At 30.4% G+C, this 56,103-nt stretch overlaps 4 protein-coding genes across 5 annotated transcripts; 1 reads left to right on the top strand and 3 right to left on the bottom strand.

Annotated features, from left to right (window-relative positions):
* Positions 1-10,548: 10,548 nt before the first annotated feature.
* LOC112728631 (transcription factor MYB102) lies at positions 10,549-12,179 on the bottom strand. Of its 2 annotated transcripts, XM_025778853.3 has the most exons (3): positions 11,675-12,179; positions 11,479-11,608; positions 10,549-11,378 (listed from the first exon to the last, which is right to left on the bottom strand). In XM_025778853.3, exons 1-3 carry the CDS (start codon positions 11,805-11,807, stop codon positions 10,694-10,696), a joined length of 948 nt encoding a protein of 315 aa, XP_025634638.1. In that variant the 5' UTR covers positions 11,808-12,179; the 3' UTR covers positions 10,549-10,693. The 2 variants fall into 2 exon arrangements, with proteins under 2 accessions (XP_025634638.1, XP_072066339.1); XM_072210238.1 differs by having other exon boundaries at positions 11,479-12,177.
* Positions 12,180-14,699: 2,520 nt separating this feature from the next.
* LOC112730684 (protein MAIN-LIKE 1-like) lies at positions 14,700-16,286 on the bottom strand. Its single transcript, XM_025780748.1, has 4 exons — positions 16,184-16,286; positions 15,357-16,098; positions 15,179-15,266; positions 14,700-15,071 (listed from the first exon to the last, which is right to left on the bottom strand). Exons 1-4 carry the CDS (start codon positions 16,284-16,286, stop codon positions 14,700-14,702), a joined length of 1,305 nt encoding a protein of 434 aa, XP_025636533.1.
* A 5,419-nt stretch (positions 16,287-21,705) lies between these two features.
* Positions 21,706-25,801, top strand: LOC112728629 (vesicle-associated protein 4-2). Its single transcript, XM_025778850.3, has 7 exons — positions 21,706-22,356; positions 23,556-23,626; positions 23,910-23,991; positions 24,096-24,208; positions 24,708-24,785; positions 24,995-25,114; positions 25,210-25,801. The coding sequence occupies exons 1-7, from the start codon at positions 22,068-22,070 to the stop codon at positions 25,270-25,272; spliced, it is 816 nt and encodes a 271-aa protein (XP_025634635.1). The 5' UTR covers positions 21,706-22,067; the 3' UTR covers positions 25,273-25,801.
* Positions 25,802-32,765: 6,964 nt separating this feature from the next.
* LOC112728628 (sugar carrier protein C) lies at positions 32,766-35,976 on the bottom strand. The gene is made up of 3 exons (XM_025778849.3): positions 35,666-35,976; positions 35,242-35,564; positions 32,766-34,069 (listed from the first exon to the last, which is right to left on the bottom strand). The coding sequence occupies exons 1-3, from the start codon at positions 35,796-35,798 to the stop codon at positions 32,969-32,971; spliced, it is 1,557 nt and encodes a 518-aa protein (XP_025634634.1). The 5' UTR covers positions 35,799-35,976; the 3' UTR covers positions 32,766-32,968.
* Between the last annotated feature and the right edge of the window lie 20,127 nt (positions 35,977-56,103).

Below are 56,103 nucleotides of genomic sequence, written 5' to 3'. Positions count from 1 at the left end.
TTCGACTTCAACTTTGAACTGTAAATTTTCTAGCATTTCATATTTTGGCACTTATTAATGTTATAGATATAATTATTTATTTATTTTTTTATTAACTTAAATTATTAAAAAAAAATAATTTTATGATATTATATCTAAACTCTTACTATGATCTAAAATTTTAGAATTTGATCTTTTTTATTCTTAAAAAGAATTATATAAAAAATTTAAACAAATTCAAAAAAATATGTTAAGAGATAATTTCATGACACTTAAAATAAACGTTATTAAGCTATATTAATACACATATGCACTATAAAAATTAGCTATATATACACACATTTGTCACGACTTAAAATAGACATGAAAAAGGTTTGGTAATTGTCAACTAAAATTAACATTTGAGTTAAAAGTGAAACGCTGAAGCACATTTATATTTTCATTCATAGTACTATACTATATATATAAGTATATTATATTATCTGACTTTTGTTTAAATTATGATCATCTTATCCAGAGAGGGCTGTTGTAGTGCGTGTTAGGTGCAAACTTATATTTATGGCAGCCGTTGACAATTCAAGTTAGGTGTTTGAACTAGCTAGTATATAGTATATAGTATATATTTAGAGTTGTTTTCAACCTAAAGTTGAGTAAATTTATTATACCAAGTGCAATGAGATCGATAATTATTGATTAATTAATTAGCCTTCATTTGTTAGTCAAAACCAGAAAAAATTGGCCTTATATCTAAGACTATATATTGAAACGCAGATTGTGACAGAAACTTAATTAACGTACGTATGTATTCGTTGAATATTTCTCTGTAATGCGTGGTGGGACATGTTTATATGCTTTACATCAAAACTTCAACTAATAAGAAAGGTTATAATAAAGCACACTTGTGAAATCATATATATAGAGAGAGAGTAAAAAGTTTGGTATTGTCTACCTAGTCGAATTGTGATGAGTTGCTAAAATTGTTCAAAAAACATAAAAAATTTTGAAAATTACAATTAAATGGAGAGTTTAATGACAATTTGTTCAAAAAAAAAAAAAATCATATATTAGACAAAGTTCGACACTTTCCTACAAAATTGCAAGGCACCAAAGAATTGTCACCAGGTTTTAGTATGTAAATTAAATTGCGTTTAATACTTTATTGTGAATAGTTTAAAGTGAATTGCCATTAAAAAAATATGCAAAATAATACTAATTGAAAAGCAATTAGGATCAAGCTTTCCCGCGGACAAATTTCCCGATTTCATGAGTTCCCACTAAGGGTGTGCATGGCCCGACCCTACTCGAAGATCTGACACGGTCCCGAATATCTTAAGGACTAATTTGGTATGATTTTATCAGGTCTAGGACCGGGTAAGGGTTTCAAAAATAGACCCGGTCATTATTTTGGGTCGGGTCCGAGTCATAGCTCGGGTCATTCGAACTCGATCCGGTGGCCCAATCATCATACACAATTAATATTTTGTGTTATTAGTGATGGATGATGGTTATTCTTACGTGGAATTTAAGTATTGTAAACATTAATATTTTGTGTTATTAGTTATTATAAGACTATAAGTTAATATTTTATGTTTAAAATACATAAGATTTTAGACTAATGCATAATATTGTGTTATTTGTATTTATTTAAATATTTGGTGTTATTAGACAATATTAGTATTGATTATGGTTATGCTTTAATTTCAAAGAAGAGTTGGTTCTTGCTATATTTTTCTAAGTGAATTTTACCATTTCAAATAATGGTTGGAGTCTTGGAAATTTAGATATTTTCACATGCTAACTTATAAGAAGGTATCAAGGTAATGTAATGTTAATGGCCCGATTTTCACCCAGTTTTTACCCGATATAATCGTGGCTCGAAAGTATATAGGTTTCATCAGGTTTAGGGCCGGATTCGGATCTAATAACTTGGCCCAATATATATTTCGGATCGAGTGTAGATCATATCAAACTCGATTTCACCGGGCCATGCACATCGCTAGTTCCCACCAAATAAAAGACAAATTCAAATCGTGAAAGAGAAAAGAAGGGTATATATATTAGACTTAAAGTAATTAAAAATTGGTGAGTGTTAGTTAAAAAAAAAGTTTAATTTTTCTTGTAAAACCGTTAACTTAAATTCCCTATCCAACAGCCTCAAAAGAAGAAGCAAAAACAATGCTTCTAAACTAGCGGCAAAAGGAAAAGGTTAGCAGTTTGCTTTAGCACACCAGCATCAGTTTGTCGTTTGAAAGTTGGGTTATAAACAAACAACCGGGTCAATATTTTTAGTTTTTTACACACTTTTACAAAAAAAATTTTTAAATACAACAATACATGATAGAAAAAGTCTAGTGAGCCAATTATAATATAAGTCAACTTCCTCTTATTTCTGATTTTAAAATCCAAAAAATTATAGTAGTCAGGTGTTGGATTTTTTCTTGTAATGAATCTATTTTTCAATTAATTGATTAGAGTTGGTTTCGGTCCTAGTTGGTTCTCTAGCAAATGCATAAATATTGACATAGATATGAGATACGCAGAAATACAAATTTAAAATTTTTATAAGACATGAGAACACGATATATATAAAATATAAATTATTTTTTGGATAAATTATAATAATATTTTATTAATATTAAAATATAAATTAATTTTTTAATTATTTATAATATCTTTTTTAATTATATAAAGTGTTTAAAATAATTTTTATTTTAATAATTAATAATATATATTTACTTTTAAATTCATTTTAAGAATATATATTAAGAATAATATATGTTGACATGTGATGAGATTTAGATGTGTTTAAATGTGTTCGAAAGATTTTTTTATTTTTTATTAAGACGTAGTTAGATATAGCTTAGCTTATATTATATATGACCGTACAGTATATAGCTTAGCTTATAGAAACTAAAGTCAATTATTAAGGCCATAATGTGGCAAGAGAAAAGTTGGGTACTACTTACCAGTAATCAAATTTCTTCTACTGCAGATTCTGTTTTGGGAGCATTTCACATTTTGCTTCAACGTATGACGGTGTCATCTAAAAGAAGATGTAAAAATAGACAAAGAAAACTGCGGGCAGAAATTAAAGAGTAGGAAAGAAACCGTGATAAACCTGCTTTTAAGACTTTACTTATTCAAAAGCTTTTGAGACTCTGCGTTTTCAATGGACGGCTGAGAATGAAAGCAATGTTATTTATTTCCAGTAACTTATTTTTATCACACCGTGCATTTTCATTTCACATACTATTTTAAATTAATTGGTAAAATTTTTGAAATAGCTAAGTCGATTATTTTTGTTTTAATCTTATTACTTCATGCTTAAAATTAATTTATAACTTGTTACATATGAAGTTTCAATTTTGTAAAAATTGTTACATATTTTTAGATCACATCTACCTTTAATAGAAACTCAAACTTGTTATTTTTGCAACTATATATATTGACAACTTGATGATGAATGCGGCTTATAAGATAAGATAAAGTTTTAGCTTGTTACTGCATGTGTTGACGTAAAAATGACGAACCCTTTACATGCACATATTCATCTATCACCTACTACAATTCGGAACCTTCTAATGCTATTATAATGGAGATAATTAACCAATGATGTGGTTGCAACTGTATGTGCCATATTATTCACCAACATTTATGCACCATAATTGCGGCTAATTTTTTTTATATTGTTTAAATATATGTGTAATACATTGTTATTGGAAGATTAGGTGTTTTTTTTTATATGGTGCTTTAGTCAAATCGGACGGTCCGATTTGTTTGAAGAAAAAAGTAAACTACAAATCGGAGAGTCCAATTTGTTTGAAAAAAAACTACAAATCGCATGGTTCGTTTTGTATTTTGTATTTTTTTTATTTTTTAAAATAAAAATCAGACGGTCTAATTTTAACATTAAATTTTTTTTATTTTCGAAATCACAATTCAGACTGTCTGATTTGTGATTGTTTTGGAAAAAAATAAAACAAATCGAAGACACCAATTTATAACTCCCACAGCAAAGTTAAACACTTCTACATCATTGGAAAATACACTCTTCTCTCTCTCACACGAAAAACAAAAAGTGTCAATTGCTTGGTGCATGGACTAATAAAGAACTCGTGCGTTTGTTATTGTACTACTATTGGTTAGTTTCTTTTGCTGACATAATCAACTATCAAATAATGTGTATATATAAAACCTAAATCTTCTCTTTGCTTAGCTTTAATCTGCACTATTAATTTCTAACAACTCAATTTTATTACAGTCTTTCACTTTTTAATGATATTGAAATTATAAAGTTTACGTAAAAAATTTAAACAAAATGTAAATATTTTTTAATTTTCATCCTCTTATTTGATATTTTTAGTATTAGAATTAAAATTGAGTGGGTGTTACTCACTTTTAAAAATTAATTAGCTTATGAGATAAAGAATGCTTCACATTTATAAATTATGAAGAGATTTTATTCTTGATAAATGTAAAACTTGTAATATAGTACCAGAATTTCTATGATCTATTATTATTGGGTCACTCACCTACAAATGTTTACACTCTAAATAATTATTTTTGGGTGTTAAGAGAATGCATTATAAACCGTACATCTTTCTAAGATAAAGTTTATAATGATTTATAAATATATGAGACATCCATCCTACGTCTCATAAACCAATTTTTGGATTGAGTAAAATTTATTTAATTTTAATTTTAATATTTAAAATATTATTTAATTAAATCATTTTATTATGCTAATTATTTTATTTGCATGATTATTTTAGTAATGCAAAAAAAAAAATATCAATGACGGATGTGTATATTATTGGATGATATTATATATAATTAAATCAGAAGGGGTTTTGTTAATTAAGGTTGTGCTCATTAATATTATAGCAAGTTTTAATTGAAAATTTATATTATATATATTGAACATACCAAAACTTGAATTTTATCTAGTAAACCACTATACAGTACAGTTAAAACTTTATTCTAACAAAACCCCTTAATGAATATCAAATATTATTTATTTATAACTTCACTACTGTTTTAGTAAATGCAAATTATTTGCTGGTAAATATGAATATGTTATTGCGCCCGCATTACATTTAGATATCCAACTTTTCAGGCCAGTGATGCATCCATTAATTAATTTAATTGGGAGAAATAGACCGTATATAGGAGCAACTAAATGTGGATGCAATTATCTAAATTCGGATTATCATTCTAGTCCTTTAAATTTAAAATTTACTATACTAATCTCTAAGATTTAACTTTAAGTACTATATTAGTTTTTAAACTATTTTCGACGCCGAGTCAACGAATAAAATATTAAGTTAATTTTGACTTGTCACGCGAGATATATAATTAAATGATGTCGTTTTACTTTGACTCTTAAACAAGATAAAAACAAAATTATTTTAGAGAATGAAAAAAAAAATAACTCAATTTATATATTATATAAACTCTTTGTCTTCTCGTTTTTGCTTTGTTTAAATGTCAAAACGAAATTATTAAGTCCAGTATGATAAAACAGAACCAACTCAACACTTTGTTTGCTAATTTAGTGTTAGAAAGGTCCGATCTATAGACCAATATAATGTACAGAGATCAATTTTAAAAATTAATTAATATAATAAATTTTAAATTTGAAAAGTTAAGATGATGAAAATCATAAATTTAAGGAACTTCTTTTAAAGATTTAGTCTATATTACAATAATACTACATGATCAAATTATTTTAATAATTAAGTTAATTCAATTAAATTAATTCAATAATTTAAGATTTCATAACTAAAAGTTATAGATAAAAAAAAAGAAGAAAAAAATCATTAAATTTAAATACAAAATTAATTTATTCACCTAATATTTTTATTTACCTTAATATGTTTTTCTTACCCTGCCTATATATGATATTTTATAAAATAATATATTTTATTATTTCGGTTTGAAGTTAATTTAAAGTACCAACTATGTAAATGAATTTTATGTATGTGTTTAATTATATATTATTGAAAAAATTTTAAGTGTACCGAGAACACCGATATTCCAATTATTTTAACCGTTGATTTCAATTAATATTATATATATATATATATATATATATATATATATATATATTTTATAACTATTTCATGAATAATTATTTAAAATAATGCATAGAATTTAGATAATTGTATAAAATTATTTTGATATACGGTTAATATATCACACTTTAACTCTTTTCATTTATATTATCTAATCCGTTAGTTATAACTCGGCCTAAAACAAACCTATAAGTTTGGAATCGGAAAAAATCAAATAACCACGCACCAAACTCATGAATCTTTCCGCTAATATCTCTAAATAAACCTAAAACAAATCACTGAAGTCCAGTCCGGAAGATTAACTAAAACTCCGAGAAACAAGTGGCATATGCAAATAACCGTCCCAATCACAAACAACTTTATAAATATTGGCGACTCATTAGGTCACAGGTACGCAATTCATTTTATATTCTCTCTAAAAGCTAAGACTTAAACTCTTTCTGACTTGAATATTGGAGTATCTTTGCAGGTGTTTACCGCTGCCGTTCTTAGAGAAAACCGACATATCATCTTTTTTGTTAAACGCGCGAGTCCGAACATCAGAAAAATGAGCTATATCCTAAAATCGGTTACTCACATAGGAATAACACTATCAAAATTATTGATTAAATAAAATAATTCTAAAATATTAGTGGCTTTTAACCTGCTTGGCAATAATGTGCAAATATAAAACTTAATAATTGATTCATTTTGTCTAAGACCAATTGACTTTTTGTTTTTGGACGTTAAGGACCAATTGACTTTTAAAACATTAAGCATAATATTTTAATATACAGTCCGTACAAATCTTTTATGTCACCAAGTCATCCAATTTCCACATCCCAGCTCACTGCCATATAATTATTGAGCCCACGTGTTTTTCCGCTGCTGATGCAATTAATAGTTTATCTATCAATTAAAAAAATTATATATGTGAGGAATTTCAAATTTGAGTGATTTTCTAAAATGAGATTTTTTTTTTCATGTTTTCCTAAAACATGGGGCTGAATTTGAAATTAAGGAACTGGTGTGGTGAATCATAATTTTCTTTTAATTTTTGAAAAGCGAATTTGTAAGGAGTGATTGTATCTTTTATTTTTTATTTCAAAGCAACTCATTAAGGACAAATTATAATTTTTAAAAAGAAATTAAAAACGAAAAGTGCATTTCAGAAGCAAATATAATTGTATGTTAAAAAATAATTGAAAATGAAATACGTTAAGATGAGTTGCGAAAAAAGAATACTCCGATATCAATCCAGACATCATTATTTACGTAATTCACATATGTTATTAAAGATTAACTATTTATATTGTCATCGATATCAATTCAACTTTAATGTTTATTGTGCTAAAATTTTTGTGTTTTATATAATAAATTTTGGTGTTATTTTTATTTTTGTGTTTTATATAAAAAAAAATTGGTATTATGTTTTTTTTTAATCATGATCATCATCTTTTTATTTTTTTTCTTTATTTTTATGCTTTATAAAATTTAAAAAATACACTAGCAAATAAATAAAACAAAAAAGATAATCAGAATAAAGAAGAGAAACGTATAAAAAGAAGAAAAAACCAATACTAATAATAATAACGATGATAATAAAAAAAAAGAAAAAAATAAATAAAAAAAATGAATAAGGAGAATGAAAAGAAAGAATATATATATATATATACCATAATTTAATTAAATTTAATTATGTAAAAAATTTAATTGTTTATTAACATCGTTGAAAATTAAAACCCCAACACAAATAATACTAACAATATATAAAGTATGGGGTTCACTAAGACTCGAACTTTTGACCTTTCGGATCTAGCATTCTAATACTATGCATGATACTACTCATCCCAAAAATTTTAACTGATGTGAAAAGGTAACACTAATAATTATATCTCTAATACTCTCTAAACTTCCATTGTACATATTGTATAAATATTCCATTGACTCTTCGTACTTTCACTTATAAAAAATATAATAACACAATCAAAATAAAAAAGGAAAGAAAAGAAAAAAATATGCACAAGAAGCACGGCATGATTTAGAAGAAAAAAGCAAGGTGGGGCTGCATATTTTGGGAGTTGGGACCCCTTCATATTGGGGTGTCACCTCTCGTGCATGGACACGTACCCTCATGCAATACTTTACTCCTTATCAATACGTGATAAGACAGTTACGTGTTTGTTACAGTTGTCCCCACACGTGTTCACACCAGGTGCTCCGGCACCCATCTCCGCCCTCCTCGCCGGCATCTTAGACTCCCCGTCTCATTGTCGGAATCTCTGAGACCTCATATAATCTTATCCTTTTGCCCTTTAATATTCTCGATCTTTCTCCTTCCTCTACCCTTTGTCCCCCTTCTCTTTCTTTTCCTTTTCTTTTTTTGTCTAAAAATTTCTATTTGAAGACAGTCCAACTAAAATATGGTGAGAATATGAAACGAAGGTGAGGGCTGACTGGCTGAGGGCAATAATATTTTACTCTCATTTTTTCCCTTCATATTTATGATTGGCTATTATTCAAAATTGTGTAACTTAAGTGCAGTTAATTTAATGTGAAATTACTAATTAAAAATTGTTAAATAATTTAATAGATATTTTATCTATTAAATTATTTAACAATTTTTAATTAGTAATTTCACATTAAATTAACTGCACACTTGAATTTTCACCATTTAATAATGAATCATTTTTCGCATGCTATACTAATTGCTGAGTTCTGACCATAAATATTTTAGAAACCTAAATTATTCCACTGTTGTTGTTTCATTATTAAGTAGTAGTATTTTTATTCGTAATAACATTACAAGAATATAAATCTTTTAAAATTATATCAGTTTTATTATGATATTATAGATTATGACACAAAATATTTATAAAATTAAATTATTTTTACAAAAAGATCGTAGGAGATAAAATTCTCATCGGTTAAGAAGACTTGAGTCTCTGTAGATAAAAAATCAAATAATAATATTTTTAGTTATTATTTTTATGTGAAAGAGTTTAATTTTTTTTACTAATAATTAATTTTAATATTTATTATCTAAAATTTAAAAGAATTTAATGTACATACTTCTATATTTGATTAGGTGTTAAGTTTGTTGCACAAATAAAAATAATTAATATTTATGTTTGCTATTTAAAAATAATATTTTTTCTCTATGTATATAAAAATATAATTAGATATTAGCATAAAAAAATTTATATTGATAGTTATAAAATTAACTCTAAATTAATTTTTTTAAAACAATTAAATCTTGATTCTAACGTTCAATCACAACATCAGTATTTTCTCCAAATTATATATAATAAATATTTAAAAAAAGAGAAGTAAAAATATAAATTAGAAAGATAAGCAGCAAACATTTAAAATTAAATAAAAAATATGTATATAATAATATTTTTAATTTAAATTATATTATCTTATCAATTTTATTTTTTTTAGAGTAAAAAAGTAGAGAAAAATAGAGAACGAAAGAAAAGAGAAAGAAAGATAAATAAGAAAAATGAGAAAGGGAATAATTTATTAATTTTGGAAAGAAAAAATTTTGTTTTAATTATAATGAAAAAATATCTAATGACACATTTTAGTTTGTCAAATTATTATTGTAAATTATAAATTATATATGGAGTAAAAATGGTAGAAATAAATAGAATAATATATAAATAAAATAAAATAGGTGAAAGAACAAGATAAATAAAAAAAAAGGAAGAACATTCTACTGACATGTATCTTTATGTTAACTTCTATTCAAAATGCTATTTTTTATTTTTTTTTGAAAAAATTAACTATATGTATATAAAAAATAGTTATCAAAATAGTTATTATCTACAATAGATATTTTGAATAATTTTTTGATATACTGATAACATAAAATATTTTATATAATTATTCATTTATATCTATTTTTTAAATTATTAATTATGTAATAAATATAAAAAAATATTTTTATTAATATGATATTACAAAATTAAATATGTATATATATATAATTATTTTATGGTAATAATATATTAAAATTAAATTTTTTTAATATATGTTTTATATTCTAATATAGGTACTTAGGTAAGTTTTGATGTTTGTACTTTGTAGCATAGTATGAGTGTTTTGTTTATAACTCCCCACCATGCACCTCACGACATTACCACTCAAAATGTTATCATAATTTTTATTTTTATTTTTTTGAGAAAGTTTCAGAAAATGAAAATGATAGCGGAACTCCAAAATGTTTATTAAATTTGGTTTTATATTTGTTATTCAAATTATCTTATTTTGAATACATAATTTTTAAAAATTGACCAGTATTAAGTACTCACCAATCATATTCTTCATACTTTATTTTAAGTCTTCCCCTCTAGTGATTTGACTGGTTTTTGGTTTATTGATTTGTTTAAGTAATACAATGAATATGTATGTGTAGCGACTTTGCGTATCTAAGGAAGGAAACAGACATGCACAGTGCATCACAATAATAGAACTTGTAAATAATTGGAGTAAAACAAGGAAGCTTGCTCAATTTACAAGACTAAATAAACTATGATGAGTAGCATTAAATATCCATGAAGAAAATATTTTACAGGCTATCAACACCGTACCGTTGATCCACAGTTATGCAAAAAACAATTATAACAATCAAGCTATATTTTTTGGTGGATACTTGATTACACGAATGCATTGACATCCAACATATCTGGGATTTCAAATCTCAAGACGCTGTTATTGGTGCTGACATAGCTTTCTCTCTCATCCTCGGTGCTACTGTTGTTTCCATTGACATAAGTATTACTGCTGCTATTATTGGAATGGAAGGTTGACGTTTCAGACATAGGTGGGTCCACAAGACTTGCATGATGACAGTAGTAGTTGTTACTATTATTGTTATAATAATAACTTGTTGGTAATTGGTCAGTCACATAACAAGGGCTAGAAGTTGAAGCAATTCCAATATTATTATTATCGGCGTGCCAATAATCACTAGTATTCATTAGATTTGATGGGTATGCTGAGTCCACATTATTATTGGATTCTAGAAAGTTTGCTTGAGGGAAAGACAAGGAAACATCACTACTGATGATTTGGTTGTGGCTGTTGTCAAGAGAATTAGTATGAGAGAAGAGTGACGTGGCCAATTTGAGAAGCTCAGGGTTAAGATGGTGTTGCATGTTATTGTTGATGTGTGATATTGATGAACCAAAGAGAGATGAGAGATCAAGAAGGTCTAGGCGTGGACTGTGTGTCACAGGATCGATTCCCATCCTCAGTAGCCTCTTCCTAATGTGTGTATTCCAATAATTCTTTATTTCGTTGTCTGTCCTCCCTGGCAGCCGCGACGCTATTGCAGACCACCTGCATCACCACTAAATTTTAAATTCTAATTTTTAAATCGTGATTTAATTTATTTGACTAAATTTTCATGCACAATTTTTACTAGCCAGTTATTACTCACTTGTTTCCAAGAATGCTGTGAAGGTGTATTATGGTCTCCTCCTCTTCCAAGGAGAATCGACCGCGCTTTATATCTGGCCGGAGATAGTTTGTCCACCGCAGACGGCAACTCTTTCCGCATCTTTGCAACCCTATATATGTATAAGTCAACAAATTAAAAAACAGATTTAACAAAGTGTGCAAGTATATATACATACCGGCATTCTTAGGGAGCGTTCTCCAATTGCCGTAGCCATGTTTGTGAATGTAATCAACGAGCTTCTGATCCTCCTCTGGCGTCCATGGCCCCTTCTTCAGCCCATTCTTCTCACAGCAAGGTGTTCTTCCCATGGCTTAATTAGTTATGTTGTTGGATGAAAAAATTAAATAAAGAAGGAGCATAAGTTAATATAATGTTTGGAGACGTGAGGAAGATGAGATCCCGATCGATCGAAATGGAACGTAGTTGCTTGGTGTATAAATAGGAGAGGAACAAAAGGCAAAGTCAAACGGATTTGGTACCGTCCTCTGTTACCAATTTCCATACGTGTCCCCTCTTTTCTCATCATTATTTATTAGGTACGTATGAATACAGTATACGTGTATATACGTGACTAGCATATATTCACTCTCTTGTGTAATACTGAAGAAAAATAATAGCAGTAATAAATTTTGCATCAATCACTTTATTTATTTGGTGCTGCGTTCACTCATATCTATCATTATTTGAGATTTTTCTTTCATTCATTTAAATATAATACTTCATATTATTATGAGTCAAGCCATCATTTTCCGAAGGAGTGTGAGTGTGACCCTTACCCTGCTTTCTATCTGGATTCATATTAGCTGTTCAGCATCCCCATGCCACGTACCCCCTCCCCCAATTTTCCTTCTTTCTTCTTCTATCTTACACTTACACATACACCACGGCGTTATTAATTTCACGTGTCTTTCTTTTCTTTTCTTTGTGGAAGAGGGATATATACACATAGTATGATTTATGGTCACGTATTTTTAATTTGCGGTTATGAATATGCAAACTACAAGGTTTTTAATTTCTTCTATGAACATGCATGCATGTGATGTATATTTATTAACTTGATGATTATTTCTTTTACCATATAATAAGAAGGGTTCAAGTAACTCACGACATGATGAACTCACCTTGATTATTTACTATTTTACCTATATATACAATAATGTGCGTAATACTTCAAACTAGTATTTTTCTTTTCAATTTCTTAGGAGACTAAGAATAGTTGAGACTAAACATGGTTACATAAAATTCTTGAAGCGAATCTCAGTTATAAGTGCAATTGTCAATCAATCACCGCCCTTTAATTTTACCATGTTTATTATATATAATCCTTTTTAGAATATAGAACCACATACAAGAGATGCCGTTCTGAACCATACACATGCATATTTATTAATTTTATTTTAGCTGTAGTCCCTCGAATACCTACTTTTCCTAAAAGAGTTTTTATCATCTTTGACTACCTGAATACTTAAATTGTAACACATTTTTAAGCCACTATCAAATCTAACAGCCGAAATAGCGACATAGTCAAAAAAGAAAAATAACAAGCGTCCCCTTTTTGAAGCATATATGTTCATCAATCATGCATGTGGGTTTTACAGCATTTTATATATATATATATGCATCTCCGATACCAACGGTCAATACTATAGTACATAAAAATAAAAGAAGTAGACAAATTTAAGTATACTAAAATGCTTTTTATTTTAGTATTACAAAAATAAAATAAAATACTGTTAAGTAGAATTATAATAATCCACCTAGAGTTCCCTTCGTTTTTTTCGCAAAAATTAAAAAATTGAACTCCTAAATTCATTTTTGTAGGTATTCGTCCTATTTTTATTCATTCCTATAATTATTAAAATTTAATAATTAAAATTTAAGAATAATATATATATATATTAGAGCGGGTAAGAACAGAAATTACAGAAATTACTGACTTTAATTGAATAAGGACGACAGAATGAATACTCGCGAGGTTGGATAATGTTATTATTTCTGCTGCGGTAAAGCTTGCGTGCGTATGTATGACCCGAATTTACTTTGAAAAATCACTTACTTTATAGTGTTTGTTAAATGGTTGAATAAATATAGTAAAAGGTCAAGTTCTCTCTATTAAGATAATGATATACTTTTGTTTTTTGAATTTTTTAATATAAAATAAAAAAATAATTAATTTCCAAAACAATATATTTTAACTTTATTTTTTAAAATATGATTTTTTTTTTTTGTATTAAAGGCAAATTCGTCGTACCACCGACAAATTTTATATAATTTATGAAGTTCACTATATTCTTGGCGAATTCTATAATTTATATAGAGTTCGTCGTACTCCCAGCAAACTCTATGTTGAGTTTCCAAAATAAAAGCATGTTTTTTGGAGAGCGGAGCAGAGAACCACAATGTCATTGTCCACTTTCGTTCTCATTGTTAACATTTTTTTTATACAATGTCAAGAAATCCATTGTTATCTATTCATTACGATAGTGAAATAGTGTATGATGAAAAAGGTTCTATCATTTTTAGATCGGGACAACCGATAATTACCTATATGACATCTGAAGTCAACAGTCTAACAGCGTTGAAGAATCTGATATTGCATTCCGTTGGACAGCAAGAGGCAAAAATGGTGAATAAAACTTACTACAGATATTCGACCGAAGTAGATGGCAGTTTGTTTTATAAAAGGTACATTACAGTTGTCTTGTATCTTGCTAGTATATTTATTAGACCATGATTATGAGAAATATTTCTGTTGTTTGAATTAGGTATCGTTTACGTGACAACAAGTACGTACAGCTTATAAGATCGTGATACAATCGATGGACAAATGTTCATTTGTTGGAATTATTCGTGTTCCTCGTTCAATTGGGTGGCCGAGGATCATCTGCAGAAACTGTCGATGATAGTCCGTTGAGTGGAACTGTTAGACGAACTATCAGAAGGACGATAGTAGATCTAAATATGCCACCTAAAGATAGTCAAGAGGGGTCTAATATTGAAGTTCGTCACCGTCCTGCCTCCCTCGGCCTGCACCGCGTCTACCTCTCCCTCTAGCTCTCCCCCGCCCCCTACCTCTCCCTCCTACAACGACTGGTCGTAGCTCTGAAAGATGACCATCATCCGACTAATGTAGATCTGGAGCAACTGGATAGTGAATGGGCAGGTCCTATGGCACAACCCCAGCTGCCACTAGGTGCTGGTCATCCTGACCGAACAACTCCGTGTGCGCCTACTGCAGATACCATATATGGAAGGGAAGGACGCAGGTCTATATGATGGTGTATATGTAGACGATGGTCAGCCCGAGCATTCCACAACTCATGCCAGCCACCAAGCAGCTGCAGGAACCACTCGTCTCGCCCGAACCAACCATTCAACTTGTGCATCTTGTCAATGTTCAATGGTTTGGTTAGAATGTGCTGTAGGCTACCGAACTGATGTACCACCCTATCCACTTGATGCCACTCTACAATAGCAAAGCAAAGCAGCGGGCAGACAACCGCCGCCGAGGCTTCAGCCTCAGCTATCATCAGTGGAACTAGGCCAATCAGCTGTAGATCAGCATACGGTGTCTACTCAACCTGTTCACAAAACGCAAATTAATGATGGAATTCAAATTTCAAATGCAATAGGTATTTAATTAAAATAAATTTGTAATACTTAAATATTTATCACTTACATTCAGCATCCCAATCCCGTTCAGGGTACTTATATAATTCCTAAGCCTGCCTTCGCCTTTGGCATTGTCCGGGAGGTAATGAACCCACCTACAATGCCAACCACAATTCCACATTATCGCTCAATTTCATTAACTAATTAATAATTTAACGAAGGGTTTTTACAAAAACAAATAATACCTCTCGACTAGCAAAAACCGACAAGTATCAAAGCCATCGGGCCGTAGCAGCGGAATATGATGATAGGCCCAAGACAGCAGCAAGTTGATGCACCCACCCAAATTGCACTGACGATGCTCCGTGGCACAGCACATCTGGCAGTACAGCCATGCCAGCACAGTCAAGCCCCACGATAACCCGCCACACATCTCAAGGTCCTCTAATAGGGGGAGCCACCTGATGTGCACCCGAGAGTCAGATGCATCTGGGAATAGGATACCCCCTATCAACTTCATGATGTACCGTCTCGTATACCTCAACAGGCGCTCCACTGTGGCGTCCTGCTCCAGCTCTCCGCATACTGTGTTGTGGAACCAAGTGAGCTTCACAGTCCACCTGATCTGTGACTGTCTGTCATCTGGGCCGGAAATAGCACCCAGAAGCTGCTGATGTAACTCCTCAATGGTCCGTCCCTGATGTTGCTGCTCCCAACCACATATGCATCCACTCACAGGATCACTGTCGATCTTGAGTTCCAGCTGATAGGCCACGTCCTGCAGGGTGATTGTCATCTTCCTGCATGATAATTGAAATGTGTGGGGCTCAGGCCTCCACCTCTCTATCAACGTCGAGGCAAGTGGCAAGTCGTGCTCGAACTCAACTATACAGGCCATATACTCAAACCCACCTCGTCTGAGATATGGCCTAATCTGCTCCAGCGGCTGTGTCACAAATTCCGCCTGGTGCGCAAGATCCGAGGTGCCTACCAAACGAAAAAAAAGATAAAAAAAAGACGGTGAACACATAAAATAACAAGTTCACTGTTTATTAATTACAATAAAATAAACAATAATGAACAAATTGTACCACTCGATCAAATCTGCCAGCAATGTGCTCAGTCCGATCCAATATGTACAGCGTATCCTCGTAGCCCAATAACTGCTGCTCCATCTAACCACACTCTAGTAAAACTAAATTACATATACTGAACTCAGTTCCTTTTACATTAACTAAATTCTTAAAAAACATATTTAAATCTATAATTATTTACTTTAGTTCTTAATCAGTTTATAAACTTACTAATTTAAATTTAACCCAACTACATGCGGCCGTCAACTAACACCCTAAACAACCCTAATCAATAACTAACTAAACCCTAAATTTTACTAATCATGTTTCTTTCTAATCTAACTTAACCTAATTAATTATTCTACTAATTATCTTATAATTCACAACTTAAACTAATTATTCTGAATAAACTAACTAAGAATTGACTAATAACTTATACTAATTAACATGTTATAAACAATAAACAAACTATATTTGAAAATAATAACATAAAAAATCTAACTAACATGTAAACAGTTAACAATAAATAGTAACTCTAACTAACATGCAACCTCTAATTAGTAACTTTAACTAATATGTAAATAGTAACTCTAACTAACTTGAAAAAAATAACTCTAACTAACATATTATTTACTGACCTAAAACTGAGAATGTCGTGGATAATGAAGTTTACGGACGTTAAAAGATAGAAAAGAGGAACAAAATAAATTTAGAGTAGAAATTGAGAAAGAAAGAGACAAATAAAAATGGCCCCACGAAAAGTTTATATAGAATTCGCCGGAGGTACGACAAACTTGTCAAAATTACCAAAAAAAATCATATTCTAAAAAATAAAACTCAAAAATCTTATTTGGGGGAATTAATTAATGTTTTATTTTATTTAAGAAAAAAATCTTTTGTTTTTATCTTACTATTCTATTCATTTAAAGTTGAAACGATGGTAATTTAATATTTCTTTATCATAAAGTAAAAGTTTATCAATGTAAATTTCATCATCATCTTATGAATTTATTTTATTCTAATTCTAGTACAAGTACTTATGCAATTCCTTAGATTAAGTGGAAAAAACAGAAGAGCAGTCTCTTTCAACTATGCCAATTCCACGGTATAAGTCGGACACTTTTTATTTTTATTATTGAAATTGCGGCGGTGTTTTTAAATAATGTGGAGGATTTGTGTGTTTTTTTTGTATAGATGATCATAAAATTGTGGCACAGTTTTGTGAATTTTAAATTTTTTTTTATACTTTAGATTTATGGTTTATAATTTTTTTTTCACAAAATTAACCCACCAATTTACTTATTCCTTAAAAAAAATTTTCAGTCCACACAAATCTAAGGTTCAGATTTTTCTATTATCCTAAATCTAACCTTAAGTTTTGTTTCCAAAAACAAAACTGAACTTCCATTAAAAATACATCATTTTTTTTATAATTGAGTATAACACATTTTAAACTTCCATAACTAAAAAAATTAGCCATAAGTTAGACAATAATATTTAATTAACCTTGCATGTACGGATATTTCCAATTCTATATATATATATGTGAGATCATAACATAATGTATTTCAGGAGGAAAAAAATAAAAAATTAATAAAATTTATTATTTTTTATTAATATTTTTAATTATTAATTTAATTTTGTAGTCTAATAATTTAATAAATATATTTTTTATTTATCTTTTTAAATATTGTTGTTTAAATTTTTATTATAAATAATAAATTTTGTTAGTTTTTTAATATATATTCTTATTTTAAGAACTTTAAACCTACTATGAACTTATTTAAATGAATTTTTTAAATTTTTTTAAAGGTTTTTTGTAAATGAAAATATTAAAAAAATAAAAATAAAAATAATTTAATATTTAAATATTTCGTATGAATTTTATTTATTTATTATGTTAAATTATAATTTTAAAAAATAAATTTTTTGTTAATATCTTTACTTTTATTACTAAAAATTTATTAAACATACTAAAAATTCTTTTTAGAGAAAAACTCAACGCCCTGACAATTACCTCGAAATACAACGAGGTCCTTAACAAAAAAAAAAAAAATTCAACCCGATTCCTGAGCTTTATTTTTATGGGACTGATTAGTTCCTGTGTCAGTGTTTTTTTTATTTTTTATTTTTGCACAAGAGCTAATCAGTCCCATAAAAATAAAGTTCAAAGACTTAATTAGATATTTTTTTTATTAAAAACCTTGTAATCCTTTCGAAATAATAGTCAGAAATAAAGTTAAATGTTCACTCTTTTTTTAATAAGTTAATAACACTCGAATAAGTTTTCTCTATATATAACAGCTCTTTTTGGCTAGCTAGCTTGCTAATTTTCTTCCCTTAGGTTTACGTAGCCTCAACTATTTAATTTTGGGCCAATAATAATTGCAGAAGGTGTTCATATTTTGAAAATTGGAGCCCTAGCTAGTCAACAACTAATTGCGTAAGCTTAATATTAAACCAAATTTTACTTTATATTAAGAACAGAAATTATGATGCTTTGCTTGCTAATCTTCCCTTGTGTTTGATTTCCTTGAGACACTTTCATGTCATGCAACTAGTTTTATAGCTTATGTACGTGGATTGTTCGTTAGATGACTTAGATCGTGTCCCTAAGAAGCTATATTTTGTTTATATACTTCAAAACCTGGAGCAAATTATTATTTCTCCCCATATTTTAGGTTTCCTAGCTCATAGTCATCCACATATATGCAAGTCATGAGTCATCAGTATTATAAAACACATATAAGTCAGCTGTGCTTGCTTAGTTGCTTAGTTAATTTAAAAAACAATCCCGATACATATTTAAGTATCTTTGGTAATTAAATTTAATTAAATTAGCTCAAATCTAACCAAAAAAAAATCATTTTTATTGCACACAGTATGTATACATAAGTATTTTCCTAACGCAATCAAAATGCCCACTTCAATGACAATATGACATTTTGCATGCTGTACTCAAAGAATATGAAAAACGGTTTCTATCTTCATGCGTTTTTTTCTCTTTCTTCTAATGGTGTTGTTAAGTTGTTATATTTTGTTTTTGTTTCTTCTTCTCTTTCTCTTTTTTATGTTATTGCAGTCACGCATTTTATTTTTTTCTTCTATTTTTCTTGATTTTACTTCTCTTAAAAAAGTATTTAAATAAAAATAATTATGAGAAAATGAAATAAAAAAGAGAAGATAAAGAAAAAAAGATGAAAAAGAAGATGAAGTAGTTAGAAGATGAAAAAGAGGAGGAAGAAGAGTTTTAAATTGTGTGTGCCTTATTTAAATTCAGAATGCACCGAAAATTCTTAACGATGACACAAACAAACTTAGTTTAAAACAAGTTCAGACCAAAATGCACTGAAATTAAACTCAGAATGCACTGAAATTAGTTAATAATTACGACGCACAAGCAAAATCCTCCTCCTCTTCCTCCTTCTTCATCATTATCATTTTTTTCTTTTTTTTTTGTTCATCTTCTTCTTAGCTTGTTTTATCTTCTCATGATTCTTTTTATATTTATTCTCTTAATAAGAATAAAAATAAGAACAAATTAAATAAAGAAAAAGAAAAAATATATTCTGCTGCAAAATCACTAGAAATAAGAGGAGAAAAAGAAAAAAATACAGTAATAATAATAGCAATAAAAGAACAACAATGAAAACAAAATACGCGATAACAACGACGACGACGATGAGGAGGAGGAGGAAGAGGAGGAAAAGGAAGAAGAAGAACAAATTCAAATGAAAAAGGAGGAAGAGAAGGAGGTGATGATGACGATGATGATAACGAAAGAAAAATATGATGGAGAAGGAGAAGAACATACGCGACAAGAGTGAAGAAGAAGAAGCAACAACAGAGATGAAGAACGTGTACGTAAGAATTTGAATACTTAATCGAATTTGGTTAAGTATTTTGTTTGATTGTAGATCTTTATTGTTTAAAAAAATTAATCGAGTTATCTTCTCGTTTGTTACACAGATTCTGCAACTTTCTCTTATGAATTTAAGAATACTATTACCCATATTGATGATAATTAATTTGGATTAGTTTAATTTTATACTATACCAGCCAATAAAATAAGAAGAAAATGATAGCAAAATGACATTGACACCTTTTGAAAGATAATGGGCTTAATATTCAACCTTTCGCACAGAGAAGGAATCCTGTCTTGGGTTATCTTTGGGCTTAAGATTTTTGAAACAAAAATCTAGTGAATAAATTTTGATTGTAGTAGTATGCTCATGACCAAAAAAAAATAAAAAAAAGAAGAAAAAGCGATATTTTTTAAAATTTATCGGTTTTGGACGAAGAGGGTCTTTCTAAATTACACAGTATGAAAAATCATATTTATATGGAGCAGGCTTGTGAAGATTGTAAGTGGAAAAGTCTGCCTATCCTTTTAAATGAGACGATCATAAAATTTTACCTCATTCTATTTAATAGTGGGTTAGTAGGTTAAACTTGCTAAATTTTTTTTTGTTATTAAGTATTAAATAATATATAATTTTATTATTATTTTAATAAAATTATAATTTTTAAAAATATAAAAGATTATATTTTTTAAATTTATAAATATTAAAGTATTTATAATTATAAATATATAATAAATATAATTATAAATCAAATTTAAAAAAAAATTAGATTTTGGACCAAAAAAATTACAAAAAATACTCTTGACAAAAAAAACACTAAACCCATCGAGAAAGTTCACCCCGCTCCGCCAAAACACATGATTTAAGCAGTGTGAGTTAGACGGATATTTGATGTGTGATGGTTTTAGTTTTTCAATCTAACCCACTTTTTTTGATGAATTACACGAATCAACTCGATGAATTTAGACCTATTTACTATCCCTTAGTCAATTATCACTACCCTAAAAAAAGGCAAAGTATATGAAGGGAAAAAAATATATAAATATAACATTGTGGCAATAAAATACTCCTTCGTTAATTAAGTACCACATACAGTTTGAGTAAACCTCCAAGATTTCTGTTTCTAGATCTTCCTCGCAGTGGATTAATTATAAAGTTAATGTCTAATGTTAATGAAAAAGAACTCCAAGAGATTTAGAAGTGATGTAGTTTTGTCTTATCTTTAGGCTCAGACTCCTCCAGTTCACCCCAAAAAAAAACTCTTCCGTTATTATTTTTATACCTTAAGCAAGATTATACGTTGGTTATAGACACAAATGAGTTGGAAATAGATCTTTTCTAATTTTTTTAACACTTAGACAGAATTTAGTGTGATTTCTCACTTTTAATTCTATAAGTGGAATCAGAAATAAATAAAAAAAAATAATAATAAATAATTAGATTAAATACTGCACACCATCCAATTTTTTTTTCTATTGGAGAAGATCCACTCCCCAAATGACATGATGATTCGAGCGACTTAAGGTTAGTATTAATTTATTTTGTTGAGATGATATGATGAATTTCCCCCAAAAGAAGCAAGCGCAAGAAGTGAAAAATGACATTTGCCGCAAAAGTCAAACCCCGGTATATACTAACTACGGCATTAGAAGGTGAACAAGTTATGTTAAATTGTTAAGAGAGGACCCTACCAATAAGAGGAAAACACGTTTTCGGCGCATACCAATCACCCTGCATAATCCAACAGCAGTACAGCACTTAACTAAAGAAGAAGAGAAGAAAAGGCCAAACGCGTGGACTTGAAACTTTCTTCTACATAGCAGTTCAGAGCCTCTCTCACATCCGCGCGTCAAATGCTGGAACCGCATAAACGACGCCGTTTATACCTTTAACGAAAAAGTCAAGGCTCGCTTTCCACTCGCTCGAGTCGTCGTTAAGTCGTTTTGCTCCCTTTCTCGTCAGAGACTCTCTCACTGTCTCTCACCATTTCTCGTTCCTGATCAGAAAAGAAGAAGAACGCATGGCCGTAGCTGAACCCAAGCCTCACTCGGAACCTAAGGTCTGGAACTTCTTCAAGCGTCCGTTTCGCCATTCCTCAGCTACCTCCGGCGCCATGCCTCCCAATACCTCCACCACGACGTCGTCTCATCACGGCTACCACCACCACACCAACCCTACCTCACACAATCCTCCGCTCGATGGCTCCTCCTCCAACCACGCCTCTAGTTCCGTCTCTTCTGTAGCAAGGTCGTTCCTCCCAACACGACGTCGTCTCAAGCTTGACCCTTCCAACAAGCTCTTTTTCCCTTGTATGTCTTCTTCTTTCGTTTTTCCTTTTTCATTTGTTTCACTTATTGTTGATACATGCTTAATTGCTCTGCTTCTGATCTTAATTTTGGGGTTTAGGGCTTCAACTGTAGTTTCTGTTTTGCTGATGTTAATTCAAATTAAACCTCACCAGGCCTAGGGGCTTTAATTAGACTATCCTAAAAATAGAAACTTTTAGATCATTGCGTGCTTTTTCGCTTCCTTTCAATAAATCAACAAGAAGGGAAAAATATAACGGCTTGTGAAAATGTTTAATCACAGCTGAAGTGTTTCAAACTTTCCATAAATGTTAAATTTAAAGCGAGCTGGCGCTGGGTGTGTTTTTACTTTTCTAGAATTAAGATACTATATCGTTACAATTCGATGACATTATCTGCTGTTGATGTATTTCCAATCACGGTTGTTACACTTTCAGCTGGAGTGGATTGCGGTATTCTAAAGGTTAAAACTGTTAATTCATGCATTTGTTATTGATGTAGTCGCGCATGTCCATATGATAATGGAAATTAAATGATGGCAGCAAACATTTTATGTTAACAAAGAAAGGAAACTTTTTTTGTTTTCAAAAAAAAAAAAAAGTTTTGCTTATGATTGTCATTAAATCACTTCTGGTCTCGATAGATATGGAGGTTGGAACTTGAGAAGCTGATTTAGATGAAAAGTTGGCAGATAAGCGTTCAACATGAATTCCTGCTAAAGTACATTTGCCTTTATAAATTATAACAAAACAGGTCCATGTATTTTGTGTGCCTTGAATGCTTTTCTGTATTCATGTTTTCTTTTAGGACATTAAATTTTCATGTTAACAATGTGACACCCTAATGTACATGCTAAGGAAGACTAAATACTTTGTACAGTTTAGCCTACTTATCATAAGGTAAATCCTATGGATGTTTCTGATCGACAAGTCCCAACTATAAAGTCTGAAGGCAATAGGTTTAATAAATGAGATAGTTAGCAAAAAGATAGCAAGTTCTTTGTGCTTCTCTTGCGTCTTCCTGTCTCAGCAATTCAGCATGTGTTGACGTCACACACGGCTCGTTTTCATATTTTTTTGCTCAATGCGTGATTTTGATCTTTATCCAATAGATAAGATTCTTTATGCTGATGCTGTGGATGATTGCTCAATCTAATCCTTGTGTTATGTGGATGTCTGATCGTTCCTTGCTATCTTCTGTAGATGAGCCAGGCAAACAGGTTAGGAGTGCTATCAGGATTAAAAACACCAGTAAATCCTATGTAGCTTTCAAGGTAGAGTGAATATCTAAAACTGCTGATTTATTCCCCCCTTTTAGCATTTCCTTTTCCCCAATTCTAATATTTGTTACTATTGAGTTACTTTGGCTGAATCTTGAACTCAATTGCGTATTCTTTTTGTTACTTACTTACTTTGTAATAGTTTGCAGGAGAACAATTCGATACCACTGTATTAATTAATTAATGATATATGTTATGATTTTAAATCAGTAGGACAACTTAGCTATACATGTTGACAAGATTCCTTTTTTTATTATTATTTCATATGTATATGCAGTTTCAAACGACTGCACCTAAAAGCTGTTTCATGCGTCCACCTGGGGCTATCCTCGCACCGGGTGAGAGTATCATAGCAACTGGTAATGATCAATATATTATTTCTCTGTATGTTCCTTTTTATGTGTAACAGAAGATTTTTGGAAATACAAGGCCAAGTTACCTTACCATTTGTTTTGCTTGATAGTGTTCAAGTTTGTAGAGCAACCAGAAAACAATGAAAAGCCAGAAAAAACTGGACTCAAATTTAAAATCATGAGCTTGAAGGTCAAAGGATCAATTGATTACGTCCCCGAGCTGGTTAGTTAACTTCATTTTGTTTAGTTATAAAATATGATGCTGATGATTTTATGAGTGGATACTGCAGTTGTCTTACCTTCCTTCCTGTTCCAAATCCCCATCTACTCTGACCACAGCATGAACATCTAACAATAACATATCTTGTTGGATCACCTATCGTATATTTCATACTATAATAAAAGAATTTGTTACTTGAGTTTCGTCATACTTTTATCCGAAAGGATGCAGTGAAAGATTCATTTGAATAGCACATCCTTATTTTTTTGTCTGATTTTTTCTATACTTATCAATATAATTTTTGTGTTATTAATAATCCTGCAAATCTTTACTGTTTTTTAGTTTATTAATGGGCACCATAGGAGAACTTGTGGAATTTTGTTTTGATGGTTGTCCACTTCATGGTATTGCATTTAAATTTGTTTCTAACTGCAAGTAAATCCCCCCCCCCCCCCCCTCCCCTCCCTTTTCTTCTCTTTCCCTTCTTTTTTTCTGGGTACAGTTTGATGAGCAGAAAGAACAAGTAGCAGTGGAGCAGATTTTGCGGGTTGTTTTTCTAGATCCAGAGCGTCCCACCTCGGTGAGTATTGAAATTTTGCATGTTCATGTGTCTTGGTGCTTGTTACCTTTCCTTTATAATCTCACTTTTTGCACCTATTCATTTAAGTATCTGTTGCTTTAAATGTGTTTAAAGACTTTTGGTTTCTGCTGTTCCCTTTTTCACCTCATGTTTATGGTGGTTGTCTTCCAAGTAATGTACTTATGAGATTGTAAGTTTCTCTGATTTAGGCTTTGGAAAAACTGAACCGTCAGCTGTCTGAGGCTGATGCTGCACTTGAGGCACGCAAGAAACCTGCAGAAGATGCAGGTCCTAAGATCATTGGAGAAGGGCTAGTCATAGATGAATGGGTGAGTATTTTCTCTTAGACTTTTGATGGGAAGTCTTTTTTGCAATATGTTACATTTTAGAAATGCTCCATCTATACGATCTATTTTCTTTTCAGAAAGAAAGGAGGGAAAGATACCTTGCAAAGCAGCAGGGCGACGTGGTAGTAGACTCTGTATAGTGGTGTTGGTCTGGAAATACAATGATTGAATAGGAAAGTACGTTGTGGTTAAGTCTTCAGAGAACCAAATTATAAAATCTCAGCGTTGTCTTTTTTTAGTTTATATTTTTTGGTAAGAAAAATATATCAGGTGAATGGCAAGTGTACTTTGGAGAAAACTGTGCTTGGGTGGGCGATTATCCTGTATGTAGATAAATGTCATTTTGTAATAGGTCTTCTGTTTTTGATGGGTTGATGTGAAATAGTTTTTCCAGTTTGCAACTTTGCATAACGGATTGTTGCCATGATATAAATTCAATTCCTCTACTGCCATGATGGCTCAAATTCTCGTAGTGGGAAAGAATCATTTAGTGAAGAGATGTTTGTAAGTTTGATATTCCCATAAAATTTGGAATTCAAAAACTAGAATCAAGTTTGTCTATGTATATACACACACTCGATGACTTTGCTGGTGGGGTTCTTTCTCTGAAAAGTGATTCATCTTCTTAAGAAACTAGATGTCATTGTGTTAAGTTCTTGAACTCTAAAACCTTGTGTCTGTTATGCTTTGATTTTATAGTCAAATATAATGGTTTACGATGCTTTAGGACAGATTTTAGATTTGATCATTTGATGGGCTTACCTTTGTATTCAGAGTCCGAGAGATATACATCGTTGATGCAATTACTTCCTTGTTCAATTGTAATTTGTTTTGATTTTTATTTTTTATCAGGGCATCAATTGTAATTTTGACTATTTAACTAAGTGAACTATAAATGAAGTGCCGGGCAATAGCACAAATACTAAACCTCTAATAGAAGAAAACGACAAATGCAAATTAAAGAATGCTTGGACAATATTCTTCCATAAACACGTACGATAAGAATCTCCACGCTAATCCTATAAATAGCGTTGTAGGCAATAAAATACAAGCTATACATAAATTTAAGTGCCGGGCTGCCCAGTTCAATAGAAGGTAATCAAAGCACTACTACATATAAATGTATTATTTATAATTATTCTTGTCCGGTATAAGTCAACAAATGTTATTGCCAAGGGTGTGATATAACCTCAAATTATCAAACCCTATCTAATCCAAAAAATATATATGTCAGCTTAATGAATGAGACAAACTGATCACACAATATCTTTTCAGATTATAATATCATTTACATGTTACACCTATGTTAAATAATCTTCATCATGCGTACAAATGAAATTATTCTTCCTCTTGTTTAATTTTAGGATAACCATATAAAAGGCTCTAATGTTTAGCTTATTTCTGTTTCTATGTGTTTGTATTTTCATGAAAAGATGAAGAAGATAATGGACCAAGTAAGCTTGATTTAGAAGTAGATAATCAAATAAATTAAGAATGGAACAGGCTGTGGGAATATTGTGGGATGCTGGTAACCGTTTGTACAGTTGCATCAAAGTGCACGCTGATTACATTGTGAAGCAAGAGGAGAACCTAACCAAATTAAAGAAAAGATGGAACATCTTGAAAACATTTGTAGAAATGTGGTGATAAGAATTGAGAACGATGAGATCCACGGAGAGAGGCGCAGAAGACATGAAGTCAATGGTTGGCTCCAACAAGTTCGGAATCTCCAACAGGTATCTTTACTAACTGATGACAAATTTTTCACTTATTCATACACTTACATGAAGTCAATGCTTTCAATACTAGAAGAGAAAATTTTACTAGCAAATGAAATTGTATGCTATTACCTTTGAGAATATATGCCATACCATTAATAGAGTACAAAACATAAGATAGATGTTAGTAATCTATCTATTCTTAATATATAAAAGTAGATACATAAGCATGCACCACATTACTTTTGAGACATTTCTTTTCTCCTACTAATGTCATGTCAGCAATATTGCTTACTTGGCACAACTTTAGAATCAACCACTCAATTCTTGCCAAATCAACTATTATTTCCAAATCAGCAAAAAAATAAAATATACAAATAAAAAACTAAAAGATAGAATCCAATAACTTTGTAACATCCAAATACATTGAATTCATATTCCTATATTTATTATATCTTACCGTTATAAACAATACAATAAATTTATAACCGCAACAATTAATTTATAAATTAAAAGTTAAAAAAAAAATTATATTTTATTATTATAATTATGTTTATTATAATCATTTTAATTTTTGTCAATGAGTTATACCTCAAATGGCATAGTCTCCCATATTGGTCGCGAGTTCGAGTCTCTATATCTTTGGTTAAAAAAAATAATCATTTTAATTTTTAGAAGTAACACTAGGTACAAAGAACTACTATTGTAGTTTTTACTTATTATTAAAAACAAATTCTATTTTATTTTACCAATATAAATTTTGAAAAGAATATTTGAAAACTAAAAAAAAAAACAAATTTATTAAAAGAGTATCAAAACGAAACCAAAAAATATGATATTAGACATACATTTTCATATTAGATACAAATAAAAAACTAAAAAATAGAATCCAATAAATTTGTAACCTCCAAATACATTGAATTCATATTCCTATATTTATTATATCTTACCGTTATAAACAATACAATAAATTTATAACTCAAACAATTAATTTATTAATTTTTATAAACAACTCACTAAAGGTAATAAACATCTATATTACAAATGTCATAATAATATTATTAATCATAATAATTTTATGTTATAAGTATTTAAATTTCATACCATTTAAACTATATATAAGTCTCTTATCACTATTCCTTCACATAACATTAAATTTAGTACAAAAAATTTTATTTTCGAACTACAATGAGAATCTGATGATCAGATATGACAAAAAAAAATCACAACATGCATCATACATTCATACTTACTCAAATACCATATACCTAATGATAACATAAATTGAATATTGGAATCGAAAAAAATCTTCACAATTTTAGTAACTATAAACGAAATTGATGACAAATTAGGATGGAACTATGTTAAATATAAAAAGTATCAGATGAAAGCATATAAAAAAAAAAAAGAAACAACTACATTTGTGGCACATGTAATCAAACACCACAATATCCAACAATAAGGTAGCGTTTGGTGGAGAGACAGAGACGGAAAGACTGAGACTGAGAGACAGAGACTAAGAAACAGAGATTGAAATAAATCTCAGTATTCTGTTTGGTGCAAAATGGGAGACAGGAATTGAAACAAGAATAAAACTCTAATTTAATTTGCACAAAGGGTAAAATTGGAAATAATAAATTGAAATGAGAGTATTTTAGGTATAAAATATTATTAAAGTTTCAGTCTTCATCTCTAAAAATTTTAGTCCCCTGTGTCCTTACTTTTTGGAGGTACTGAAATACTGAAATTTTGGAGACAGAGACAGAAATTTTAGTACCAGTTTCTGAACCAACAAACACGATACTGAGTCACAGTCTCTCAGTCTTTGTCTCAATACCTCAAAACAAACGCTACCTAAGTTAACTCTATATACTTTTCATAATCTCATCTATCAAATTATTAGTTGCTAGCCCAATAATTATTTTAGGTTCAGAATTCCATTAAAGGTTTTAGATCAAAGTGTTACAACAACTTTTGTACTAAGGATTGTGATAATGCCAAAGTGATGAATGACATTCGAAACAGGTTAGGGGAGCATGAGAAGGTGGGGAAGATCTACCAAGTCCTAAGGCAGAGGAGAGGAGGTTTGTGTTGATGTTGGATGATCTATGGGGGAAGTTGGAGTACCGAATCCGAAGAAGGCCGGGTGTAGATCAAAAGTAGTGTTTACGACAAGGGAAGAGGATGTGTGTGATAAGATGCAAGCAGATAAGAAGTTCAAAGTGAAGAGGAGGCATTTGCCTTGTTCTGCAAGAAAGTAGGTGAAGGGACATTAAAGAGCAATGTGGAGATTCCAAGGCAGGCAAAGAGTGTTGTCACAGTGGGGAGTGCCATGTCTGGAGTCAGGAGTATTTCATCTTGGAGGCAAGCCAAACATGAGTTTCCGATTTGGAGAAGAATGTGTTCGGTGTTCTCAAGTTTAGCTACGACACAAGAACTGCTTCCTGTATTGCGCCGTGTATCCAGAAGACTACGAGATCAAAGTTGAAGATGTCTTGGGAGGAGGAGTAGTAAGAAGAGCATATATGATATGCGTGAGGAAGGCCATTCTATTATTGAAAAATTGAAGCTTTGTTGTTTGGTTGAGGATGTCATGATGTGATCAACTTGGAGTTTCTTAACCTGTCACTCTCAGAAGTATCCACACAGATTCAGTTGCCATGGTGATTCAATTGAAGGTCCTCCTCATGAAAGATACTTTCACTTCATCAAACATTCTTGAGGTTTTGGAAAGCCTTAAACAGTTGCAGATTCTAAGACTTGGATATGGAGGAGAAGCAATCTTGATAGACAAATTGGAGGAACTTTGCATCAACTTAAAAACCATGAGAGGCATCCGAAAATTTTGGCTTAGTTTCATTGATGAGCCAATTGAGATGGCAACATTGTTGGAGCTTATAACTCTGCAATATTTGTACAACATCAAGGAAGTTCCATCCATCACTTACACTTGTCACCTCGAGGCGCTTCGTGAGGTAGAGATCAACGGATGTGATTCAATAACTCACTTCACATGGCTGAAGCATGCTCAGTGCCTTGAGATTCTTCAAGTTAGAAATTGCAACTCAATTCAAGAGTTGGTGAAGGAAGACCAAGGCGAAACTGTGGACATGGATTTGTTTCCGCATCTTAGATTTCTTAAACTATCTTTTCTGGTGAGACTCAAGAGAATATACAATGAAGTATTGCCTTTTCATCATGGTTGTTGGATGCGATCATCTGCAGAAAACAGAATGGTGGGACAATCTAGTGTGGGATGATCCAGCCATTGGAGACGCACTTGATTCCAGATTTAGGCCATTTATTCGTATTTGATATGATTTCATTATGCTATTGTAAATAAATATATAAATAATAAATGTTGTTGATTGAATTTCTATAATATTATTACCTTTATGGTTTGGACAATCTCCAATCTTAGGTACACAACACACCCACACACTCCTCACATATTTTATCACATTTTTCCTCAATTGTATTCTCTAGAATTTGAACCCTAGACTTTGAAGTGGGAAAGAAAGAAAAATGCCATTAGAGTCAAGGTCCATTGGCGCTGTTGTTGTATAATCTCGTATTCATGCTCCATTTCTCTCAGAACAAAAATATTTCTTTTTTTGGACGGTAATTCCTCGCTCTACTTTCGCATGTACCCTTTTGGGCCAAATTTTGGCTATTCCACTCCCAAAAATTGGACCAAGGCTATTCCGTAATTACGCGTCAGAGTTTGGGCTTTTATTATCCAACAATTATTACCTGGAAAAACGATAATTAAGCTACACTTCTGGCCCAATTATTCATGAGCAATGTGGACTTAAGTGGCCCATTTACTTTTGTGAACCACGCTCGAAGTAGAAAAATTCTTGTTTATTTTATGGTGCAAATTAATTTCTTATTCTAATACATTTATCTATAAGTTTTCATTTTCTCTTTTTTAATTTATTGAAATGAATGGATGATTTTTTCATGGAGTACAAAAATTTATTTCATAGAAGATAAAATAATGCCCGCTTCATATCTAAAGTTAATGTTCTCAAAAAAAAAGTAGGCAGACAAATTGTGAATTAATTCCAACAATTAAAAAGAACATAAAATAAAGTTCATAATCATCCGGAAATAATTTGGAATCGTTTTTTTAAATTTATTTAATGTATCCTATAATTTAGAAAGTAATAATAGAAACAAAGTGATATTGAGTTATTTTATATCTTAATACAGTGAACTAGAACTTTATTATCTCCTAAAAATAGTTAGATTCTTGCACATTGTTACCACTAATGATTTTCTTATTCATTGTGAACAAATTTGGTATGCAATATTCGATTTATTTCACTTGCATAAGAAATTTATATCCGATTCATATGCATTATCTTCATATAAAGAAATTAGTTGATATGATGAGATGATTTAACATGTTTGATTAAATTGTTATCTAATAATTATCAACTAACAACTTCATATGAATATAATTGTATGTGAATTTCTACCCAATTTAATGATTACTATATATTGAAACAAATCAACAAACCTCGCTGTAGAATATTTAGTTAATACTTGTTCATCTCATAGAAAACAAAGAAGATATAATAATTAACACTACTTCCATGTGAGTTTTCAATTGGTGTTTGTCATGGTGACGTGAAAAGCATTTCGCCATCCAAATAAATATGAAGGTGGAAGACATGTTAGTCTCCATTGAGTAAAGTTGTAGGAGGGCCCCAAAACAATGGCATATGATATAAGATGCCTATATAAGAAGGCCAGAAAGAGGGATAACGAGTGTTCAATTAATTCCATTTCTTATCCAAAAACATATCCTTAGAGACACAAGAAAAAGAAAGCCAAATACATCGAAAAGCGTTCATTATTCTCGTGCTAGTCTCATTTGCTTTGGTGCAAAGACCGTGATTTAATTGAGGGACACCTCTCCTTTTTGGCCCCAAAGATTTTGTTCCTCTTAGTAAGTTGTGAGTCATGATAAGATATAAGTTACATCTTTGGTTTATTTTGATGGTCACGCTTGTCCACCGAAAGGTACTACACTCTCTTCATTACATCAATGAAAAAAGGGAAAAGAAGTGCTACTCAAAAGCATGAGAAACTTTAATTGTTGGCAGTTGGAACCTCCAACGAACTTTCCAAGGACAGAGAGCTTAATTTTTATATAGTTAGTTTTTACTTTTAGAGTAAATAGTGGCTTCAAAATTTCCAACAAAGCAATCATTTTGATCCCAGAAAACTAGCTAGGACTATATTCTTGTCTTGTGTTAAATGATTAAAGAAGAAATCATTTGAGAAATGAGAGATTTTTCGTGTCCATTATATCTGGCTGGTTTATACCTTTTTTAATTAAGTGCAATTCCTATATGTCTTCCAAATATACGATTGAATCAGCATGCAATAATAAGTTGGTTGGAGATTATTGATCTACTAAATAAAATTTAGCATTATTAATTCATCAACATATTGAGTTATAGACTATGAAGGGCATTTCTAGTAATTGGGATTTTATTTCTCTAAGCAACCTACACACGAGAGACGAGACGTTAAATTGAGAAAACTATATTAAATTGATGCAAATAAACCATAAATGTTTTATGTTTCGCTGGTTGTGCTGTGTTGTGTTGGATGTGTTAGTGTAACAAATATCTTGAGACAGAAAATTTATGCTGTATCGTGTCAGAGTCGCTTACTTTTATATTATACTGTGGCAGATGATTCTTCGTTGTGAATGGTCCCTTTAACCATAAGCGGTTGTAAGTCCACGCTATTGACTTTATTTAAATTTGATAAATTATGATGTCATTATCATTACTTTAACCTATCAGCCATTTGGCGCCCTTCAACTCGCAATAATCAGAGCAACCGTATTATACTGAAAATATTGGACTGCTTGTATGAAAATGAAATTCAGAAAATTCGTAACAATTGTGTCATTGGATTGGATAATATTGAAAGAAAAAAGCATATCCTGTGTAAACTTGGACTTTGTTCATTTGAGAGGGAAATACATATATTGACATTGAAATTGAAATGGATTATCATTTAATTTTTAACCAAGAAAAAAAATAAAAATAAAGACTAGCCACTAGGAACAGAAAAGATGAAATACTTAGTGTAATTACACATTCTTGACAGCTCCCTTATTCAACTCAACTTCATGGCCATAATCATCATTTTCAACGAATTTAGACCAATATGGGTGTGCCTTCCAAACCTTGCCCATCTCTTCAATTGGGATACCCTTAGTTTCAGGGAGGAAGAAGTAGATGAAGATGGTCATTATGACAACAAAAAATCCAAAGAAGATGAACAAGCCAAACTTCATGTGGCAAAGCATGGTCAAGAATATTTGCGCCACGAAAAAGGTGAAGAGCATGTTGACAGACACGTTGATACTTTGAGCGGCTGAACGAATTTCCAATGGGAAGATCTCACTGGGCACCAACCACCCAAGAGGACCCCATGACCATGCAAACCCGGCCACATAGATGCAAATAAACATCACCACCACAATAGCATACCACTTTGGCAAATCACCGGGGTTTCCATCAATTCCGAACTTGGCTCCAATAGCGGCAGCTACTACGGCCTGACATATGATCATTTGGGCTCCGCCTTCTAGAAAAAGGGCTCTCCTACCCCACTTGTCAACCCCATAGATAGAGACAACTGTGGCAGCCACATTCACGACGCCGGTGATGACGGCTGACATGAGAGCAGAGTCGTCCTTGAAGCCAATAGAGCCAAACAACACAGGCGCATAAAACATGATGACATTAATGCCCGTGAATTGCTGGAAGAATGGAATCATGATTGCCATGGTGAGATGAGGCCTGTACTTGTGTTGCAGCAGGTTCCTCCAAGGGTGTTCCACCTTCTTCGATTCCTCACTTGCGGCAATAAGATCGTTGAACTCTTCATCAATGTCTTCCACGCCGCGAACCTTCCTCAGTTGTTGCCTGGCCTTTTCGTGGTCTCCACGCTCGATCATGGAGTTGGGTGTGTCTGGAAGGACCAGTGATCCGATTGTGATGATGAGTGCAGGGACCATTGCACCACCCAAACTAAGCCTCCATCCCCATCCACCTTTGATTTTTGCGAAGAAGTAGTTGAGCACATTCGCCACTAGGATCCCAACTGTGATGGACAATTGGAACCCAATGTTCAAAGCTCCTCTGTATTTATATGGAGCCATCTCCGACAAGTACAGTGGCACAGACTGTTAAATAATTCAATGTAATAGTTAGTTGTGAAATCAAATATTAAATAGTAAACACTCATGTTCATATACACAATATGCCACAAGTTGTTATCAACTTGTCACGTTTCTTGGAAAAAGCAAAACCCTACAACTAATAGCTTTATTTATTGGTGGGTCTCTATTTTTTTTTTTAATTATATAGATTAATCAAAACGGTCAAATCAATTACATGGAAAAAGGATTAAGCAGAGTGGAAATTAAAATCGAGAATGTCACATCACATGGGATGAAAAACGTGCTATTGTTCCACAATAATATTGCCAATAGTAATTTAAAAGCTGTCAAGTTGGACTAATTTAAGTCCCAATTAAGCCAACACACTCAACCTTCAAATTGGAGAGGAAAGGAGCAGAGAGTCAAATCAAGCCGAAAACTACATGCGTGACTTTTGGGACTAACTAAAATTTTTAAATATGTTCAATGAAATGAATGATTAAAAGATTTATAAGTGCATTTTACTATAGTAACTTTTTACCAAGACTTGGTCTCTGTGTTTCTCTTCAGCTTAAATAAATAAATATATTTCTCTGTTGTTGTCTTTTCAGTACCGGCTACCTTTTGTTTTTTTAGAGGGTAAGGATTAATTTATGACAGCAGGAAAATAAGTTTACAGATCTGGAAAAATATATAAAAAAAAGGGAAAGGAAAAGTAAAAAAATGAAAACTTGATATAACCAATAATGATGATCAAATAGTGGAAAACGGACGCATTGAACGACTATAATTGCCCGTTCTTAGATTATTATAAAATAAAATAAAAGAAGAAAACGGAAGGATGAAATCAAAGCTCAACAGAGATCTGTTTCGTTTCATGTCTTAATTTGAAACAGGGGAGATTTGTAGTTCATTTCAGCACAGAGGCAGAGAATATCGGAGACATAGCCATGTTCGGTGCTGCCCAATAAGACAACACACTGATATTTTTTCAAATTAAAATTAGATAATTTTTCTCTAAAAATTTAGCTAACGTGTGCTTTGAAATCAACCGAGTGAAATTTTTAATTGTCAATATGGAAAAAAAAAAAAACAGATTCACGGTCAAGAATCTTAAGGAATAATGAATACTTTAAAGAGACACCAAAGCAAAATAATTATTTATAACTCACAGAAATGAGAAAAAAAAATAATACCTGATTGGCGAAACCGATACCGAAACCGAGCAAGATCCGACCAACGATCAACATCCAAATGGCTTGGGCGAAGCCATTGATGAGAGCACCGATAAGAAAGAGGAGGCCTCCGAATAGCATGGAGAGTTTCCGGCCGAACTTCCTGGTGATGGTGGAAGCGACCAGGGAGGAAAGCAGCGCCGCCAGATAGAGGGAGGAGGTGAACATGGTGAGCGTCTGGCTGTCGTATTGGCAGTACTGGTTGGTGGTCTTATCGTTGTGCTTCTTGCGGTACACCGACATGAAAAACTTCTTCAAGAACGGATCCATTGAAGTCACTCCACCTATTCACCATATGCAAACAAATTCAAATTAGTTCTTAGATCTGTTTCATTCAACTTATTCGTAATAAGCTTCAAATCTTGTTTTTCTATTATATATATACCGGAGATTCCTATATCGTAACCGAAGATCAAGCCTCCCATGGCTGCAACTATGCATGTTACTGTCACGAAAGGAGTTAGGTTTCCGGGATACTCCTTGCCCCCTCCGGGGCCAATTCCTCCCACGGCCGGCATTCTGACGAGAAATATTAACCAATGAAGAGAGAGAGAGAGAGAGAGAGAGTGTGTGAAAGAAGATCAGAGAGCGAAAGGGAAACAATGTGGAGCTTTACGATGGGGAGTGGCAAGTGTTTAAATAGAGCGCTGACTCCATTTTTTATTTTATTTTATTATTTTTTCTCTTTTCTTGATTATCTTTAAATTCTCTCTTCATCTTTTCTTTTTGTTGAGCTGTCAGTCATAATACCAAAAAATACCAACAATACACTACTCCTCATACATATCTGCGTATTACGTGTGTATTAATATTTATTATTTAGTTGTGTTTATGTTGATTTATTTTTTACTTTCAATTATTCTAAACAATATTGTAAACACTCAATACTCATGTTTAAAGAAATAAACTATGAAATTCTAAAAATGTATTTAAAATGCTGAATTTACAGAAGAAAAAAAAAACACTACATTTCTAAAGGTTTTGCGATCTACCATATATATTAAGGATATAATTTAAAAATTTATGTATTAGTAGAAACTTAAAAAAAATTAGACTTCTGCTAAAACTATTTTATTTATGGATTCATAGGAAGTGTGTTTACATATTTGTTACAAAAATTCATGTTTTAATATTCTAATAAATAATAAAATATTTATTATTAATGTTGAATTGTTTATTATTGAAAAGGAACAATTTATATACGGTGTATAGGATTAACGAAGGCAGCAACTTAATTGTCAAACTTGCCTAAATTGTTGAAGTATCAAGGTCCCTTTTAGATAAGAGATTGTTTTTTTAATTGATCTCATTCGTTAAAAGCGTATATTTTTTATATATCCTATAGTCAATAAATTAATTTATCAACATAATAAAAAGCAATGTAAAATCATTCTATTAGGCCGCATTTGATTCAAATTCAAAATATAGAATGAAATAAGACGTTGAAAATAAGATATAAAAAATTAATATTTTTATATTTTATTTAATAATAAATTAAAATAAATTATAAAAATTTAATTTAATTCATTTTTATTTAAATATTTAAAAAATATCTAACAATAAAAAATATAATTATAAAAATTAATAAAAAATAAAAAATAAATTTTGTCTTTTTATATTTTTATTAAAATAAACATAAAACATATTAATTTAATATTTTTAAATATAATATTTTTATTTATATTTTATTTATTAAATATAATTTTGTATCTTTATATCATTATTACACTAATTAATTTCTATATGGATGGAAGGTTGGGGTTGGACCACGTTATGGGAAGGAGGGGTGCTGCACAAAGGGGTGGTGTCAGGTTACAAAAAAATCGGACCGTGGGTGTTGGTGAGAGCAACTCGCACCGTGCGACATGCAAGTCCTCAACAACACGGACCCTACGATTTCATTTAACAAAAAAAAAAATCCCCCACTAGCAACTCGGACGGTCCGAGTTCACTTTAAGCTAATTCAAATTTTCATTTTCTTCAAATCAGACCCAACGAGTTGTTGATCCAAAGCTGAAAAAAAAAAATATCCCCAACTAGCAACTCGGACGGTCCGAGTTCACCTTTACCCAATTCAAATTTTCATCTTCTTCAAATCGGATCCAACGAATTGTTGGTCCAAAGCTGAAAATAAACATGTCGCAGGGTCCGATTTCTGGTACCTGACACCAGAAAAAAGGCTGCCCCACAGATTGGTATGAAACCCCAACAATCCATATCCGAGAATGACACCAAACCTTCTTCCATATCAATAACATTGAGCCTCATTATTACAGTGACCTTAAAAAATTATCCATATACACGATGACTCAGCTTCATACAATAAGAGTGAAAATGTGAAATTTAGTCTCTTGTTTTAATTTAGTATTTAATTATTGAAGAATGCTACATACCTTAAATATTAGGATATCTATAATTTTTCCATTAAACTTGATATATTATAAGTGGTAGGAAAATATATATATATATATATATATATATATATATATATTTGTTAAAAATGTGAAAGAATATGTTAATCATATTCTACCATTTAGAGCCTACTTATCCAATTGTAAACACTATGATGACTATATATATCTACATGAATTCATTGCTATTTTTCTTAGTGTCTACGTACAGGTACACTGACGAGTCTCTGTCAGACTGTTTCGCCGTTGGACGAGCCTATATGAAAAAAAAAAAAAAAAACAAATAGGTTCCTAACCTTTTGTCCGCGGACATTTTTATCCATGACCATTGAAAAATACTTTTAAGTCCCTGATATTCATAAAACTTGGACGAATCAGTCCCTCCGTCCAAATACCTCCGTCAGGGATTGATCCGTCCAAATACCTCTGTCAGGAATTAATCCATTCAATTTTTGTAAAGGTCAAAAATTTAAAAATATTTTTTAATGGTCAGTGACAAAAATATCTGCGGGACAAAAGATCAGAAATATATTTATCCTTTTTTCAAATAATAAAATCAAGTTCACATTCTTTTCTTTTTTTTTTTTTTTTTATATAGAAAAGTTGGATTTATTCCGACGGAGGCGCGGTTGACAATATATAGAAGTAGGGTATATTATTCCTCTCCATTACAAAGTTCTTTAATATTTAAAGTTGTATCCAAGATTTGCCTTTACCCCAATCCAATCACAAATGGTCTTCAATTTTGGAAGATATACAGCGTGAGGTGTTTCACACGTCAGATAATACTCGGAATTTCACAGGGTATATGAGCCGGGTGTGTGTAAGCTTTGAATATTGATTCTTTTATTTCTTGTGATTCTCATATTAATTAAATGGATATGGCTGGTGAGTCAGCAAAATTTGGTTGGAAAAAAATTAAAGTGGTAATAATTAGATACTTAGATTTATCTATTGACCATTGATCTATAGAAAAAAAATATATTATTAAGAATTAGGAAAGTGCATAAAAATAATAAGATAAATTATCTAAATAAAATAAATAAAGTTTAAAATTATAATTTTTTGTATATTATTATACGTATGTGTTTTTTGATATTTTTATATAAATTATTATAGGTTATAGTGATTTAGCATTTAAACGTAATCTAGACGTGATTTATATTATAAAAAGTAGACATCGTTAAAAGGTGTAGTAGTTTTTATATATATATACACACTGCTCTACAATATGAAAATAAAAAATCGAGATACGATGAGTGGCACGGGATAATAATAATAGTGGGTGCTATTTGTGCATAGTAATTGGGAAATGGATAATGTCGGTGTTTGTAGTAATAGTACTAATAGTATGTAGCCATGGAGAGGATTAGAATTCGTGACTTCTAAGGCCTTTACAGCAAAACCTGAAATCGTGAAAGCATGAAATCGAATCTTAGATACTTATTAAAAATAGGTACAAAACAACTCACGAGTTTAAAAATTTGGATTAGGAAATGCCACAGATATGTCAAAATATATATAATTATATATACATATGATGATCAACACATTTTCATTACCAGTAGTGTACTTAAATTTCATATTGTCTTTTCTTCATAATATGAATAGGATAAAACTAAAACTGAGACATTTAAATAACACTAAAAAAGTAAAAATTAAAGAACAGTTCATCCAACATTATGGATGAGTTTTGTAAACACTTATTCTAGCGTTAAAGAGTTTATCACTATCATGACAAACGTGATAGCCCTTTTTTGTTGGGTGAATCTAAACGTAATAATATATAGCTATATATATATATATATATATATATATATATATATATATATTAATATTAGTACTAGCTAGTATAATGGGAGCGATAGTGGTAATAATGTTAAAATGATTTTGCTATTTAATTAGTATTATCTTTTTTATATCTAATATTTATTTTCTAGAAAAAAATGTAATAATAATTTTGATAACATGTAGGAATAAAAATGTAGAATCTTTTGAAAAAAAGTAATAATTATATACAAAATAAGAAAATATAGTAAAAAAAAGTTTATGACTACATATAATTTTACATAAAAATAATTACATATTTTTCGTATTAAAATACGAAGAGGGAGTTGTATGTATGTATAGGGTAGTGTATGTTGGAGACAACGTAGGAAACGGATTAAAGCTGACGCGGTCGGTGATAGGCTGTGGCCTGTTTCCTAAACATCCGGAAAAAGACAGCCCATAATGCTAAAAAAGATTTCTGATCCTCTGACACATACAGTAACCTCTTCAATGCATTTTAATGCGATTTAATCCACACCCTACGTCTCCATCTATAATTTCACATGTCATCATGCATGGACTATCAAATAGTCATGCTTAAATAAACAAATGATGTTTTGCTAGACGATTAAAAATCAAAGGATGAGAAATAACTCAAATAATAAGCGATACTGCGATAGGATAATAAATATTCACTACAATATAATAATTCGTGTTTTTTTTTAAAGATAAATTAAGCATATTGTGATTAAATCACACAAGACTATTTTTGTACAAGCATATGTTTATTATGGTTATCGAAACTTTTTTTATTAAAATAGAAACCATGCTATTTTTTATTAAGCATATATTGATTAAATCAAAGCTTACTATTTAAATTTGTGAGAATCTTAGCAAGAGGTTAAAAACAGAGAAAAGTCAGAAAAAAAAGAGAGAATAGGTGAATGTTCATTATGGGTGATTATTAATTGATACAAGTGTGAATTATTATTATTATTAATTCAAAATGTAACTAAGCCTTTAAGTATAATTTCAACGTTCATAAGATCTATCTTCATAAAATAGTTTTTAAATAATATTTTTATATTTTACATATTTTTAATATACATGTTGTATTAATTATAACATATTTTATATAGACTGATTTGATAATTGATATTGTTTTTAAAAGATAGATTGAATAAATCACATTATTAACCAGGTATTTAAAGAGACAAAGAGGCTAAACCTTCTTGCTGTATGAGGACCAAATCAATTTAACCTGCTACCAACCACGAAATCTCCGCAAGGGCATCAATTCAGCATTTTTCACTACTTTAACAAAAGTGATAAAAAGAGATGAAGAGCATCTCATAAAATCAAATATCAACAAAATGAAAGTTTACTAAAAGGAAAAGAAATTGATCCCATTTGTGCGTGGGAAAAGAGAGAACCAATTCTTTATCACATTATTCTTCTTCTCATACAATATTCCCTTAATTTATTAGCGTCCTGCTCTTTCACATTGAGAACTTGTTTGACCGTCATTCTCAAAAAAAAAATTTTTTTAATGATATTTTATAAAAAAAACTTTTATAACAATAAAAGTGATTTTATATTTAAATATCTAATGTAAAAATATATTTTTATCTATCAATTATATTTGAATAAAATAAAATAAAAGTACATGTGAAAAAAACTTTTTTTTAAAAAAATATTTTTTAAAAAAAATGTAAAATTATAATTTTTTAAAAAAGATTTTTTTTATTTTTTTAGTATTTTTAATTTTATTATTAAAAATTTGTCAGACACACTAAAAAATAAAAATAAATTTTAATTGACAAAATTTTTTTTGATCGATCTAATAGTACCTAAACAAACACCAAGTATTTGCCCGTTTAAGGCAAACACTCTTTTTAATTTTAGCGGTTTTAATTAATTGTTTTATTTGCAACTTCTCTTTTATATGTATATATATGTACGACAAAATATTTTTGTTTTCCGTTTGTCTATACATTAATTAGACACTTGGATGTAGACTAATTTAAAAGTTTAGCACTACGAGTCATTAGTAATAATAATTACTCTTAGCTTGTTAACTATAAGAGGTGCATTAGAACATATATAGTTGAGATGTTGAGGAATAAAAGAGAGGTGAAGAGTTACGTATCTAAGCATTTGAAGGACATTACCATATTCAAACGTGGTTGGCTCAAAGTAGGTAAGCACGTATAGGAGCAAATTGTAATGCTATTTGGATAATGTCCTACGTAACCATGTTCTTTTCCATATGGCGCCAACCACACCCAATTCATATACATTTTACTATTACGCCTGTTTCCATGAAAGTGCATGGGTCCCCACTTCACCCTACCAAAGTCATCCGTTTCCCACGTGTTTTTCCAAATTTCCTATGAACTATGAACAATCCCACACAAAACCTAGGAAAGGAATATAGTCATATATCTGCTCCAGCATAATGAAAACAACAATTGAACACCCATTTCAATTGCACAATACTTATTATTTTTGAGCAATTTTCTTATTTTAATATGTTTTTCTATTTGTTTATCAAAAGCACGTTATATATCTATAACAATATATAATACCAATACATAGGATTTGGTGTCCAATTTTCTATTTCTTATTTTAACCCTATTAACATTATTCAAAAATATTGTCTAGTAATTTATTTCACTAACATATTTCACTAACGGTTACAAAAACTCACGCATAACTTCTATTCAATTATTTATTCCCACAATCTCTCTTTTTATTTTTTTTATATTTTTCTGATTCTCCTTTGTCTTATGAACAATTATTCAAAAAGTTGTTATTATATTCTGAGGTATTCATTTAAATAATATTTTATTTAATTTTATGTTAGTCTTTGTTTGTATAGTGTTGTTTTGAGTATGTCTGTGAGTACTGTACTCTTATGGTCTATCTAGTAATTTAGCCTCACTCTAGTTATTCTATTAGAATTTTTTTTGTAATCATAAAAAATATATATCTTTTTTATTTTTTTTAATAATTTCATCAATTCTACTACTTTTTTTTTTTTACCTCTTAGTACGCTATGTTATATTTCTCTTCCTGCCATTATTTTTTTACTTTTAACACCATCGATTTCATCACATCCATCGTTACAAATTTTATTTAATTTTATTGCAGTTACTACATTCACGTATAACTTTCACCTATATTTTTTTTCTCTTTAATTTACTTACCCAATTTGATATTTTTATCGTTCTTCTACCTTTTTAATTTGTCCCCAATATTTCACGTACAAAGATAGTATTCTATCTTTTTTTTCTTACCAAGAAAGAACTAATTTTTTTCATCTTTTATGTATTCTTTATTTTTTTAAATATGTTTGTACCTATTAATGATGAATTGAAAAAGTCTAATATTTTGTTAAATTCATTTTTTTCTCTTTTAAATTACTTCATATGGGGTAATATTATTTTTTATATTTTAAAATTATTAATTATACAAAGTATTATATTTAAAATTTGAGTAATATGAACATTTATTTTTAAATTAAACTAAAATAAATGAATTATATTACAAAAATATAATTTATTTTGATTTCTATAATATCATTTGTTTAGCATATGGCACTGGTTATATGATTAACATATAAAAGATGTAACATATAAATACTTAGTAATAATTAATTACGGTAGGTGAAAAGAAGGTGGAAGGAGAAGAAAAAAAAAACGAGAAAGAATAAAATAATATAATAATGGCGATTAGACAATGACAGGTATGTGTATAGAGAATAATAAGAGAAAGAATAGTGTTTGATATAGTAAGGGGATATAATAAAAATTATAAATTAATAATTTGAAAAAATAATAAAATTAAAGATAATTTAAAAAACTAAATATAAAATTAAAAAAATAAAATATTTTTTAACATTTGAAATTATGTATGAAGATAGAGTGCTTTGAATACAAATTTTTATCTCGGCTTCAAATTAAATACTAATTAAAAATAAATAATTAAACTTAATAACGTTTATAAATAGTTAATTTATAAATAATATTTCTAAGTTTTTATTTTGATTTTGTTACACATAATTTTTAATTGAATAATTTTGAAGGGTTTATATATTTATTTTTATGGTCAGTAAATCTGACCGTTTTTTAAGACTAAAGAAGTTATTGATAAGATGTATGATGAATTACGAAGGATTTTGTTCAGATACACAATTTTTATACTCTCCTATTTTGTTTATTAATTATTTTTATATTTTGATATTTAAAAAAAAAAAGAATTTTCATTTATTCTATTTTTTCACTATTTTTAAAAAAATGAAGACCTCTTCATATTTAGATTCATATTTTGTCCTACCATTTAAAAAAGAAGAAGACAAATATAAATATCCATGACATTTAAGTAAAAATTATCTTTTGTAAATAACTAACATGTATTTTGATTTATATATACTCTTTTTGAATCAGAATAATATTATTATCATTATTTTTTGAATTATATTTTGGTTTATAGTAATTTTAATTTTAATAAAATATGATATAAATAAAGTCACATCAATATTAAAATAAAAAAATGCTAATTTAATAAATTTAAAGAGTGAATGATATATTGACAAAAAAATAAAATTAATTTCTTAAAAACAATTGAAAAGCGGCTGAACAGGCATGAAACGTGCCTGTTGAGCCGCTAGTTTCCTTATAAAAAGAGATACAGAAATAAGTATATATCTATATATCTATCATGTCTTATATAATAGTTTATTTTTTTAATTATTGATTTGTTTTTACATGTCCCGAATTAATTAAAGATAAATTTTTTTATGGTATTCATAAATAGGAGATATTGAATTAGTTCATTAGTAAAAATATGGTATTAGAATTTATTCGATTTAATGTTGGACATGATACAAAAAAGATGATTAATCATAAAATATTTTTATAGGTGAAAATTAAAATTTTTTATTACATAGTTAAGAAACCAGGTTAATTAGTTAAGTTAGGCTGTCGCGATCCATTCATTGCTGAATATTTTAAACATCTCTCTAGTCTCCAGAATGGAATTATCAAGCAATAATAATTAGTACTATTGATTAATTGAGTTGTAAAAACTATGAATAATACTAAAACAAGAATAATTTGTGTCGAATTAATTTGATTAAATTTTATTATTACTATTGACACTAAAGTGAAAGCTAATTGATGGCATATCCAAACTCCACGCACTCTGTTTTGAATTCCTGCCACAACATGATGTTGATGATAGAGTTATGATTTAGATTAGAAACTTAATCATCTTTAAAGGAGAGAATGAAGAAGGATATTAAAGGAGCCGCGTCAATTGATAAAGCTCTGGGAAATTAAATGACAACCTTGTGCATGCAAAAGGCCCCAAAAAATCTATGATTAAAGCAACAAAAAAAATGCAAGAACAAATTAAAATAAATACAATACTATTTTTATAAAATGAATATCATAGCAACAAAGTCAAATGTGAATATGCAGTATTCTTATAATTTGGATAACCACTTGTATTGAAAATAATAATAAATCATGATAATTGAAATAATAAATTATGGGCGAGGATAGGTCACGTAACATGGACTAGTAGCTGGAAATTCTGACTCTAATATACATTCACGACCATGTCCCTATTTATAATTAGTTTTTAATTTATTTTTTTCCGTTGACCATTGACTTATGGGGGAAAATAATTAAGGTTCCTTTATCTTAACATGAAAATATTGAGACATAAATATTTGTGATGAGAAAAAGAATATGTCACTACTCACCAGAGATTATTGAAGACAATTCAATAATTTTGAGTTTTGACTCTTTCAAATCCTCCAAAGTACAACTAGCTTAGTTACAATGTCCAAGCGGACACAAGTGATATTGTTTGAGTTATTTAAGCATCATATCTCGGATTCAATTTTTAACATTGTCTCTGCACAATATATTTTAATGTTTTATAACCAGTTCACTTTTGATTAGAGTTTTTATTTTTTAAATTTTTCGTATTTTTTATCACTCTTAAAATTTTGTAAGAAAATAAAAATGATCTCTCCATATATTAATTTATTAAGTTTTCTTTCAATACAGTTAGAATCCCTTTTAACCTTATCCGTTAGGATAAGATTTTAATTATAAATGCCGTTTTATTTTGAATTTGACATCCTCACTCTATGGCTACAAAACGCTGCTTTAAGGGACAAATAGATGCAATTTTCCAAAGGACAATCTCACAATTTGATGATGTATTCCAATGTCGTATGCATGCAAAATTAAATACTATCTTCCAATAGTTCAATCAAAATAATATTCAAACGTTATCACTCTGCCTTACGGTGCTTACTTCTATGTTGTCTTTTCATATTAGAGGGCCGCTGAAGTTACGCATATGTTTCTGGTGTAAATTAATGATCAAATTCATCTCCAAAACATTATTCATTTTTTAAATTAGTCCCTAAAATCTTTTTTAATTCATCCTTCATACCACTTTTTAAACACTCTGTTTTGTTTATTCTCCTCCCCATAATTAATTCACATAACTGAATATCTAATAGTACCACTAGGTGTGAAGATAACTTTATTTTAATACTAGTTATCCACCATAATCATAATATATGCAAAGTTGAGAAATAAATCTTTGGATGTTAACCTCCTTCCACATGGTCTCATCAGCTGGCATATTAATAATTAAACATTTGTTGCGCGGTTTTCAAGGTTTAGTTTGCTGTTGTTTCATAGTATAAAATAAAACCTAAAGTCCGCATGCAAATAATACTAGCTATGGTTGTAGATTTATAGTATTAGAAAGTTTTTAAGTATATCGATATACTGGTATTTCAGTAATTTTTAATCGTTGATTTTAATTATATATATTATATATTTTTTTTATAATTAAGATCAACAATTAAAAATTATTGAAATACTAGTATATTGATATATTTAAAAATTTTTCTATAATATTAGTATTTTCAAATTAAAGTTATTAGTTTAATTTTTTTTAAAAAATGTTACCATATGACATAAAACAGGGGATATAGTATGTATAGCAGAGTACACCATGAGATTTGCTTTAACTATGATTAGTTATTGATTTTATTAGTTTTTTTTTTTCCTTTTACCTTGTTGTCCACTAATTTTCTGTGAAACATGTTCAGGGGATTTTATATGTTGAAATATTCAACCAACTTTGATAAAATATTCAAACATGTTCAGCGGCAAATGATGTATTTTTAGAATATTTGCTGCATAAGACCAGATAATAATAATATATTAAAATTTTAGTTTTAGTTGGCTGATTTCTGCTAGTCCTAATCATGAAATAATTGTATATTATACAATTTAATCTCCTTAACAATTAATTAGATATAAACTGTAACATAAATATTTCTCGTGAATCTGCATGTTTCCCAATCATTATAGGTCATACAAAAAGGAAAAACAAAGAACAATTTTGAATGAGACAACCGTTTGTATGATGGATGACAAGCAGAAATTATATCATTGTAATTATTGAATGATAATGCTAGAAGGACAAAAAAAAAAATCTAAGTTTATTTAGAATTAATAAATATTAAATAAAATAAATTTAAATTACTTTTAGCTAATTTTTTTGTTATCAAATATTTTTGTTATTAAAATGCAGAGAACTAAATGCTGCCTAATTATTCAATTCGTTATTGATTAACAATCTTAGACAGTTAGACAAAAGCACGAATGCACGATGCTGTAAACATTCTCTTTATTTGGTGATAATAAAAATCTTTCATCTGCAAACATTTATTAATATATAATAAGCAACTAGTGTATGTTTTTTTGTTTGATAAGTGTATAACTTCTGTACATGACAAGTGTATAACTACTTAGTTACTAAATAACAGCAAGAGAAAATAAGTAATAGAGTCATGTGTTTGGACAGTAAATATTTTACAAACAAAATGAGTATAACCTATTTAAATTATTCAAAGTAAATATTTTATAAAAGAAAAAAATGGCACATCTACTTTTTTAGGAGACTATTTAAATAGCCAGTCCTACGCCTTGGGTAATAAACATTTTATAAAAGTTATCTCTCTTTATCACTTTCTCTCCATCAACTTCACGCAGAACCTGAAAAAAATGGAAGAGAAATTTGATTTAGTAACTGATGTGAATCCAAAAAAGCTTCAATGGCATTTCAAAGTGTATGTTGTTAGGATATGGGAAGTTCCAAGCAAATACAATGAGAAAGAGATTGGGTCGATTGAAATGATTCTCCAAGATGCAAAGGTATCATTCTCACACTGAAATATGTATTCTTTCTATTTACTATTGATATTTTTATAGTAGTGTGATACATGAACTAGACAAGAGACATTACTTATTTCCACATCTGTTTGTAATGCTAAAACAGGGTGGTAGAATCCATTGCACTATTCTCCGGGGGTTGGTAAAAAAATGGCGTGGTGTCATTCTTGAGTTTCAGATGTACACAATGACTAATTTTATTGTGTTCGACCACAAGTATAAGGAGAAGAATGGTGTGAGTAGGATGGTATTGACATTCTCCCAGAGGACTTTGGTCAATCATGTTAAGAAGCAAAGCTTTCCCCTTGAGGCTTTCTACCTTAAGTCTTATGTAGATCTTCTAACTGCTGACAAATTACCAGATTCTGAAATGTTTGGTGAGTGCCATATATACTTATAGGGTAGATTATGCATTTAAAAAAGTTTGGGTTTATGTTCCACAGAAGCTAATACCATTATTAACAAGTGTAGATTTGATCGGAGAGGTTGTTGGTAAGGAAGATCCTAGGGACTTGATCACTAGCAAAGGGAAGGAGACTAAGCGATTGGTTATCATCCTTCAAGACCTCAAGTATGTATTATATACACATTTAAAGGTTTAAGTTAAAATTGTTTTCTTGACAAGTTATGGTGACAGAACCTTATCCTTGGTTGTGTTATACTCAGAAACAACAGGATCAATTGCATTTTGTTTGGTGAGTTGGTTGACCATCTCCTACCGCACCTTGAAGAGGAGAGAGCTGAACCACTTATTATTGTGCTGTAATATTTTAAGGCAACAAGGTGGAATGGAAAAACATCGATGCAAAGCAACTTTGAAATCTCGAAGGTCCATATTAATCCCGAATTAACAGAAGTCATCCAATTCAAGAGCAAGTTAGTGTTGTAGATCTTCTATATGTTTTGATTTAGGAAAAAGATAAACACTTTAGTGTTATCTAACATTTTTGTGACCATTAATGATTGTAGGTTAAGTAGTCCTGCCGCTTCAAATCCGACCAGGATCAACCAGATGTCATCTCCTAATGCTTGGTCTGCCCTAGATGAGTTAAAACACGGAAGTGTAGCTATCAAGACAATAGAGGAAGCTCTCAATTCCATGGAGGTCTAATGTGGCTAAATTTTACACAATAAATTTTGATACTGATGCATAACACCGTTGTAAATTGATAAAAAAAAAACCAATCCTATTCAAAATCACTGATGACTCATATCCTTTATTGTTTTCACCTCATTGTAGGAAGGTCCCATATGGATATTAGGGACGATTGTATCCATCAATGCGGGAAAGGATGATTGGTTTTACAAATCTTACAGAAGGTGCCCTAAAAAAGTTGAAACCTCCATTGGAAACAGATATGAATGTGGCAAGTGCGGACACACACGGAACAACGGCTCTTAGGTACAAATTAGAGGTAACAGTGCACGATGGAACAGGGAGCATGTCACTACTCCTGTGGGATAGAGAGACCACATAGTTGTGTGGAAAGACAGTGGACAAGATTATTTGTGACAATGTAAGTAAAATCTGAGTTCATAAACTCACATTCCTTTAAAATTACACTTAATTATGTTGTGTATTTAGGAACCAGAACACTGAAATAGTTGTTTTAATCTATGTACTTGGTTAGGGAGTTGGAGAAGATGATTACCCAAAATTGCTAGACAATATGATGGATAAACGAGTGCTATTTAAACTAAATGTGAAGTCTGACAATATAAAGCAGTATGATCCAGTGTACACAGTGATGAAAATTTGTGACGATGAGGATATTATCATGAAAAACATGCCAGAGAGCCTTCCCAATAAATTGGCACCTAATGAAGATGTAATTATCTCAAATTACATGTTCTCACACACATTGTTGTTCTTACTTTGGTGAATCTTTATGTGTTATCTACTTTTTAATAGGGTTTGTCTATTCTTAGGACCATGACTACAACAACTTGGTTGACATTTCGGGCATTGTGGTCAATCTTACGAGTGATACTGATACTCATCTTACTATGGTTAGTTATCTAAACACTTGATAATGTGATTATACCTGCATATGATGAAGAAAATGTGCATTATATTCTGTACGCATATTTTTTAGTGTGGTGGGTCTTTATATAATTTTTTCTATGTGAAGGATTCTGCTGAGGAAAGTGTTTCCAGCCTCAAGTTCAAAACACCAGCTAAGAGAACTACCAGCGGTGTAAAAATTGGCAACATCAATATTAACCTGATTGAGGAGGAAGGACAAAACTCTACTAATAGGCTCAGGAGCAAGGGGACGAAGAAGCTGAAATCTCAGCTTAGTGATTCTGATGTTTAATAAAATTAGACAACTTTGTTAGTAATAGCTAATCTGCCTTTTTGTTATCACATATATCTTAAACACTCTCTATAGAACTGGAATTTCTGTCTAGAATAGAAGTTTGGCGATGAGCAGAGTATGATACTATATATTAGAATTTGTGTTTTGTGAACTATATGCTGTTATCATGCAATTAAATTTGAATTAGTTGATCGACATGATATTTCTTATAATTTAACATTGATATGACATATGAACTAATTGAATATAAAAGAATAGAATCAAATCTAAGTTAGGGTTGGAATAACATCCTACAGTGAATTTAACTAAGTTGAAAAAAAAGTTCAATACAATATCCCAAATGTTAGAAGTTGTGGCATATAGAGCACATCCCATGAAAAAAATATACCCCATAACCAATTGTATTATGACAAGTCTTTAACTTATAAAAATCATGAAATCTGACCTATTATGTGATAGTGTATAATAAAACATCCTCCAATATATATAATTAAACAATTTAAAAAAGGTGTGAACTAAAAATCAAATGCCACAATTGAATAATGCACATTGAGCTAAATTTAATGAATATGTATTTAAGTTATTGATTTGATCTACTATTTGACGGTTAAATGATATGCACTTTAGTTATGAGTTCGCTATAAGTTGATATTTAGTCCCAAAACTTAAAATTTATATTTTTATGTTTGATAAAGATGTAATTGGAGAAGAATAAATAGGATAAAATGGTGAATAAATTAGATGGTGACATTTAAGAGAATTCTTCATAAATTGAATATATCAGAAAAAAAACATAATAGCACTCCCAAATTCCAACCATGAGCTAATTGTTTTAAGTTTTTTTATCTAATTAAAACTAGATAGTCAAAACTCATGGAGTTGGATCTGATTATTAACTGTTGACAACAAGGAAGAAAGTCATGGCAAAACTCACAAATGCTTCTTATTATTAATTGTTTAAGTCTCATGTGGTATTCCAAAACTTAATGACAGTGAATGAATACACTAAGTTGAAAAAAATTGAAATACTATGCATGAAGAGTGTCAAGTCCAATTATTGTTGAGAGAGAAAATAAAGTACGCATGATCACATTGTCAATATTGGATGTAGTGCAAAATCTGAACAATTTAGCAAAAAACGTGTCAAATCTAATTGTTTGGGACAGAAGAAATAAAGTAATCTGCTCAGATTATCAATGTTGGAGATAAGTATGCCTAAATAGTGAAGAAAGTTATTAACATGATACTATAATACTATAATGGAGGCTACATTGTCAAAGCCTTGATGAAATAAAAAGTAATTTAGCCATGTCATACTAATGATACTATGAGTAATAATTCAAAATTTAGAACAGGATGCTAATGTTCTATGCTGCATAAGGTGATCTTAAAGCAGTTTTGAAGAAATTAGGATACAAATAAGCTCATGTGTACCAAATCTAATTTTCCATCCAGTTTGGGCTACACCTCACTAATACATCTATCAAGAAACGAGCTTAACAGGGGGTTTTATCAAAAGTAGGCATTTAAGGTCCTACCATTATATAAATTTGTAGTTTTATTGGTCATGAAGTCTTATGCTACACACTCACCATGCTAAAGGTTCTAACTCATCACAAGTAATGAATTAAGAAAATCATTGGTGTCTGAACTAAACAAATCATGAATTCTTATTTTATACCCTACATTCAGAGTCTAGGTACAACACCAAACCAGGCTCTATTTGTATGCTGTTCAGACTCACAGAAGAAATTTCTCCAAACTAGCAATCAGTCAATGCTTTCACAAGGTTTAAGGTTTTTAAGAAATGTCATATATATCATATTACTAGTAATAAGTCAGAATTTATATAAGACTACATCATGAGTGGTCAGAATTGTGTGGCTTAGTGATGCAGAAGGTGATATTAAACCAGTTTTCAAGAAACTAGGATAAAAATAACATTGTGGATACTAAAACCATTTTTTTATGAAGTCTTGGTTAGACTTGACTAATATAGGAAGCAAGAAATAGTGTTAACAATGGGCATTTGTGATTTTTAATGTCTGGTGGAGGATTTTATCAAAACTAGGTGATTATAACCAATATAATTTTGGTGGATGTAGTTATATTGGTCAGCAAGTATTATGCTAAACACTCAACGTGAAAATTATTGTGCTCCTCTTACCCAAATTTACTTGGTTTTTTTGAATGATGAGTGTCCCCAAATAAATAGTTTCAAACTAAAATACAAACATATAAAAAAGATATAATGAAAAAAATCAAGAACAATAATTCAACAAAATTTCACATAGTTTTGGTAAAGCACTTTATAAAAAATAGATTTTTAAAGAGTAAAGATTATAAATTGAAGAAGATTTTCATGTCCCAACAAAGATATCAAAATATTTTGACAAATGAAACAAGTTGCATGATGAGTGTTCAGTCAGGTTCTTATTCATGGTAAAAGATTTCATGAAAAAGCATTATTTGATATTACTTCTTTAAAAGAATGGAGAAAGATTTCTATGTTTCCAACAAAGATATCAAATTAACTTCACAAATAAGTACTCTGATCAAATGGTCAATATTCATAGAACATATGTATGATAATAAGAAGGGATTCAGAGTCTACATATAATGCCAATTTAAGCTCTATCTGTATGGTGTTCAGACTGACAAAAGAAATTTCTCCAAACTAGCTATCAGTCAATACTTTAACAAGGTTTGAGGTTTTTAAGGGATGCCAGACATATCATATTACCAGTAATAATTCAAATTTTAGACCAGGTTGCATAAGTAGTGGTCAGAATTGTGTGGCTCAATGTTGCAGAAGGTGATATTAAACCAATTTTCAAGAAACTAGGATAAAGATAACATTATGGATGCTAAAACTATTTTTTAAGAAGTTTGGGTTAGATCTTACTAATATGGGAATAAAGTGCTCTGATCACATTGTCAATATTGGAGGGACACATATGATAATAATTAAGAAATTCATACTATAGGCGAAACACTAACCGAGGCTCTATCTATATGGTGTTCTGCCTGATAGAAGAAATTTCTTCAAAACAGCCATCACTCAATGCTTCCATGAATTTAGAATCAACTAAGGGATAGTATACAAAGATAGAGAGATTAATAAGTCAGAAAGTAGAGCAGGATGCATAAGGACTGATCAGTATAGGTGATGCCTGATGCTGCAGAACTTGATCTGCAAGCAATTTTCAAGAAACTATGATAAAGTCAAGCTGGTGAATACTGAACCTGATTTTCATATAGTTTGGGTATGTCCTCACTAATAAATATAAATTAATAGAGTAACCTGCTGAATTCATGATTCCTAAATATAAACTAAGAAAAATTACTAACAAAATTGTTTCAAAATTTTGTCAAAAATATCATCTCAATTCCTGAATATAATTTTTTTAGTAGGCCTAAACTAAGCAGAAGCAGTGGCACAAACCAAGCAAAGTACTAAATAATTCATTATGTTGATGTGTATAGTTGAATATAGTTATTAAATCCAAAATATTGATAGGATGTTTTATGATTCATGGTGACATATTTTTTCTAGCATTGGTAAAGCATTAGAGAGAATAACTTTAGTTGAATAAAAAATTAGAATAGGAAAAAATTTTCAACAAGTCAAAGAAAGTTAGAAAGACAAGAACCTTTTATTAATAGTTTATAAAATATATACGACATATTTATATTAGAAAAATACAATGAGCCTCCCTAAAAGATTATCATTAGGGTGGGAGTCTCGAGTATTTCTTAAGTGAAGTTGGAATGATAACCTTTGTTTCCCTACAAACAAAATATATACTCAAAGAGTCTACAAAAGGAGATGCAGTTATCAAGGTTATCATATTGGTGTTAAACAATAAAATTATTTATTATTTTTCTCGATCCCAGACGATGCAATTTAAAAGCAAAGAATTAATGCCTTTGGAATTACTATAGTTGTGAAAGTGGATATTTTGACTAATAAATGCTAATAAAGTATAAGTGAATACACATTTTTGTATTACAACAATAGTTTTTGCCAGCACATGGGGGATTATACTAAATAAGTTAAAAAGAAGTGTCATCGATTTTCGAACCAAATAAAAAGGAACACACATTCATTACTTTTAGTAAGATTCAATAAATAAGTTATTTGAATATATATATATATAGAAAATAATAGATGTATTGTTTATGAAGCTTATTTTAACAAAGTGCAAAAACTGACCAAGAAGTTATACAATTCAGGAAACTTTGGAAACTGTGATGAAAGGCAGGTAGGTGAGAGAAAAAAATATTATGCAGAAAAATCAAATAAACTATGTATTATAAAAAAAAATCTTTGTCAAAACTATATCATGTGTGACTTAGGGAATGCGTTAACAAGAATATTTTATTATATTGTGGTGATATAAAAAAATGAGTACTTCACAAACTATTGCTCATTAACTCACCCCTTTCAAATGTGAACACACACATCGGCTATTCCCTGATTAATCACCACCAAAAACACATCGCAAACATGGATAGTATCAAAGCACCAACAACCCAACCATTACCTAATAACATGTCAACCAGAATTTTAAGCTGTTTGTCTACAATGGAAGGCACAACAACGAAGAAAGCACAACTACCTTATCTCGGTCAGGACATACTTTTGAAGATATTTACTAAGAGTGATCCAAAGACGGTGGGAAAATGTAGATGCTTAAACAAGACGTGGAATGGTAGGCTATCTACTCCAATGTTTGCCAAGCAGAATTGGTTCGAGAACAAAGACAAGAATAGGAATGTAATTATTGGAGTTGGTCTTCCATCTATGGAAGAAAATTCCATATGGTTTACAAGAACCAATGTCGATTGTCCTCAGCAGATCCCTCTAAACATTCCGGTTGTAATAAATCAATTCGGTTGGTACTCGATTATTGGTTCTTGCCACGGTGTGCTCTGTATACGGTTCTCTCAAAAAGGATTGGATTCCAATCTCCTAATTTGGAATCCATTAATTCAACAATTCCATACTGTTTCTGATGAGGCAAGGCAGCACTGTTGCCATGTAGTTTCTCTTTATGCATTTGGGTTCCTAAACCATTCAATGGAATATTGAATTGTTCATGTATATAAGAAACACTACTCAGATACTAACATGTCATGGAGTCTCTATACTTCAAATGACAACGATTGGACTCATTCTGGGATTGCTCAGACCCAGGTTCAGAAACTGGGTCCCAAGTCAATTGTGGTTGATGGATTTGTATATTGGATTGGATGGAATGGTCTTAACTGCACTGATCCTTCAGTGATAGCAGTGTTCTCACTGCAGCAACGGGTGTTCTATCAAACCGAAATCCCAGTTGAGGCAAAGTCGATGGACCATGCACTCACACTCTTTTACGACGGTGTTGGATTTATATCAACTGAGAAAGTTGGATATAACAAAACCGTGTTAGTATGGTCTATTAAGAGAGATTCCCAAAATCAGCTTTGGTGGGAAAAGAAGCTTAGGGTTTCAGGTCTTGGCATTCCTTACAATCCCACCATGTTCCTTGAGAAGGACATCATTTCGATTATGGAATTTAGGACAAGGTTTGCAAATGATGCTAAAAAGATAGAACTCTTGCTTTCAAAACTGAGGAGCCACTTTGTAAGGAGGGAGCATTTATTACACCGGAGCTGGGAGGATCATGTGTTTGTAAACTCAGTCACGCTTCACGCGGACAGTCTTTATATGGTGTGATGATTTATCAAGGTGGAGTAGTTAAATAGTATGTTGATTGTGTTGTAGTCTCTAGATCTTAAGTTGTTAGTTTATGGTTCAGTGCATAGATTCATGGTTTACATTAATGTCTTTAGAGTCATTAGGCATTAGTTGTTAGTAAAGCCAGATGGGTATCCCCATTGTATGGAGTGTGTCTTTAGTTGTCTTATGTTGTGTAAGTGTTAGAGTTGTATGTTCCTTTCTAATTTGTTGTAAAGTTCATTCAAATGTCTGTAAGTTTATTAGTACTAAGCTACTTTGTTTTATGTTATTGTTATTTCTCATTTTTAAATCAAGTATCT

Source organism: Arachis hypogaea, chromosome 12 (genome assembly GCF_003086295.3).
Source record: "Arachis hypogaea cultivar Tifrunner chromosome 12, arahy.Tifrunner.gnm2.J5K5, whole genome shotgun sequence".
Taxonomy (NCBI): Eukaryota; Viridiplantae; Streptophyta; class Magnoliopsida; order Fabales; family Fabaceae; genus Arachis; species Arachis hypogaea.
Note: the sequence above shows the minus strand (reverse complement) of the source record. Positions and strands in the feature narration are given on the sequence as shown.

Excerpts from the sequence above, each read along its gene's own strand:
- LOC112728628 (XM_025778849.3), bottom strand. The coding sequence starts at position 35,798 with ATGCCGGCCGTGGGAGGAATTGGCCCCGGAGGGGGCAAGGAGTATCCC. Across the intron at positions 35,565-35,665 it reads TTACGATATAGGAATCTCCG|GTGGAGTGACTTCAATGGAT; the intron begins GTATATATATAA and ends TATGGTGAATAG. Across the intron at positions 34,070-35,241 it reads GTATCGGTTTCGCCAATCAG|TCTGTGCCACTGTACTTGTC; the intron begins GTATTATTTTTT and ends ATTATTTAACAG.
- LOC112730684 (XM_025780748.1), bottom strand. The coding sequence starts at position 16,286 with ATGGAGCAGCAGTTATTGGGCTACGAGGATACGCTGTACATATTGGAT. Across the intron at positions 16,099-16,183 it reads GGTACAATTTGTTCATTATT|GCACCTCGGATCTTGCGCAC; the intron begins GTTTATTTTATT and ends TTCGTTTGGTAG. Across the intron at positions 15,072-15,178 it reads ACGGGATTGGGATGCTGAAT|ACACCGTATGCTGATCTACA; the intron begins GTAAGTGATAAA and ends CAGGTTGAGTAG.
- LOC112728629 (XM_025778850.3), top strand. The coding sequence starts at position 22,068 with ATGGCCGTAGCTGAACCCAAGCCTCACTCGGAACCTAAGGTCTGGAAC. Across the intron at positions 22,357-23,555 it reads CAACAAGCTCTTTTTCCCTT|ATGAGCCAGGCAAACAGGTT; the intron begins GTATGTCTTCTT and ends TATCTTCTGTAG. Across the intron at positions 23,992-24,095 it reads TGAGAGTATCATAGCAACTG|TGTTCAAGTTTGTAGAGCAA; the intron begins GTAATGATCAAT and ends TTTGCTTGATAG.
- LOC112728631 (XM_072210238.1), bottom strand. The coding sequence starts at position 11,807 with ATGGGAAGAACACCTTGCTGTGAGAAGAATGGGCTGAAGAAGGGGCCA. Across the intron at positions 11,379-11,478 it reads CACAGCATTCTTGGAAACAA|GTGGTCTGCAATAGCGTCGC; the intron begins GTGAGTAATAAC and ends GTGGTGATGCAG.